Source organism: Xenopus laevis, chromosome 2L, assembly GCF_017654675.1.
Source record: "Xenopus laevis strain J_2021 chromosome 2L, Xenopus_laevis_v10.1, whole genome shotgun sequence".
Taxonomy (NCBI): domain Eukaryota; kingdom Metazoa; phylum Chordata; class Amphibia; order Anura; family Pipidae; genus Xenopus; species Xenopus laevis.
The window spans coordinates 54850215-54922303 of NC_054373.1; the positions used below are offsets into that span (position 1 = coordinate 54850215).

Genomic DNA, 72089 nt, shown 5'->3' on the forward strand with positions numbered 1-72089 from the left:
CGATATTGCCCACCTCAAGGTGGGCATATCGGAGGGAGATCCGCTCGTTTGGCGACATCGCCAAACGAGCGGATCTATCCGTGTATGGCCACCTTAACTCCACAATGTATTATCTTAGGATGCAGGGTAACTGCCTCTCCAGACACACAAATGGAAAGTTTATGAAGCATTGTTGCTTGATTATAGGAATAGGCTCCTTTTCTCTTATAGATGGAGAGATTCGATTTGCATATGGCCCCGCTTCTGGGATGTATTTTTCTTGAGACTGAAAGAACACAATTTGATCAGTTACAAACAAAAAAGAATACATGCATTGGGACAGGGCTAAATGGAAAGAAAGCTGTCCAGTTCTGTGCATAAAAACAATACAGTTATAGGACCAGTTATCCAGAATGCTCGGGACCTGTGGTTTTCTGGAAAAAGGATCTTTCAGTAATTTGGATCTTCATACCTTAAGTCTACTAGAAAATCATGTAAACCTTAAATAAACCAAATAAGCTGGGTTTGCTTCCAGTAAGGATTAATTATATCTTAGTTGGGATCAAGTACAAGGCACTGTTTTATTATTACAGAGAAAAAGGAAATAATTTTTAAAAATCTGGATCATTTGATTATAATGGAAGGGAGATGGCCTTTCCATGATTCAGAGCTTTCTGGATAACGCATTTCCAGTTAACATTATATATACACTAAAATATGCAGGTGGCATAAGGCTTCACGTAACATTTGACATCTTAGGGATGGGCGAATTTTTTCGCCTTGTTTCGCCGCAAAAATGACGCCCATAGACTTGTATGGCGTCATGCGTCAAAAAAAAACTTGCATCAAAAAAATTTCGCCGTGCGACAAAATTTTTTTGACGCCCATAGACTTTAATCGGCCTCAGCAACATTTCGGCGGCGAAGTTTTGGTGAAACGAAACAGGTCAAATTCGCCCATCCCTACTTACTGGCTTATTTCAGACCCCTGGATACATTACATCTTTTAGGGCCCCACCATTCAAGGATTTATATTTCTTATTTTATATAAAAACCCCGCTTTCTATGTCAGGCTTCTGGGACTATGGTCTCAGTATTACCTTATCTATCTTCAGATAGCAGATTGCTTAGGTAAGAGATAGATTCCTGTGCAAGTATTGAGAAAAACCGTTTGAATGATTTGTCTAAAAAAAAAAATTCATAAATTTTTTTGCGGGTACCCTCCTTCCCCCCTACATTTCCTAACATATGGCACCTAAACTATACAGTGGGCACATGTATAAGGCAAAATAACAACTCTATTTTTATCAAGGTTTCCCAGGCTTGTGTAGTGTAATGTATTTGCTGCTACATATACGTCCATTATACTTTAACTTGGCAGAGTATGCAAATTGGGTATCGATAGCGTAACTTCGATTTGCTTGATGAATTAACGCTAGCGCAACTTCGCTACCTTTCGCCTCCCTGAGTGCAACTTCGGATTTTAGTGAATAAAGGAAGTTTTCGTCCTGTAAATCTAGCACAGTTGTTACATATGGGGTTATCCAGATTGTGCTTGAGACATTCATTAATGTAAAGTTCTTGGAACAGGACCTATGGAAAGGTATTTGATTCTGTCATTGATTCTAACTTGGCCTTTCAAGTTTGAATCCAGATGTTGGTTTAAAAATATGAATTTTTATGGATGAATTGGTAATTTTGATTTAAGCACAGCAGCACTTTATCATCCATTAATTGAACAATTCTAATAGAAAAAGAATGATTAATTAATTTAGTTGCTAAAGATTTTTTCAAATACCTTTCCATAGGTCCTGTTCCAAGAACTTTACATTGGATAACCCCATATATAACAACTGTGCTAGATTTACAGGACGAAAACTTCCTTTATTCACTAAAATCCGAAGTTGCACTCAGGCAGGCGAAAGGTAGCGAAGTTGCGCTAGCGTTAATTCATCAAGCAAATCGAAGTTACGCTATCGATACCCAATTTGCATACTCTGCCAAGTTAAAGTATAATGGACGTATATGTAGCAGCAAATACATTACACTACACAAGCCTGGGAAACCTTGATAAAAATAGAGTTGTTATTTTGCCTTATACATGTGCCCACTGTATAGTTTAGGTGACATATGTTAGGAAATGTAGGGGGGAAGGAGGGTACCCCCTTAAAAAATTAAAAGATGCCAGCGTTTTTTGGGACTTGGAAAAAAATTTAACTTTTATTGAAGCAAGTCCTAATTACACTATTGCACTTCACCTAGTCTGAGGTGGTGAAGGCAAGTCTGGCGCAAGAGGTAATATTAAGTAAAAGCCACATCTTACTGAATTTGCATAGTTACATCTCCTCGCCATAGCGCAACTTCGCCTTGTGTAAGGGTGCGAAGTAGCGCTAGAGTAGGTCCACTTCGCTAGAGAATTTACGCCAGCACCCGTTAGTAAATTGGAGAAGTTACTAAATTATGTCTCGCTGGCGAATTTTCGCTAGCGTTAGCCACTTCGCCCTTTAGTAAATTTGCCCCTCTGTATCTACTTGTCAGTTTTGATGAGACAGGCCTACCTCATAAAACTGAAAATAGAGGGATTAAAGGAGCTGGGGTTATTTGGACATCCTGTTTTCAAAATATGGAAGGTTGAGAGGTATGTTTTGAAGCAAAGTGTAAGTGTAGATGGGTGTTACAATGGAAGAGAAAGGTTAACTATTTTTACATTTTGAATGTTGGAGGGATGTTGCCTGTTTGTATTATCTGTGTCTCCTATTTGTACAGGAGCTTACTTTCAAATATAATTGTGCCTTTTTCTCAAGTGTAATCACTCGCAATGGTGTGGAGGCAGGGTGTAGTGCAACTGTAACAATGTGCTTATGCACAGGAACTGGGCCCGAGTGATTCTTTATGCTTAAACATAGAACTTATTTACAAGATCAGAGTACACATCAGAGTACATAGAACATATAGCATAAATGATAGCAGTATACTCACAGCGCCAAGGATACAGCTTGATCCCTGCAGGCAAGGGAACGGTTACAGCAGTAGTTAAGCAGCAATTGAGAACGTGCCCTAAGTGGAATCTAGGGGAAATTGTATCATCCCTAAGTCTATGCACTTAGTCCCTACTTCTGGGTTATTAGTACCTGGGATCTTAATCCCTCTGACTCTCCTTGTCAGAGCCTTGAGCTGTTCAACTATTTAACCTATCTATCACTCCTAGAGTGATCTATGACAGTATAGCTATCCACTTTACTAGGGCCTAAGCACCTAGGTTCCACTACCCATTCCCTTCCTGCCTGCTTGGTAAGGGCTAAAGCAATGGACCCATACCGCATGGTTTCCTAGACCTTTATACTATAGCACAGTGCCATCTGCAGGACACTGTGAGAACTTCAGGGGCTTCAGGAGCAATTACATAAGTCCCTATTAGGACCCATTTAGGTGTCTACAACCTTAAGGATGTGCCTGCCTATAATATTTGAGGGTGTCTAAATTATCACATCCCTACACCTGCAGTGGGATGATTTCTTCACAGATGCTTAACTGCACCACTGCACCACTGCACTACCCACAGCAACGAGACACTTTTATTACCTAACTTTTACTCATCAAATGTAACTAACTATAGATTGGTTGCTATAAGTAATAGCACTGGTAGAATATAACTTTTGTATATGCTACAGAAAAACTATTCATCCCATGCACATATGGGATCAAGCACCATGTCAGATCCTGTCTATAACTAGGGACCTAGTGATTGCTAGCTGGCTGGCTGAGAGACCAGTGATGTGATACACAGTGGTATCACCTATACACATCATTGCACCTCACTGTGGCAGGAGGGGGGATTTCTTGAACAAGAACCTAACAAAGATGAGGCAATTGAGCCAGCCAGTACATCAGTACCTTTCCTCCAGCTTCCTGCTTCTCCCCTTAATAGGGTTCACATTACTTAGAAGTTTCAGATTGTGGTCCTGCTGCAAGGTGGAATTTGCAATATTCTAGCAATGATCTTGGGGGATAGCACTGTGCTGCAAAAATAAATACATTCCTTTGTAATTCCAAACCTTAGAACTAGTGAAGGGCAAATAAACTTGGCAGGCAAGGATCCGCAGCGAATTTCCACGTTTTTGTTTCCCGCAAAACTGTGGCGAAATTTCTGTCACGCGCATAAAATTGTCATGCATTAAAATTATTCGACACCCACTAACTTCAATGCGTTTCGCGAATTTTTGCCGTTTCACAAATTATTCAGTGAAATGCGACAGATTCGCCCATCCCTTCTTATAACATTAATAACTTTAACTGAGTTTTTCTGTACATGCAGTAATACAGAAACCTGATGCTAAATATAACGCATAATATGAATTAAGACTGTTACTATGAAATCAAACTTAAAAGCACAATTAACGATGGGTCCCTGTCATATAAATGTGTCTCCCAGTTAGGGAGACCCTAACTGAAAACGAACACATATGAAATACACAGCCTGCATAATTAGCCATGCAGGCTGTGTATTGCATATGTGTTAAATTTTAAAGGGGTGAGGTGGCAACTCTACTCCCAGACCACCCATTATGTACCTAGCATTCAATCAACAACCCCTGATTCTATAAAACACATATTCAACAACAATATAGATTGGTTACAATTTGGTTGCTCCTATAGGCTTGGTTAATATTTTTCACTGCTTTTTTCTTAGTAACCCACTACTCCAGTTCCCACTTAATGGGAACAGCTGCTTTGCTGGTTTGGCCTGAAAAGCAACTGCTCCCAAATCCTCCAAAAATTTAGATGAATGGGAGCTGAAGTGGTAGTGTGAAAAATATGCAACAGGTACCTTAGCCAGAAGCCAGAAATGCCTGAGCCTAGCTTTGTGTCTGCATCGGTCATTACTTCTCTGCAAGTTTCAAGCAAGGTTGTTTTCTTGTTCTGTATAAATCCAAGGACTGTGTTGACCTTGTCATTTATCTTGTAACTACATCAGCTCTTTGGGTTACAACCACAAAGCATTTAGAAAATGACTCAACATGATTTAGTGCTCTGCAGAGTCAACCAATTATGTCAGTGGGACAAGTTCTACCAGTACTAACCAGTCCTTTGGGAACTTTACTGTACACACAAACTAATGGGAGAATGTAATAAAAGTTGAAAAGTTTTGCCTGTGTTCGAACAAATTTTCCTTTGCTCAAATGTAATATAGCTTTTGCGACCCCGGAAACTGATTAGCATCTTCTTCCGACAGTGGAAAAAAAATTGTGAATTTTAAAGTTCGCGCCAATGAGCAGTAAATGTAATAAAACTTCTTACTGAGAAAGTTCTGTTTGTTCAAAAGATCATAACACTTTCAAGCTCTTCTTAAAAGCACTCCATTAAAATTTGCAATGCAATAACAATTTAAGTAAGAATATTACATTGCAAAATGCTAATTTTTATTCTTATTGGTTCGAATTGTTTTTCTCTTTGCGACTTTTATTACATTCCCCCAATAGCATTTAAAATGTACACCAGGAAAGTGAGCTTACTTCAGGTAATATTCTTTTATAGCATACAGCAAAAATATTTAAATGTTTTTCTTAACTATATGGGCCCCCCCCCCTGTAGTTGCAGGAAGTAGGGGGTCGAAGTTTTTTTTAAAGAGGCAGTACTTCGACTATCGAATGGTCGAATAGTCGAACGATTTTTAGTTCGAATCCTTCGATTCGAAGTCGTAGTCGTAGTCGAAGGTCGAAGTAGCCCATTCGATGGTTGAAGTAGCCCAAAAAACACTTCGAAATTCGAAGTTTTTTTACTTCGAATCCTTCACTCGAGCTTGATGAATCGGCCCCTATATCTTGGGATCAAGTACAAGGTAATGTTTTATTATTATAGAGGAAAGGGAAATCATTTTTAAAAATCATTTGATTAAACTGGAGTCTATGGGAGATAGCCTTTCCATCAGTGGATTGATGTTACTGGGCCCCACAACAAATGAATTTTAGGGCCCCCAACATATCCAGAGGTTGTCCCTGTTTTACCAATAAAGCAGGGTCTGCTTCCTTTGTAGTTATACCTCTGATTTCCATAATTTAAACTTTCTGGATATTATGTTTCAAGATTATGGATCCCATACCTGAAGTAGGTCTTTGAAATTGTGCTCACCTGCCTGAGAATGACATACTGTAGCTAAGGCAAGGAAAAAACTGCAAGCAAAGCGCATTCTTAGCAACTATGGGTGTTATGTAATAGAAGATTTGCTACAGGTCTAACCACCCATAGAAATCAGTCGGTATCATTTACTGGTCACTTGTTTAAAGCAAATAGATTACTGCACCTGGACAAACTTTATTACATTTGGGGGCATGTGACCTGTAATCTAGAATGCTGGGGACCTGAGGTTTTACAGATAAGGGGTCTTTCCGTAATTTAGATCTAAGGGGGTTATGTAGTAAAATACACTAAGTTTGCCCAGAAGCAGTAACTAATAGCAACCAATCAGCATGTAACATTTACTTGTCACCTGTTTAAAACCAAGCATCTTATTGGTTGCTATGGGTTACTGCTACTGGGCAAAGTTAATGCCTTTTATTACATTTGGGGGTAAAAAATAATCTCTTACTGGAGAAAAAACACAGTAGATTGTTTTTTCTCCAGTAACAATTAATTATATTTTATTTGGGATCAAGTACTGTTTTATTATTACATATCTATGGAAGATTACCTACCCATAGTTCAGAGCTTTCTGGATAATGGGTTTCCAGAAAATGGATCTCATACATGTACAACAAAAGGGTAACTAGTCTCACATCTCACCCTATACCTACAAATCAATAAATACTGTACAATTAACTGCTTTTCTGTAGTGGCTTGTAAAGTCTGGCAACATTCAGCAATGGCAAAATCAATGAGTCACAGAAAGGAATGGGTTAAACCCTAGTACTGTCTGATAAATGGGGGGGGGGAAGCTGTGTTACAGCTAGTTCTTATTGCATTCCTACCTAAAATTGGTCTGAGCACTGACATTAAGACAGGAGTTCTGGAAGGGCATTTTCAAACCTACATAACTTGTTTTACTTGTACATTGCTTAGTGACAAAGTTTATGCATCTTCCAGTTTCTCTTTCTGATTTACATTTTGATTGTGTTACAAACTACCGCTACAGCAGCTATGAAAAACAATAAACTTAATTTCAGTTTATACAATATCCTATTCAAAGTAATTTTTTAATTGGTCGTCATTTTTTATACTTATACAATAGTTTACCTTTCCCTTAAGCATCTGACCTGCTTTCAAAGGGTCACTGGCCCTGAAACCCATAACTGTTGCTCTGTGATGCTACAATTATATTCTTATTTACTTATCTTTCTAAACAGGCTTTCATTTAAACCACTGTCAGGTTGTTAGGATAAACTGTACCCTGGCAACCAGCTGGCTGATGAAATTCCTCTTTTTGCAGTACCTCCACAGCTAACCAAAAGTCAAGGCAAATAAAACACCACCTAGTTTTGTGATGTGATGCACTGCAGGATGCTTACCTTCGTTTTACTGGATCTCAGGGTTTTCATATAAAGGATAACATTCTGTTACCATGAGTTGTTTTGTTTTTTTTTTGCACATTCCAAGTTTGTATGGAGTATTTGTAGTAACAACTTGTCGCCCTAAGCCTAAACCTTTGTGACCTTTTCACAGGATTACACATGTTTGTATTACAAAAATACAGAGTCTTGTCCCTAAAAATAGTGAAGTAATACAGACATAATTTTGGGTTCTCCTACATTAGTAAATAAGCAGCAAATCCCATTTTTACATTATCACGGAATGTAGAAAATTAGACATTGAACCAATGAGAGTGCCTAGCTTTCGACATTCATTGATGACTATTTCTGCTAAATGTGCACCTAGGCTTTTGAAAGTGCAGCTATTTTTCTTCTCTCATGTATAAGGACTTGGAGGTCAGGTACTCTAGTGGGCCCAAGTGCCTCCAATGACACTGCCTAGTCTATACAACCCAGGAATGTTCATAATATATATATATATATTTATTTTTTTTTGGCACTCTTGGGAGACATGAGCAATTCCAAAACACTTGCTTTGTGCACATACTGTACATAAAAAATGTATAATATATAAAATATAAAATATGTAATTTTCCATTATGTTTAGTGCTGGCCCCATTAAACTCGTGTTATACAAGTGTAATAAAATTACCTGGTGATCTAGTGGTGCGGCCGGTTTGGACGGCCGCCACGCTCCTGTTCCGGCCTCCGGCGCCATCTTGGCTCTCTAGGGCATGCGCGGCGCGCCTGCGCGCCTCTTAAAGGTACAGGCGCACTGGCGCGATTAAGCCAGCGCGCATTGGGCACATTTTGACGCGAAATTTGGAGGTATTTAAGGCCCATTCTTACTCCCAGCCAGTGCCCGTGATAGAATCTTGATTCTGGTGGTTCCTGAAGCCTTGTGCTGTCTGTTCCTGTGTATTTTGTATCTGCTATTACGGTTTTGATCCCTGCCTGTTCCTGACTATTCTGATATCCAAATCCTGACTTTTGCCTGCATCTTGACTACTCTTTCTGCCTGACCCCATCTGTTTGATTACCCGGTTTGACCCTTGCCTGCCTGACGATTCTTGATATCTGCCTGCCTGTCGGACAATTCTCTTGCCTGCTCCATTTGTACCGTGACCTTCGGCCTAAAAGACTATCTACCTGCCGTGCCCCTCTGCTAGCCAGAACATCTCGCCTTGTACCCCTCGTTAAGTCCAGGTGGCACCCAAGTAAGCTGAGGGCTCCTCCCGAAGCCCAACGGTGGTCACACTACTGGTGAAGCCGAGCCGAGACCAGGGTACTTGGCACCTGTTCTGGTATTGGGTGCCGGCCGTGACATTATCACGGGCCATGGAGGTCGAAAGTCATGACGATGTTGCTGCTGCTTCTCCTACCGCTTCAGTTTCCGCAACTTCCACCGAAGCGCTCCTTTCCACCTTGTTGCAGCAATTGGAGGACCACGAGCGGAAGCAGAACTTCCTTCTGCAGGGTTATCATGATCTAACCCATCAGCTGGAGACTCCGCAAACTCCGCAGCAGCTGCCAGTCCTTGATCCTGCTCCTCCTGTGGGTTCTTCTGCCATGTGGGGCAACACGACTAGGCCCCATGAACCCAAAATCGTATTCCCCGAGAAATTTATCGGGGACAGAACTAAATTTTTTGTCTTTAAAGAGGCATGTAAATTGTACCTTAGTTTCCATCCTCACTCATTCTCATCTGGTGAGGAGGAAGTAAGGTTTGTAATAACCCTGTTATTGGGTGACCCCCAAATTTGGGCCCTCAGGCTGCCTTCTTCCGAACCTGCTCGTTATTCCCTAGACACATTTTTTGACAGTATGGCAATTCTTTACGATGATCCGGATCGTGCATCTTCAGCCGATTCCGCGATTCGTAAGTTGCGCCAGGGGAAAAGGGATGCGGAGGTGTACTGCACCGAGTTCTGCCGGTGGGCAGTGGAAACGGGGTGGAATGATTTGGCTCTACGGAGTCAGTTTCGTTTGGGGTTATCTGATTCAGTAAAGGATAGTCTTGTAAATTACCCCCTATCTTCCAACCTGGACGATCTTATGTCTCTGGCCATCCAGGTAGATAGGAGACAAAGGGAGAGAAGGGGTGAGAGGGGTGTTTCTACTTATTCTGGGGTTACTAATGTTAAGTCTAATATGGTGACCAATGTTAAGTTTTCAGACCTCTCTGTGCCTCTACCTCAGGAGGAACCTATGCAGTTAGGCATTTTTCATCTAACTCCTGAGGAAAAGGCACGCAGGCGCTCCCAAGGTTTATGTATTTATTGTGGGGAGAAGGGTCATTTCTTGAACCTATGTCCTAGGAGGAAAGGGAGGCTCCCTAACCTAAATGGAGAAGGGGAGCTCCATTTGGGCGCAGGAGTTTCCTCTCCCCAATCTTCCTCTAAGGTTTAATTACCAGTTAAACTAACCTGGCCTACGGGCTCTGTCAAGGTGTCCGCATTTTTGGACTCAGGGGCGGAGGGTAATTTTCTGGATACTGCTTTTGCAGCTAAATTCTGTATCCCTGTAGTTCCTCTAAATGCCCCCATGAGAATAATGGCAGTAGACAGAAGACCCTTAGGGTCAGGTGTAATTTCTAAGGAGACTGTAACCCTTTCCATGTGTATTAATAATTTGCATTGTGAGGAGATAGCTTTTTACCTCATAGAGGGTGCTTCCTCTCCTCTTATTTTGGGGTTACCATGGCTCCAGAGGCATAACCCTCTGATTGATTGGGTCTCAAGGGAGGTGGTACAATGGGGCACTATGTGTGGTGGCGTATGCTTTCCCTCTGTAGTAGCAACTACATCTCTTGAGGGGTTACCTGCTGCATATGCAAAATTTGCTGACTTCTTCTCTAAAAAGGCAGCAGAAACTTTACCCCCACACCGGCAGTATGACTGCCCTATAGATCTTGTCCCTGGGTCAACTCTTCCTCGTGGTAGAACCTATCCTCTTTCATTGCCCGAAGCCCAGGCAATGAAAGAGTATATAAAAGAGAACCTAGAAAGGGGTTTCATCAGACCTTCTAGTCCCCTGCGGGGGCGGGCTTCTTTTTCGTTGGTTAAAAATCAAGTTAAAAATGCAAAAGTCTTTACCAAGCTTGATCTTAGGGGGGCTTATAACTTGATTCGAATCAGGGAGGGGGATGAGTGGAAAACAGCGTTCAACACCAGGGATGGCCACTAAGAGTATTTGGTAATGCCATTCGGTCTTTGTAACGCCCCCGCCGTGTTCCAGGAATTTGTCAATGACATCTTTCGGGACCTGTTGGGGATATTCGTAGTGGTCTATCTTGATGACATTCTTATTTTCTCTTCTAATCTAGTTGAACACAGGAATCATGTTTGTGAGGTTTTACGTAGACTGAGAGAAAATAATCTGTATGCAAAACTTGAGAAGTGTACTTTTGAAGTTACCTCTGTTCAATTTTTGGGTTTTAACATTTCTAACAGGGGTCTTGAGATGGATCCAGGGAAGGTGAGAGCAGTCCTGGAATGGACCCAACCCCTTTCTTTACGAGCAACCCAAAGATTCCTCGGTTTTGCAAATTATTACCGCCAATTCATCAAGAATTTTCCCCTGGTAGTTGCCCCAATCACCAACTTGACCAAAAAGGGTGCTGACCCTAGTATTTGGCCCCCAGAGGCAGTTCAAGCTTTCGAACGCCTCAAAAAAGAGTTCAGTTCTGCCCCTATTTTGCAGCATCCTGATACTGCTTTACCATTCATTGTGGAGGTAGATGCCTCTGAAGTGGGTGCTGGGGCAGTCCTTTCCCAAAGGCACCCGATTACCAACAAGTTACATCCCTGCGCCTTTTTCTCTAGGAAGTTTTCGCCTGCAGAGGCAAACTATGATATTGGGAACAGGGAATTGTTGGCTATCAAGTCGGCCTTTGAGGAATGGCGGCATCTACTTGAAGGTGCTAAACATATGGTAACCGTATATACAGACCATAAAAACCTGCTTTACATTGAATCGGCCACACGGCTAAACCCTAGGCAAGCTAGATGGGCATTGTTCTTCACCAGGTTTAATTTTTCTTTAACATATAGTCCTGGATCTAAAAACACCAAAGCTGATGCACTCTCTAGGAGTTTTGAATCTACCTCCTCTGACTCTAGTGAGTGCATCCCCATCATTCCTAGGGAGTTGATTGTAGCCGCATTGGATTCTGACCTCTCCACCTTGTTGTCCCCTGTCCAATCTTCTGCTCCTGCAGACACTCCTTCTGGGAGAATGTTTGTGCCTGAGGAGTTGAGGGAACAAGTTCTCGAAGAGGTTCATAACTCCAAAATGGCTGGGCATCCTGGCATTGCCAAAACTATTTCTTTGTTAGCCCGTCATGTGTGGTGGCCTTCTTTTAAACAGGATGCTAAGGTTTTTGTAAATTCTTGTCCAATTTGTCAAAGGTCTAAATCCTCTCGTCAATTGTCACAAGGTCTGTTGAATCCGTTACCAATCCCTGAGAAGCCATGGTCCCATCTTTCGATGGATTTCATTGTAGATCTGCCTCCTTCCCAGGGTAAAACTGTAATTTGGGTGGTGGTGGATAGGTTTAGTAAAATGAGCCATTTTGTTCCCCTTCCACACCTCCCTTCTGCCAAAACCTTAGCCGATCTGTTTATCTCTCATATTTTCAGGTTACATGGGTTCCCTGTTAACATTGTATCTGACAGAGGAGTTCAGTTTGTCTCAAAGTTTTGGAGAGCTTTTTGCTCGTTAGTTGGGATTGATTTATCCTTCTCAACTGCTTACCATCCCCAAACCAACGGACAAACGGAAAGAGTGAATCAATCCCTTGAGCCATATCTCAGGTGTTACGTTTCTGATAACCAGTCCTCTTGGGCTGAATTGTTGCCCTGGGCAGAGTTTGCCTACAATAATGCCACTCACTCCTCCTCTGGGGAGTCTCCTTTCTTTATTGTAAATGGGCTACATCCAAAAGCATTTTCTTTTCTGGTTTAGATTCCTCTGTACCCTCTGCTAATTCCTCTGTCAATCATTTTTCTAAGGTTTGGGCCCAAGTTCATCATTCTCTTTCTGCAGCTTCCTCTGCTCAAAAGAAAGCTGCAGATAGATCTCGTAGAGTGGCTCCTCAATACAAAGTGGGAGATTCTGTTTGGCTATCTACCAAAAATATTAAGTTGAAGGTCCCCTCTCTCAAACTGGGGCCCAGGTTTATTGGTCCATACCCAATAACTGAAATAATCAATTCCTTTTCTGTTCGTCTCCAATTACCTGCAGAGTTTAAAATATCTAATTCTTTTCATGTTTCTCTTCTAAAACCAGCCACTCAAGTCTGTCATATTCCTGTTCCTCCCCCAGTGTTAGTCGAAGGTCAGCCTGAATTTGAGATCCAGGAGTTCCTCGATTCTCGTCTGGTACGGGGTAAGCTCCAGTATCTTATTAAGTGGAAGGGCTATGGCTCTGAGGAGAACTCCTGGGTCTCAGTCGATGATATCAAAGCTGATCAACTCAGAAAGAAATTCCATAAAAAATTTCCTGGGAAGCCTGGGGGTCCAGTGGTCTGGTGGTCTAGTGGTGCGGTGGCGTGGACGGCCGCCACGCCGCCGCGCTCCTGTTCCGGCCTTCAGCGCCGGCGCCATCTTGGCTCTCTAGGGCTCGCGCGCCTCTTAAAGGTACAGGTGCGCTGGCGCGATTACGCCAGTGCACATTGGGCACGTTTTGGCGTGAAATTTGGAGGTATTTAAGGCCCATTCTTACTCCCAGCCAGTGCCCGTGATAGAATCTTGATTCTGGTGGTTCCTGATTCCTTATGCTGTCTGTTCCTGTGTATTTTGTATCTGTTATTCCGGTTTTGATCCCTGCCTGTTCCTGACTATTCTGATATCCGAATCCTGACCTTTGCCTGCATCTCGACTACTCTTTCTGCCTGACCCCATCTGTTTGATTACCCGGTTTGACCCTTGCCTGCCTGACGATTCATGATATCTGCCTGCCTCGACCCTGCCTGTCTGACGATTCTCTTGCCTGCTCCATTTGTACCGTGCCCCTCTGCTAGCCAGAACATCTCGCTTGTACCCCTCGTTAAGTCCAGGTGGCACCCAAGTAAGCTAAGGGCTCCTCCCGAAGCCCAACGGTGGTCACACCACTGGTGAAGCCGAGCCGAGACCAGGGTACTTGGCACCTGTTCTGGTATTGGGTGCCGGCCGTGACATCAAGGGTGTATACTGCAAACTTAATCCACTGTATATAGTGACATGACCTTTTGCTACGTCTAAGCACATTTAAAAAAATATTTTCCAACACCGACCCAACACCAGCATACTCATCAGCCACTGGTGATAAATGTTTCATGTAGAAACCTGTATCTGTCTCTCACACTCTAGACCAGTGGTCCCCAACCAGTAGCTTGCGAGCAACATGTTGCTCACCAACCCCTTGGATGTTGCTCCCAGTGGCATCAAAGCAGGTGCAAATTTTTGAATTCCAGGCTTGGAGGCAAGTTTTGGTTGCATAAATACCAAGTGTAGTGCCAAACAGAGCCTCCTGTAGGCTACCAGTCCATATAGGGATTACCAAGCAGCCAATCACAGCCCTTATTTGACATCCCCATGAACTTTTTCATGTTTGTGTTGCTCTCCAACTCTTTTTTACATTTAAATGTGGCTCACTAATAAAAAAAGGTTGGGGACCCCTGCTCTAGACTCAAGCCTTAATTTGCTTGTCCAAGTCCAGACCTGCTTTCACTCTTGTTGTCGGATTTCTCTCATCCACATACCTCACTACCTTTCTGTAGATGCAACAAACCAATACTAACCAGCAATTAGCATTGATAAGTAAATTGCTGTCAGTGTTCCCTCTAATTTATTCATGGTTTATCCTTTGTGGCTCATTTTAACATGGTGTGCAAACATTATGGGGCAAATTCACTAAGCGCCGAAGCGCCGAACGCTAGCGTTACTTCGCTAGCGTTTGTCATTTTCGTTACTGCGCAAATTCACTAACGAACGCTGGCGTAGTTTCGCTAGTGTTACTTCGCACCCTTACGCCTGGCGAAGTTTCGCTAGCGACGTAACTACGCAAAACTTGCGCAGTGTACTGAACGCTACCTTTTACGCTAGACTTCCTTCGCCACCTCAGACCTGGCGAAGCGCAATAGAGTAGATAGGGATTGTTTCAAAAAAAGTCAAAATTTTTTCTAAGTCCCAAAAAACGCTGGCGTGTTTTCTGCATTATGGGTGATAGGCTGAAAAAGATCGAAAACATTTTTGGGGCTCCCCTTCCTCCCCCCTACATTTCCTGACTCATGGCAACTTACCTAGACAGTGGGCACATGTGTAGGGCAAAATAAAATTTTTATTTGATGATTTGAAGGTTTTCTAGCCATTTGTAGTGCTGATACGTATTCCTCCATTGAAATTTGAATTTCGCGCCGTATGCAAATTAGCCTTCGCTAGCGTAACTTCGCTTTACATAGCGAATCAACGCTAGCACAACTTTGCGACCTTACGCTACCCCTGTGCGCAACTTCGGATTTTAGTGAATTTGCGGAGCGCTGGCGAAACTACGCCTGGCGAAGTGCGGCGAAGTTGCGCCTGGCGCAACTTCGAATCTTAGTGAATTTGCCCCTAAATGTCTTTGTGCACTGGTGGATTTGTACTAAATTATGTGTTTTCACACAAAAGTCTGTATGCACACCATTATTTGTGCTGGCTTCAGAAATCACACTAACTGAAAAAAAGGCAAAAGTGTTTTTATTCTATTTCATCCTGCTGTGCTTAGTGATATTTCCTAAGTTCTGGGCTGGAATCTATACAGAACTCTGCTTACTATTATGATCTCCACCAACAGCTGCACTCCACTGGAATCACACAAGTATGCAGATCTTGTTGAAGTGTACACTACGCAAATTTTCCATACATGAATCAATCCAGTTGGTCAGAGAATATTTTCAGATCAGGGTTATATTAGCAGTTGGAACACATGTAAAATGGCTGCTAACTTTACACTCTGTAAAAGAGACAAAGGAGGGAGGGGTTATGGGTCACAATGGCTTCCTAGAGCTACAGGGAACTGTGAAGGGCAAAATACACACAACAAATTAAAGTATATAAATTGCAGTTATGTTAAACATAACATTTTTTTGCTGCTGATTCACAGCACATGCTCTCAGCTGCTGTCACTTAGCTGTTACATAGCTGCACAGAAATCAGTGCATTCATCATTCATCACCCTGTAGCATCAGCTTCTATAACAAATGTAGTGCAAATTCCTGCTAGTGCTATGGGGATTTTCAATGACCTATAAGCATAACTTTCCAACAGCATCCCAGAGCACACCCTGTGCATTGCAACGTGCCATTGTCCTTATTCTTATCTGCCCACACCCTTCTGTATTGTAAACAGGCACTACTGGTTTGCCACAAGCATAGCCGCAAAATAAGAAAATATGACATGAAAGCTAGTGACAGAACAAAAAAAAACCCAACTTTTTCTATGTTTAACATTAATGCCTAAACAAACCCAAAGGGCAAAGTAAACAAAAAATAATATTTGTGTTGCCTTGTGGTAAAATGAATAAAAGCAAAATGTATAGTGCCCAGGGGTATATAACCTAAGGTTTGTCCCAATTAGCATGCAGTTTTGTGGATACCAAGGCATTTCACTCTCAAAAACAAGAGTTACTCATTTATCTTTGTCATGTGGTGTATTGCATACAAATGTTCTATATGGCAAAGCATGATACTATACCAACAAAGGACCATTCTACTGGTTTAAGTACAATTCAGCAGGAAAATATATACAGTAAGTATAGGTACCTTCTAAATCTTTTCTAATACCACATGGTCCTAGCAGGTAATATTATTAGCTTGGATGATATTCCTAAAGTTTATTTGAAGTAAATACTCTGAATATAATTGTGCTTACAGAATGCCTGTGCTCATACTCGCTATGTTTACAGGTTAGACATGACACTTCCCATATTTAAACATATTACTTGGTGTGATTAGGCATAACATGCAATATTTTGGCATCACAACAGAGACCTGTTTCATAGCAGTGTGTGAAATAACAGCTTTCTGTTATACATTGTAGACTATTCGCTTCTCACTGGCATGTCAAACTCAAAAAAACCAAAGGGACAACTTGCGTGGAGAAACTTAGTGAGGGAAGAGGGGGGCTACACATTTCTTGACTAAGGTTATTATAGACTAAACAGAATTTAAATCTTTCCATGCTTGCATGTAATCATTTGAATGGCATTGTTAAAAAAACTGGAAACTTCAATGCTAGTACTATGGTCCTTATATACAACATACATTACATCTAATAAAAAATGTAAACATTAAATAACCCAATGGGATTGTTTTGACAACAATATGGATTCATGCAGCTTAGGTACGAAGGTGCTGTTTTATTATTACAAAAATGAATAATTACAAAAAATTATTTTGTTCAGCATGGACTCTGAGAGATGGTCTTCCCATATTGCTGCGATATATGAATAAAAGGTAACGCCAGCACCCTATATTCTACATTCAATGGGATACACAGCATTTAGCCCAAAAAACAGCATCAGAACTGATTACTTAATTGTCATGATACAGGCCTGTAATAGTTAATAAAACAGGCCAAGGTATCATGAGAAATATTTCTACCAGCATCTAAATCAGACACATAACAGGCCTCTTTTCACTATGGTCAGAGGGGTCAGAGCTGTAATTCCCTCCTCCATGCCCTGGCTGATAAGAGCCATTCCATGGGGAGGGGGAAGCCCAAGGAGTGAGAACTTAAAGTTCCCAGCAAGACCCTCAAAGGTGAAGTAAAGGTTACATATAATGTATACTCCAATATATTTATCCTTACAGAACCCAGACCTGTTGTACCAACAGTATAAAAAACTGATGATGGGTTCAAGGCAATTTCATCTTTCCAACGAGTCCAAACATGACTAGGTTTGGTACTCTGTATATTAGATGTGAATATCTGGGCAGGGGCAGGTCACAAAGTATTGATGTTTAGTATCTATGGAATCCCTGAGAGAATTAATAACCAATGAATATAATATCATCTCTCTCCTATGTTCCAATAAGGAGTTATGGTCATTATATTCTTGGTCCAGTTCCTACTCACAGGAGGTCATAAAAACTCAATCTGTGTCCTGCTAGGCCACACCCCCTTACATTCCTGAGGGAGGGGGGAGTGTGCAGTTACCTGATGCCCTGAAATCACTAATAAATAGTCAGCTCTTCTGACTAAACTTTGGATTTACTTTGGAGGACCAATTGCGATTGGAAGTTATCCCGTTTGTTTCCCCTTGCCTCCAGGACCAGGAATTCTATATCTTTGGAGTTAAGTATAGGTTTTCCATGTTTTCCCTTTTATTTTACAACTGTTTGGAATCGTATTATTGAATGTATGTCTCTTTTTGTAACATCTTTTTGTATATTGCACTGTTATACCTTTTATAATATTAAAGAGAATTTAATAAGATTGTCTTTGATGCTCTAAACGAACCTAGCCTGAAAGAGTTGAGCCTTAACCCTCTGCATACTGAAGTACTTGTTGAGTCAGTAGGAACTAACTGACTATAGTGAGAGAGTGTGTATTGCATTGGTGTATTGTGAGTTATTACCTGTTAGAGAGAACAGGGGAATAGTCACATTAGGTTTCTATCGCCTGTGAATGATAGATGGTGGCAGCGAATGAGTTTTGTGGGTGTTGGTTGGTGTTTGGGGTGCTTTTGTGTTAGTCTAACCTGTGTGCAAGGTGGGTGAGAGACTGAGTGAGTGACCCCTGATAGCCACACCTAAAGTCACGTGCGGTTGGAAGTACCGTGTCCGTGACAGATTGGTAGGCAGCGGTGGCATATTTTTTATTTAGAGCATTAGTGCTTGGGTTAAGTCATTAAACCTTGCACTAAAGAACTGTAAATCCTTGCGAGGAGTATACAGTCTTCAAAGACAAACTCAGTGCATACTATTTTTATTAAGACATACTTGCAAACAGTTTCCCTTCCCTTCTTGTTTTTCTTTTCTATCTTTTATTTTGGCAAAGTGTTGCAAGATGGCAGCATTTTACAAGAGGCAGACCAAGGAGACCCTCATCAATCTCTGTGAGCAAAGAGGAATTGATGTAGTGGACAAATCGAAGGAAATGTTGATTTGTGCCTTGGTGGAAAAGGAGCAGCAGAACTACACACCTGAGTCAGGAGACTATGCAACTCAGGATGTCCCAGTGATGAACTCTGTTCCTGGATCCTCTCAGCGAGAGGACAGTTCTAGCTGCAGTGGGCAGGATGACAGGAATTCATCCCTGCAAGCAGCTTTGCAATTGTTGGGTTCAGATGACCCCCAGCTGCGTCTTCAACTTATCCTGCAATATCAACAGGCAGAAAGAGATGCAGCAGCAGCAGCAGCAGAAAGAGATGCAGCAGCAGCAGCAGCAGAAAGAGATGCAGCAGCAGCAGCAGCAGCAGCAGAAAGAGATGCAGCAGCAGCTGAAAGAGATGCAGCAGCAGCTGAAAGGCAGGCAGAACGACAGCATCAACTGGAGTTAGCAAAGCTCCAGCAACAAAACTCACACCTACCGTCCATGGAACCCAGGGTGGCCCATCCTTTCCATATTTCCCATGACAAATTCCCGACCATGGAGAAGGATGGAGATATGGACACCTTCCTGCGTGGGTTTGAGAGGACTTGTAGACAGTACCAACTGCCCCGGGAACAATGGGCAAAGTACCTTACCCCAGGGTTAAAAGGCAAAGCCCTGGAAGCCTTTGTGGATTTACCACCAGAGCTCGATGGGGATTATGATGCTATCAAACAAGCCTTAATTGACCGGTATAATCTTACTCCAGAAAGATATAGGAAACGGTTTCGTTCCCTACAAAAAGGCCCTGCTGACAGCTATGCAGATATCCTAAGTAGTTTGAAAACTACCTTTAAGCAATGGGTCTCTGGACTGGATGTTACCACAATTGAGGATTTAACTGATTTGATGGTCAAAGATCAGTTTCTACACATATGTCCATTGGAAGTACGGCAGTTTGTTATGGACCAGGAGCCTAAAACAGCAGACCAGGCTGCTAAGCTTGCTGATACTTAAGCAGCTAGTCGGATGCCAGAGCACCGCAGAGCATCTGTACCAAGCTACAAGGAGCGATCAACAGGAGGAATCGCACAAAGCAGTCCACAGTCTGGTGAGAATTCATATTTTGGGGGGTCTGTTGCAGCTGTGGGGCAAAAGGATACCCGCCGATGTTTTTCCTGCAACCAGATGGGCCATGTGAGGACTGGCTGTCCACATAAGAAGGAACCAACTTCACCTGGACAGCCTGTTGTGATGCTTGTGTCTGGTAAGCCTGAGAATCTACATCATCATATGCAGTCTGTGATTGTGGGGGACAAAGTGACTCAGGGACTAAGAGACTCAGGTTCTAATTTGTCTCTGGTGCGTCCAGAGATGATAAACACTGGGGACATTATACCTGGAAAGACTTTGTCCATAAAGGGAGTGGGTGGGAGCCACCCAAAGGTGCCTGTGGCAAAAGTTTTCTTGGATTGGGGTGCGGGGAGAGGTCTAAGGGAAGTGGGTGTAACTAATGAAATTCCTGTAAATGTCTTGTTGGGGAATGATTTGGGTTACATGATAACTGCTTTTGTGCCCTATGACCAGGTCTCACTAGGTCCAGCCGCGCTGGAGTGTGGCCACCCACCTCAACAGGTAATTGTAAAAAGTACAATGCAGCAAAGTAACTGGGAGGGAGGACTGGGAGGCAGGAGCCAGAGTCAACCAGTGCCTGAACCAGTGTTGTCCCAAAGTAGGGATAAGAAGGGAGAGGGGGAGGAGAGGTTTCCTCTAGGAGTCTCCCTGGTGCAGCCCGGTAGTATACCGGCAGTGAGGGATTTCCAGCGTGTAATCCCTGATCCTGTACCCAAAATGCCTGAAGTCTTGAGTGGGGGTCAGCAGCTACGCCAAGCTCAGGAGTCAGTGCAGAAGCATGAGGGACAGGTGGTTAGGACTCAGAGTAGGGTCCTAGTGGATAATGCCACTCAGACTGGGGAGAGTGATGGTAGTAGTGGGCCAGGAATAGCCCTCATGCCAGAACCAGTACTGAGGGGCGGTCAGGTGGTCAGTACTAAGGAGGAAAGGCTGACAGTACCAGGAGTTGCTCCCAAGTCAGATAGCAACAAAGTAGTTTTTCCAGAAGTCCAGAGTATTAAGGACAAGCCCAGTGGTTTATGCCAACCCAAGACTAAGCAGGTCAGTGGAGACCAGGGTGGCATCAAGGGGGTGGGAGGCCTCCAACTACTTTCTATGTCTAGGCCCAGGGAATGGGAGATTAGAGATAGGCTGGAGGGCCCCTCAGTGAACAAGGTGGGAGGCCGCCAGCTAGTTTCTATGTCTAGGCCCAGGGAATGGGAGATTAGAGATAGGCTGGAGGGCCCCTCAGTGAACAAGGTGGGAGGAATAGGTCAGATGCCTGAGGAGAGCAGTGATAGACCATTGCCTACTATGCAAACCTGCACTCTGTCCAGAGACAGTGCAGATAGAGGCAAAATGGGAAGTATACCTACATCAAACCAGTCCAGTACCTGGGATTATACTGATACAGCCCTCAAGGAACAAGACTTTAGGCCGGGGAGGTAGCCTGATCCCTCATACTGTATAACATGAATGGATATTTCAATAATGACCTGGCTATGGTTATGGATTTATGTTTTATTGTGGCAAGGTTAAGAGTGACCTGTAAGTCAATCTCCCCTTGCTCACTCTAAAAAGGGGAGGTGTCATGATACAGGCCTGTAATAGTTAATAAAACAGGCCAAGGTATCATGAGAAATATTTCTACCAGCATCTAAATCAGACACATAACAGGCCTCTTTTCACTATGGTCAGAGGGGTCAGAGCTGTAATTCCCTCCTCCATGCCCTGGCTGATAAGAGCCATTCCATGGGGAGGGGGAAGCCCAAGGAGTGAGAACTTAAAGTTCCCAGCAAGACCCTCAAAGGTGAAGTAAAGGTTACATATAATGTATACTCCAATATATTTATCCTTACAGAACCCAGACCTGTTGTACCAACAGTATAAAAAACTGATGATGGGTTCAAGGCAATTTCATCTTTCCAACGAGTCCAAACATGACTAGGTTTGGTACTCTGTATATTAGATGTGAATATCTGGGCAGGGGCAGGTCACAAAGTATTGATGTTTAGTATCTATGGAATCCCTGAGAGAATTAATAACCAATGAATATAATATCATCTCTCTCCTATGTTCCAATAAGGAGTTATGGTCATTATATTCTTGGTCCAGTTCCTACTCACAGGAGGTCATAAAAACTCAATCTGTGTCCTGCTAGGCCACACCCCCTTACATTCCTGAGGGAGGGGGGAGTGTGCAGTTACCTGATGCCCTGAAATCACTAATAAATAGTCAGCTCTTCTGACTAAACTTTGGATTTACTTTGGAGGACCAATTGCGATTGGAAGTTATCCCGTTTGTTTCCCCTTGCCTCCAGGACCAGGAATTCTATATCTTTGGAGTTAAGTATAGGTTTTCCATGTTTTCCCTTTTATTTTACAACTGTTTGGAATCGTATTATTGAATGTATGTCTCTTTTTGTAACATCTTTTTGTATATTGCACTGTTATACCTTTTATAATATTAAAGAGAATTTAATAAGATTGTCTTTGATGCTCTAAACGAACCTAGCCTGAAAGAGTTGAGCCTTAACCCTCTGCATACTGAAGTACTTGTTGAGTCAGTAGGAACTAACTGACTATAGTGAGAGAGTGTGTATTGCATTGGTGTATTGTGAGTTATTACCTGTTAGAGAGAACAGGGGAATAGTCACATTAGGTTTCTATCGCCTGTGAATGATAGATGGTGGCAGCGAATGAGTTTTGTGGGTGTTGGTTGGTGTTTGGGGTGCTTTTGTGTTAGTCTAACCTGTGTGCAAGGTGGGTGAGAGACTGAGTGAGTGACCCCTGATAGCCACACCTAAAGTCACGTGCGGTTGGAAGTACCGTGTTCGTGACATTAATATTATATAATTTTTCTAAAACAGCATCACGCACTATAGTTTAACAGGTTGGGTGTGTGATTGTAATTTTGCTACTTGTTTTGTAACTCACAGCAACCAATCTGCTGACATTTGAGGCCCCAACAACACTATAGACAGACCTGCACTTAAATGAAGTCTCCCAAATGTTTATGATAACCCGGTACATAGTATGTACGATGTTGGAAGGATAGTATAACTCCAAAATGAAGAGATGTTACAAAGATAAGTTTAAGAGGGCGTCTTTAACTGTAAAAATTAATTAAAAATTAAAAATCCTCTGACCCAAACTTTAGCCAAGCAATCACTCTGGGCTGGTGCTCCTTTTTGGGGGAAAAAAGTGAGCACTGGCTTTCTGAATATACAGTATTTTACTGCACATGCATGAGTGCCAGTGAACACTAAAAACACATGGAAAAGTAAAATGGCAAAGAAGAAGCACCCCTCAATGAAATAAACTTCCTACCTTATCTCATTATGTTCATGCCCACTATACAATATGGCCGCCCACACTGGGAGCTCCCTCCCAGTGCGGGCAGTCTGGCACTGATGGGCTATTTTTGTTTTTTTAAATGATTGTTTCCCCCAACCAGAGTTATCCTGCACCTCTAGTGGGGGAAATAATCAGGTGACAGTTGCCCTTTAACATATGTGTAAAAGTTAAGGGTATGTGGAACTGTCCACGGGCATAGAGGCGGGGCAGACAATATTTGATTGACAACTGAGATGTTTAAATGAGCTTACAACAGCTATAAATGCTTTAATAAAAAATAGAAATTGGATTTCAAGTTTAATTTGAAAAGGACTTTTATTATACAGCTTTTTGTGTCTGGTTGACAGGTCCACTTTAATAACCCATATGTTTACAGCAGCAAAATAGGTCATTGCAAAATCATGGTTATCCTCAATTCTATCCATTGCTGAGCTAAAAACTAGAATAAACTAAGTCTTTATAATGGAAAAATGGACCAGTGTACTACGAAATAAGCAAAAAATATTCTACAAAGTGTGGGACCCATGGATTAGATATAGGTTCCACAAGGATTTTATTATGCTACTCTGTCACTAAGGAAATATTAGCCTAACCTTAACCTTATACATTGTAAATTGCACATATCTACTAAAAGTAGACGTTTAAATCAATATACCATGTTTGAGATCATGCACAGCCTACAATGTTGTTGTTATAATTTCTAATTTTACTAACAATATTTATTTTTCTGAAAGTCAGATGCAACTTTGTTATATTTAAAAATAACAGGCAACCAGGTGAGGTGGGGTACCCAGCTGGATGTGCTCATGACTTTATGTGAAACACAGTCTGAAACCTGGAATATTGTATGTTCTTTTACCTAATATGTGAACATATGGATGTATATCTACAGTAATTCATATCTTTTGTTATCTTTATGTGTTACATTTCTGTTGTATTTTGACTTTATGTACACAAAATCTATTCAATAAAAAACAAATGTTGTAAAAAAAAAAAAATAATGCAGCAGTGCACATTTGCAATTGCCATTCAGTTAATAATTGTTAAAAGCTCCAGGGTCAGCTAATCCTAGGCACATACACTAGATTTAAACTCATGCTTTAACTCAGCATGTGATGGTCAATAACCCCATTAGCAACAGCAAACAAGAAACGGATCCGCACACACGCTATGATCAGCAGTTGGGGGGACACCCCTCTTTATTATATCACCTCGTGATCAACGTTTCGGGGGATAAACCTGATGAAGGGAGGTTTATCCCCCCGAAACGTTGATCACGAGGTGATATAATAAAGAGGGGTGTCCCCCCAACTGCTGATCATAGCGTGTGTGCGGATCCGTTTCTTGTTTGCTGTTGCTAAGGGACCTGGCCGGGGTCAACGGAGAAACCAGCACCACCAACGCAGTGAGAGGAAAGGCGAGTGTGCGGTAGGAACATATATTACAATAACCCCATTAGCCTTGGTTAATAAGCTCAGGTAACAAACAACCAAAGAAAGTACAATACTGATTCTGCTGATCTGCAATAAAGATACAACTATCAAACACGGATAAAGGGGGCAATAACCCTGAGAACAAAGAAACACATATTTGCAATGAAAACAGGACGATGTTTGTATTCTGTCAATATAAGTTTACAGCTTTACAAAGACCAGTGATGCAAAATAGAAGTAAAATGAAAGTCCGCTTTGCTTTTAAGATATGCGCCTCTGAAGATTCACCAGTAGCTCCCCATCTTATTTTCTGCTGATTCACTTCACATGCCCTGAGCTTCTTGTGCTTAGTGACCTACTCACAATATACACTGAATATATATAATATAAACATTTTTATTAAAAGGCAGCATCAGAATGTACTAATTGGCACTGTAACATCAGCACTATGCCTTATGATAAACCTAATTTTTGGCAGATGATATACAATGACCCCTAAGCTTATTGGTTGCCAGATCTGAAAAGTATATATACAGAGAAATTCCCTGACCATATATGTCTGAGGGATGTTTTTTTAAGTAAGGAAACGTCTGAACGCGGTGCTTACATTTTTTAGTTCAGAGATTTTTTTTCACACTTACTGTTCATCTGTAATACAATCTTTAGCCATAGTGTTTGGACTAACAACTATTTTGTGATTTAGCACAAAAGTTAATAAAGTTAAACCAAAAAAACGGATTTATTAAGTGCAAAACTGAAATACTTGGAGCTAGGGGTCATGGCACAAAAACAAGCATTTTGCTGTCCATGTGTTTGCGAGACCCAACAAGTAGGCAGCAAAAAGTTGTAGACTTGCATGGTATGCACTATATCATAGGCCGGGCAATACAGCAGTGAGCATTTCTGAGCAATAATCAACTGAACCACAGGTTATTGATAAGGGCCTAGGCAATTACAATGTAGGTCTATAAAGCTGCAATTGCAAGCTTTTTGCTGCCCACCTGGTGAGCTGGAAAAATGTATAGGCACCACAATGCTCTTTTTTGGAGAGTTGCCTTAGCCCTATGGAGGCATTTTTTATAGATGTGTAAAATGTTCTGCACCAGAAAAAGGTGAAAAGAATGGTGTAAAATAAACGTGATATATGAAGCCATGTTGTTCTAATTTTACACTGTCTGTAACTGCTGGTGAAATTCATTACAAAGTTAAAAGTAGTATATCCATTTATATTTATTAAAAAAAAAACGTGTATTTTAAGTTATTCCAGTAATATACAGCATTTACACCACCATCACCTAGTTGATGTAACCAATTAAAATCAATAGTGCTGTAGCTACTGTAAAAAGTAAGAAAAGCTGTGTTGTTTATAAAAGTGTTTATTGTGATTTGTACACCAACCAGATATGTACACCAACATTTTGCTCCACCTCCAGATTAAAGTCAATAAAACAAGTTAAGACAGAGACGAGATTGAGTAAAATGCAGAACAACTTTACTGGGTTTTTTTTATCGTCCTTTTACACCAGAATTTTACACTTTTAGAGATGTGAATGCGCATTGTGAGGCTGGTCATACATTGGTTGATAAAAGCTGCCAGAGACTTTGTCCCTCCAGACTGTGTTGGGAACATATTGGCTATGTAAGGGCCTACTTTCTGCAATGCATTGGTGCATTGATGTATTCCTTGTCTGACAGGTCTCCATAAGCTCTGTGTATGATCAGCCTGGTGCGGTCCTTTGTGTGGGCTAGGTGGTGATTGTAATATTCTAATTCCAGGTTTTTCTTATGTGCCTTTATAATTATGCCCCTAAGGGTTTCTAGGTAAAAAGAGACTGCACTGAAGCAAATATTTCCCTTAGGCTTACTGCACAGTCAGAAACAGGATCTTGATTATGTCAACAAGGATAACGTGACTTGAAATCTCTTCTGTGTAACTATGAGAATGTGACCCTTAACTTGGGTTTAAAGGGAACAGTAACCAATCATAGCAATTTTATTATTGTACTGTTTTAATCAATTATGTACAGACTTTATTATAACATTACATTGCTATATATTTGTTCTCAGATCTTTTGGTTTCCCACACTCACTTTTACGCTGGAATGCATACAGATTAAGTGATGACCAAGGACCTACTTTTGCATTATTAGAGGTTGTTTTTACACAGAATCATTCTTACAAAAAGTACATTTGGTTGTGTTTAACTGTATTTCATATAAATTTTCCAAAATGTTAACCTGTCCATATTTCCTAATAAAAATAATGATTACACAAAAGTTCACTGTTGCCTTCTGTGTTTGTTAGTGTGTGGGCAGAGGAAAAAACACTCCAAATTTGGCCCCCCTTTACTTCAAATGGGCAAGTCAAGTGACAAACAAGTCTCAATAGGAAATGTTCTGTAATGCATTGTCAAGTTCCTATCACAGGACTTGCACTAGGCAATTAGCCCCTACTGGGAGCATTTAGCCCCTAACCATGGAGTTACCAACTCATAAAAAAGGGTCACAAAAAGTTGGGGTTAGGAATATACATTTTTCCTATATGACCTTGGTTCATTCCATTATGTAGGTATTTCCCTGATAATTCAAGCATTTCTTTGGTGCGGGTTTGTGCTTGTGTTTGCGCATGGCTGCGCAGAGGGGGCGGGGTGTGACGTGGCCGGCCAGGTTGCCAGCTGGGGCTTCCATCCGGCATTGCACTAGGGTTCCCACCTGTTCGGTTTTTGTAAGGCCCTCAACTTTCTGTTCAGTTTTCAGCCTTATGAAACCCGAACAATAATCTGGCCAATACAAGAAAAACATTTAAATACTAAGATACTCACATCAACATGGCTTTTCAAAATCCAGCCCTGGTCTGCTCTTATTGGTTATCTGTCTGTCCTGCTACAGGGGATAGTTGCTCTCAGAGTAAGTGTTGAAGGCAGCATCTCTTTGTATGGGAGGAAGTGACTATCCACAATAGTTACTATCAAGTGCAGTTAGTTTCTTATTATTACAGATATAAAAAAAAAGCAAATCAATCAAAAATAAGATTTTTTTTCTAAATTAGCATTGCTGTATTTCAGAGTTTTCTTGATAACTGATTTCTGTATAATAGATCTGATACGTGTAATTAAAGGATTGGGTTTACTCATCAAGAAGAATATAGCTTGAGATAGGTTTGCCACCTGCATGGTTTTAAACTGGGTGTCGACACTTTAAAACATTGTGAAAACTGGATAGAAATCCAGCCAGTTGCATCTAAAGCTGGCCATAGACTCAAAGATCTGATTTTCGGGACGTGTGTGGAGACTCTCGACATTTTTCGTCCCACAGAGATCGGTCGTTTGGTTGATCATACAGGTTAAAATATTTCTGTCGGCTGCCGATAATTTCTCTGCGTGTATTGCCGATCATACGATTTTAAGTGGGAGATTGTCACCATCTATGTCAGACATAACTTTCATATTATTGCTGTCAGGGGCAGAACATCGGCTGATCTGTTCTTTTCTACTTTATTTGATCTGAATGGTTAGGTTGGGAGAAGGGGAAGTCCGATCGTTGGAGGATTCGAACGATCGGATCTTTGCATTAAGTGATGCAATAGCCTCGCCTAGGTGTCATAACTCCACTGACATTGTGCCCACCTCTGATGTCATCATAATTGTTCCTACTGCCCCACCCCATTGCTATATACCCCGCCCCCGTGTTCAGGTTCAGCCATCAGCAAAGGTGGCAACCCTACCAGGCACTGCTTCTGATATAACTTTGAAACCTCTCATAACTCCAGCCTAATAGTACGAAATGTAACAAAACCCAAAGTCCATCCCATCTAATGTAGTGACGGACACGTCTCATTTACATCAATTTTATTTTGCAAGTCATTAAAAAGGCGCGCTACTGGTAACGTCTTACTAAAAGGATAAAATCTCCATTCACTCCCCCATACCGTACCGTCCTATGAAAAACTCTCCTGTCTGCATATCACAGGAAAACCCCACCCCTATGAATGTTTCATACACTGGTACAGTGGTATACATTGGTACAATCATAACCCCCATTCTGCGCCTCTTTCCCTCCCTCCCCCCTCAACCACTGACATATGAATGCTAAAAGAATGTGAAGCCTGTGTCAAACGGCTCCACCCTCCACGCGTCCGTCTGCAAACTCGTAACGTGATTGGCTCAGACGATCGCGTTTCCCTTAGTTACCGGCCCCTCCCACAGTATGTTCTGCTGTAGAACTTTCCAGCTTTTATTCTTTCTCTACCGGCTGCTCGACAGAGAGGGGATCACTGCCGCCACAAGCCCAGCCCTGGTCTGCCTCGATTATCTGTCTGTCCTGCTACACGCGATAGTCGCTCCTAGAGTAAGTATTCAGTAGTATTGCAGGCAGCATCTCTTTGTAAGGATAATACACAATAGTCAGTGTGAGTACAGTAGGGATTAAAGTGCGTTGTACATGTACAGAGATATAGTGGTAGCATTGACATATTAACATTGTTCAAAATGGTCTTAATGGGGGAGTTAACTTTAAAACGAATGTTTAATATGATGTAAACGGTGGTATTCTGATAGCAGTTCATTTTTTAAAGTCTTTTTTGTGGGGTTTTTTTTTTAAATATTGACATTGTGCAATGTAAGTGTTGTTTTGGTTGTTAGGGCATCATTATCTTAGCAACCAAGCAGCAGTTTGAAAGTCAAAATGGAAGGTCATAGGAGAGGCCATGAAAAGAACGACATTGCAAATAAGAGTAGCAGTGAAACGGAACTAAATGGTTTCTAACAAACAATATATAGGCAGAATAGCAATGTATTATTATAAACATTTTATTATTAACATTTATTTATATAGCGACAGCATATTTCGCATCACAGTAAGACAGGTATGGGACCTGTTATCCAGAATGCTCAGTATCTCGAGTTTTTCAAATAAAGGATATTTCTGTAATTTGGATTCCATACATAAAAAGTCATTTAAACATTAAGGGTCATGGCAAACAAATCTCCTCTTCTTCGGGGTGACTAATCTCCCCGAACTGCCTTCCCACTGGCTAAATGAAATTTAAAAAATGTAAATTGTTGGAGGGATGGCACTCATTACTATTTTTTTTCCGAAGTCGCCCAAGAAAGTGCCAGCGAGCAACTTCGGAAAACGAATCGCTTCGAGTGCCATCCCGCCGGCGATTTACATTTTAGGCAGGGGATGCAGTTCGGGGAGATTAATCGCCCTGAAGAATAGGAGATTTGTTGCAGGGCGACTAATCTCCCCGAATCAGCCTGTGCGCCCTGACCCTAAGCTGGTTATTTATTATGTTTATAATAAATATATTATATTATTAGGTTCAGATTGTTTTTTTCCATTAAAATTAAAGTTGATTCTTTGGTAAAAAAAAAAATTTTTTGACCTTATTTATTATTAAAAAAAGCACTATTTAATCGGATCAGGGAAAAACTCGATAAAATCGAGTGAAATTCTAATTGTACGTTTTTTTCCCAATTCGCTCGTTTTTTTCCCCCAAATTTTTGCCCAAAAAGCCTGAAATATCGGATTTCCGATGTTAGAAACAAATTGGGCCTTGGTGTTGAGGGACGCTTGACACCAAGAAGTCTACACACAATTTCTGACATGGTGTTTTGCCACCAGTGTTAAATTGTGAACGACTAAATGTTGTGTCATTGCCCTCACTAACATGCCTCACCTCATCACATAATGGTGCAAAAATACCTTCCAAGGCAATTCTGCATGATTATGCCATTTGAATGATTATCCCCGGGCAAGTTAAAGGAAAAACTACCGTATACCCCCAAAATGAATACTTGAGCAATAGATAGTTCATATCAAATTAAGTGACACATACAGTGGAGGATTTACCTGAATCCCAGTGGGAATGTAACTTTGGACAATTTGTCACCCTCGCTCAAGGAGATTAAGCATGGGCTGCAAAATGTCCCAGTTGCCATAGTCCTTAAAGGAGTGGTTGACCAATTTGAGGTCTTCGTTATTTTTTTTATAGCTTTTCTATGCCGTCTTCTTTCGAGCTTTGAAATGGGGGTCACTGACCCCATCTAAAATACATGTTATCTGCAAAGCTACAGATTTATTGTTATTGCTACTTTTTATTAGTCCTTTTTCTAGTCAGGCCCTCTCCTACTTGTATTCCAGTCTCTTATTCAAATCAGTGGATGGTTGCTAGGGTAATTTGGACCCTAGCAACCAGCTGAAATTGCTAACTGCAGAGATGAAGAATAAAAAGCTAAAATACCCAAAAACTACCAGGGATGCACAGGATCCACTATTTTGGATTCGGCCGAACCCCCGAATCCTTCCCGAAAGATTCAAACCGAACCAAATCCTAATTTGCATATGCAAATAAGGGTGTGAAGGGGAAAAAATGTTTTACTTCCTTGTTTTGTGACAATAAGTCATACAAATTCACCTCGTCCCAATTAGTATATGCAAATTCGGATTCGGTTCGGCCAGGCAGAAGGATCCTGGCCGAATCCCGAATCGAATCCTGGATTCAGTTCATCCCTAAAAACTACAAACAATAAATAATGAGAATCAGTTGCAAATTGTATTATAATATCACTCTGTCACTGTTTTCAGATAGATCACCATAAATAACTTTTTCCAATTACCTTCTATTTTCTATGTATCACGTTTTTCTAATATTGAAGTGTAAAGTGTCATTTTTCACCTTCTAAAGCAGCTCTAGGGAGGGGGTCGCCGACCCTGTAAACTGTTCTAAATTGATACATTTAGTTATCTTTGTCCCTGCTGAGCAGAATCCCTGAGTTTCTTTACAGGCAGCTGTTAGAATTGATACAATAGTTGCTAATATTCCAGAGATGCTGCTGAGAAATGTATCAACTAAATGTTGCAAAATTGTAACAGTTTAGAGCAGGGGTCAGCAAGCTTTACTATCAAAAGAGCCATTTAGCCCCCTCTTCTACTAAAGAAAAATAGTCTGGAGCCGCAAAACATAACACAGCTTATAAACGTATAAAAGTTTTAACCTTTTTTAATTTAAGCTGTTACAACAACAGCATGCAACAAACAGTACAAAATAAATAATGGAAAGTAATTGAAAAAAGTATTTATTTCTGGGGAACAATCTGAAAACAACTGAACTGAAAAAAAGTGTTAGGAAGGTGAACAACCCCTTTATTAGATTATGAGAGCAAGTTTTTAGGGTAGGGACACACTGGGCGATTTGGGGAGATTTAGTCGCCTGGCGACTAATCGCTGCGACTTTCCACGACCAATCTTCCCCGAATGCCTCCCCTCGCTCTGCGCCTGGCTAAAATGAAAAATCGCCTGCGCTAATCACACGCGGCGATTCGGTTTCCGAAGTCGCCCGAAGTTTCCTCGTGAGGCAACTTCGGGCGATTTCGGAAAACGAATCGCCGCGTGTGATTAGCGCAGGCGATTTTTCATTTTAGCCAGGCGCAGAGCGAGGGGAGGCATTCGGGGAGAAAAGTCGCGGCGATTAGTCGCCAGGCGACTAAATCTCCCCAAATCGCCCAGTGTGTCCCAGCCCTTAGACAACATGAGTTCATTTCTGAATGTCATTTCATGTCTTGTCAGACAGCTGAAAATATATTTTTAGTTAATAAATGTAATTGAGCTGTATTTTAACACCTTTTTGTATTGGCAGATTGAGATAACAGACTTTGAAACCAGCTTTAAAGTTAAGCACTCTGGTAAGGACAATTGCAACAGTTCATATTCTTTATATTTATTTTAAATACATAAAAGAGAACTATAGGTTCTGATGAAAACACCTAGCATTTTATTCACATCCTAGTAAGTGACCTATACAGGGTTATCCAGTGAGTGTTGCCATCTCCATACTATATATGGAAGTTTTATAGCCATTCAGGGTTGGAATCAATTCGTTTTTTCTCTGTACATGTGTGTACACAGGAAGATAACAGTTTTCTCAGAAAACATACAGACAGTAGTTCTCTACAGTTCTTAGATAAGGTAATATAGCATTTATAAAGTGCATTTTGGTTGCGCATATCTGAAGTTACACCTATTAGTAACTTCCAATGAGTAGTTGGTAAAAAGTAATTCTTAATTTAATTCTTTAATTTAACTGTAGGTTTCTCACCCTATGCAATGTAATGCTGTGGCCTGGGAGATTTGGCTCTATGTATGGATGTCCTATAAAGTCACAGTTTGCTTTGCTCAAAGAAAGGGAAAAGGAGGAAAAGTGGTGTTGGTACCAGATATTGTTTTATTTCCATGAATTGGGTTGAACATAGACTTAGCCGCTTGGTACAACATTTGGGAAAATGCTACAAAAACGCCTATATGTGTTACCATTAAGGAAAACATTTATAAAATATTAATGGGATGGTATCATACCCCCTCATTACTACACAAGTGGTTCCCACAATCTGTACCATCTCAATGCTGGTGGGGATGTGGCCATGAAGGTACATTATTGCATATATTCTGGACATGTCCAGTAATCAAATAATTTTGGGAGAGAGTGAGACAATGGTTACTTAAGGTGTTACTGATTGAACCACAACTGGACCCTTTAATATTCATACAGGGGAAGAGAATCCCTAAATTAAAAAACCCAACCCAAAAATTAGCTAACTCAATTCTCACGGCAGCCATATGTGCTATAGCGGGGTAATGGATTAGCACCTTTCCTCCAACAGAGGCAGACCTCTTGGAGAAAGTTTGTTATATCAGGAGGATGGAACACTTGACAGCACTCCGAAATGACAGTATAGATATTTTCAATAAAGTTTGGAATAGCTGGGACATAACCCAGATGGCAGGACCGCTGCAGAAAACATAGCCTAGAGAAATAGGAAAATAAGGTATACTTAACATTTGGATCTATGGGGTGACTGCTTGACATATGGGAATCGATTAGGCCAAAACGTAAAAGACATAAGGTACTTAGGAACTAAAAAATTGGTGAAAATCCAATAAAAAAAAAAGTTATAAAAAAATGGGGTTGAATAGATTTGAAGGGTGATGTAATGGGCATTTTAACTTGGGCAATATGCAGGGGAGGTTTATGTTGCACTTTAGCTGGGTGATTCAAGTTGCTTTTTATAACACAAGGCTTGGATGAAGTGTTTGATTTTAAGTGGTGCGACAGTGAGCTGGATGTGGTATTTGAGTCAGCTGATCCCGCAAGAGAATGCCAGTGGTATATTTATAGACTTCATATCAGATGTACTTAAAATGAGTTCTTCCTTTTCACTACACAGACGGGAGTTGTGCAGCAAGAGGCAGAACAACTGTGACCAAAGTTCTTTTTTTTCCTGAAAACTTGAAGATGGCCGAGAAGCAGATTAGGTAACTTTTTTTTTAGATTTTCACTTGACTTTCAAAGACCTGCTTTCCAGGAGTGTAGTTAACCTTTATTTTCGTATTTCAGTTTGCCTGCCAAGCTCATCAATGGCGGCGTTGCTGGAATCATTGGGGTGACCTGCGTATTTCCAATTGACCTTGCCAAAACACGGCTACAGAATCAGCGAAATGGCCAGCAGATCTATAAAAGCATGTAAGTGTTTCATGCTCATTATTAACAGAACACGAAAGGATTACTTTTTTATAAGGAATGTTCTGGGAAAAGTGAATCCCTAAATCTTTGAAACAAAAGTTCTCTGCTGTTTCAGGTGGGATTGTTTGAGAAAGACGCTGAGATCAGACGGTTATTTTGGAATGTACAGAGGTATGTTTCCTGCCCCACTGCCAACATTTGGTACCTGTAATGCCAATAAAAGTTGATTTAACTATTGGGATATTTGTTTTTCTTAATAAGTTTGAGCAATCTTCCCTTGTTTTTTCTCAGAATGTAGCTGCAAACTATGTTTGTTGAAAGGTTATTGCTCTTTATTATCTAACATTGAGGTATATTAGTCGTTAAATATGTTTATTTCTTCTTTGAAACATGCATATGTATAATAATGGTAAATTGGCATAATTATCCATTCTATTTCCTAAGCTAACACAAAATGTATCACATAGAAGAAAAGTATATAAGCTAAATGCTGGAAGTGTCCCTATCCCTAGTATTTTTGACTGAGTTGCAGCCACATTGCTTCAACCAATACAGACAAACAAGCCATATAATTATTTTCAGCTTATACAAAATATTAACTTGGTTTTGTTAGAAAACACATAGGGGCAAATTCACTAAGATCCCAAGTTGCGCCAGTGACAGCTTCATCGCACTTCGCCAGGCATAGTTTCACCAGTGCTACGCAAATTCACTAAAATGCGAAGTTGCGCTCAGGGAGGCGAACGGTTGCAAATTTGTGCTACCGTTACTTCGTCAGGCAAAGCGAAGTTAAGCTAGTGATGCCTAATTTGCATACTAGCAGCAACTACATTACACTACACAAGCCCAGGAAACCTTTAAAAAATAAAATAAAGGTGTTCTATTGCCCTACACATGTGCCCACTGTATCGTTGAGTTGCCAAATGTTAGGAAATGTAGGGGGGAAGGAGGGTACACCCAAAAAAATTATGCTATTTTTCATACTATCACCCTTAAAAAAGTAAAAGATGCCAGCGTTTAACTATTTTTGGACAAACTTCTATCTATTGTATTGAACTTCGCCTGGTCTGACCTGGTGAAGTAAAGTCTGGCGCAAGAGGTAACGTTCAGTAAAATGCGCAAGTTAGTGAATTAGCGTAGTTACGTCCCTTCGTCATATCACAACTTCGCCTGGCTTAAGGATGTGAAGTAGTGCTAGAGTATGTCCACTTCGCTAGTGAATTTACGCCAGCACCCGTAAATCGGCGAAGTAATGAAATTACGTCACGCTGGCGAATTAGCTGCTTCGCACTTTAGTAAATTTGCCCCATAGTTTTTTCCCCAAATATAAATTCCATAATGTGCAATCATTCTTAATACTTCCTTATCCACAGTTAAATGAGGCTACTCCTAGCACTTCTTAGCGTCTGAATTTTTTCTCTAATATGCTAGACTGTTTGCAAAGGATGTTGTTTGTTGCATCTGTGTTTTTCATATTGCAGACCTTTCGCGTGGATTTTGAGGGCTAGCCGATGTGGCGAAGCCAGGATGGATCATTAAAATGGTTCTTACAGTACCACTTACAATTGTAATTAGGCAAAACGTTTTTTCCCCTTCATGTTTTACTTTTTGTTTAGATGTTTGTCTTCCTTTTCTTTCCCCTAGGGTTTTTATGCTTTTCCTGTTTTTCTCCTATTTGACAATATTTCCAAGACATTTTATTGCAAAAACCAACAAGGTGTGCTTGTACTGCGGGTGGGTTCTTTAAAAAGAAACAAATGATTGAAAATAATCTCTTCGAAGTAGGGAAAGCCATCTGCAAAGAGCTTGAGCACTGAAAGAGCCTGTCACATAAAGGTTTATAAAAAGTCAAAAATGAAATAGTGCATACTGAATGTCCTTTTTTTGCATATTCGTTTATGGTTATATACATATTTATTTAAACTATTATTACGTTATTAACTATACACTTAGGGGCAGATTTATAAAAGTGTGAGTTTAGAGTAATAAATAAAAACACACCCATGTTCTATTCATTTCTATGGGATTTTTAGAATTATACTTATCAATGGGTGAAAGTTAGAACATTTTGATAAAAATCCCAGAGGAATGAATAGAACGTGGGTGAGTTTTTATGATTATTATTAAACTCTAAACTCACATTTTGATAAATCTGCCCCTTAGAGAGCACTCTTAGGGGCCCATTCACTTAGCTCGAGTGAAGGAATAGAGGAAAAATACTTCGAATTTCGAAGTGTTTTTTTGGCTACTTCGACCATTGAATGGGCTACTTCGACCTTTGACTTCGAATCGAACGACTCGAACTAAAAATCTTTTGACTATTCGACCGTTCGATAGTCGAAGTACTGTCTCTTTAAAAAAAACTTTGACCCCCAGTTCGCCACCTAAAACCTACCGAGGCCAATGTTAGCCTATGGGGAAGGTCCCCATAGGCTTCCTATCAATTTTTTGATCGAAGGATTATCCTTCGATCGATGGATTAAAATCCTTTAAATCGTTTGATTATTACTTCGATCGAACGAATTGCGGTAAATCCTTCGACTTCGATTTTCAAAGTCGAAGGATTTTAATTCGGCAGTCGAATATCGAGGGTTAATTAACCCTCGATATTCCGCCCTAGGTAAATTTGCCCCTTAGAGTACAGCTATCTGTTTTGAAACACTAGCTGGAGAAACATAGACTACTTAGCCAATGTGTTTATTTATGTGGGCTTGGACAGGCATGGTTACTCTGTTGCAGTAACATAATCCAAAACTACTAATGGTACAGTGACCTTTGGGGCCACTTTTTTGAGTAATATGGTGGAGCACTGGTTTGGCTTGACCAAAAATAACATTTGAACTAAGCATCTCAGAAGACATGGGGAATACCTTTATTATACATTAAATTGATCAAACATACACACATGGCTGATGTACATGCCTGGAGGAAATATAAGCCAAATCTTACCCCCTGTAACTTGCTAGAAGGGCACAAATCCTTTAATTGACTGAAAGTAAAAGATGTTCTATTGTAAAAACTGTACAGAAATGGTAATATTTTTTTATATTTTCTTTTTTTTAAAGAAAAGAATAAAAAGCAGCACATTTCATCCAGTCTTTAGATTCAAATTAATGTCCTATTCCAGTCTTAAGGAAACCTGAAAATAAGATTTAAAACCCCTGCATAGAGATTAAACCCTGATCTCCCAGCATCACAGCAATCCTTAATTACTGCAGGAGCTGTCCGTATAGAAAGGTGACTTTTCTCAAAAATGTGCTGAATATCTTTTCCATAGCTTTTTTTTCTACTTTCAAAATATTATGAAATAATGCCATTTAAGGTCCAAGTAGAATGAGAAACTTCACAGACATGTTAAAGGTAGAATTTATTCTGAGAGTTTCAGTCCAGATGCAGATTATTCTGGACTGTCAGATATATTTTTTTTATATATACATTTTTTTTCATTTTTCCAAAACACAGTTGGTCAATTGAATGTCCCATTAAGTGGTGTGGATACAATGATACATTATATGCTCTGACCATGATCATCATCATCTGTATTATCCCTTATTTTACTATGTGATATATTGCAGCATCTATATACAATAAGTCTTCATATGTCCAGGCCCAAGTGAAGCTTTTACTCTTATTTCCCCTTCCCCGTAGATACTAAACGTATATACTACTGTGTAATGTCTGAGATGCGTAATGCCTAATTTTGGCCACCTATGGAGTAATTCCTATGGCAGACAATTTAAGTTAATAGTACACAGGGACTCTATTTAATAATGGGCTTGTGCTCTAAGAACCCACTATGTGGGCCATTATTTACTGTATTTTTTTTGTTCTACATAAACAGCCCCTATTATATGTATATTATTTGTGTAATACATGTATTGGTTGTTTCACACCATAGTGCTAGCTTTAATAACACATCCAGTAATATTCATAGAATATTCCTTGGTCAGCTCAACCACTACTAGTAAGATTCTGATTCAGAAACATTCACAAACTCATAACTGAGACAGAAGTGGTGCCTCAGTAACAGTTGGGAATAAACAGTGTTAGTGATAGCTGCTTTGTGTGCAGGTCAATATTATGAAACAGAATATCAAGCACATGCAGCACATTAACTAAAACTGTTATGGTGTTTGACAACTCCACACAAAAGAGCACTGATTTGGAAGATACTACTAGAAAAATAAACCTGAAGAACCAGTAATGCTTTACAATTGGAGCTAAATATACAACAGGTTTTCTTTTATTAAAGCACCTATTCAAGCATTTACCTTATTTTGCAAGGGATGTCTTGGGATTAATTGTTTAGATGGAAGAAAATACATATGCATGAAATCTGTTGCATTCTCTTTTGTTTTTATTCCACCAACATCTTTATCTCTTTAAAACTGTCCCGTCTCTAATGTTTCTGTTTAACATTTCACTTTAATTTCCTGTTGTTTATTACACCTATGGTAATAGAATTTCTTACTTTAAAAATACAAGTGCTATTATTTTAGACACTTTCGACTTTTATAGCACAGAATATGTTTTACTAGTTAACACTCTTGAAATTCTTATCTTCCTATAGAATTTCTGCATACTTTAACAGTAATGACATACCATATTCTAGAAAAGTTTTTAATTCCAATTGAATTTTACCAAACTATAGGGTCATTTTATACTTTTTAAAAAAAACTGACTGAGCCTAACTACTATTAATACAAAACGAAAATTTTAATCGATTTTACTGAAGTAATTACAGAAGTACATATAAATAACAGCGAATAATGAAGTCTGTCTAATTCTATCTATTCTAGTATCTTGTTTTAATAAAATGCCCGCAACTTAATTTGACCCATTAATCCAAGTAGTGGGAGGGTGTAGTGGTAGTGTGTTTGGTAAATGTGCATTTCTGTAATGCACTGAAACATCTTGAACTATTTTTCCTTTCTCATAATCTTTATCTGTTTTTTTTTTGTGTACTTATGAAACCATTGTTTTAAAATATAAGCGTGATGACTGTAAATGAAAAGCACAAGTATTTGAATGCATACATCAGTTACCCACACCCAGTTGTGTTAAGCTGTTGTGTTTTATTTGCAGGTGCAGCAGTAAATCTCACACTTGTAACCCCTGAAAAGGCAATTAAACTGGCTGCTAATGACTATTTCAGATACCACCTGTCTAAAACTGGGTAAGTAGTTCTAGCCAAGTCTATAAGGAGGTGTTTTATAAAGAAGAGGTGCTGTGTAATGTAATGTTCAGTGTGCTTGTTCATATTGGGTTTTGCTGTGCAAGCAATTAAAATATCTATAAATGTGGGCTTTCTCCCACAACATTTTTCTCTGCAACTATCAGGGAAAAGGATTATGGTTTACATTTCTGCATAGAAAGAGATGCTAGTTTTGAAATTAAATACCACTGCCCAAGTTGCATCTGATTTTTTATGTGATAACATATTATGTAGGAAAGCCTGCAGCTTTATGTGACAGCTCCCACTGAATATTTTGGGGTGCGTAGTATGCTCTCTTGAAATTGAAGTAAGAAGATGCCCATGGCTGCATACTCGAGTTACTTCTATAGCTATTAGATATCATATGAACTAGGGATCCAGCTTTTCCAGCACTATGGGAAATTGGACTCTGTCTCCATCTGTTATCTCTCTTTAAGTTTTGGCTTCTGAAGATAAAAATAGCAACACAGAGATTTAGCCTTATAGAGATGAATGGATACAAATGTTAAAAGGTAGTTTTCTTATCAGTTTTTTTTTTACCATTATTTAGCTCGCCTTTGACTCTGTCCAAAGAAATGCTGGCAGGATGTGGTGCAGGAGTCTGTCAGGTTATTATCACTACACCAATGGAGATGTTAAAAATACAGCTACAAGATGCTGGAAGACTAGGTATCTGTGTTATATTTCAATATAAAATACCCAACTAACATTGTGTTCGTTGCATGTGATGTATATTTTACATAGTCTTTATAAATAAATACATAAAAAGTATAAATTATTGCATAGGTTACAAACTTGCCTTTTACAAATACACAGTAGCAGCATCATTTACTTGCTCCATTTGCAAGCTTGTGTCTTTCAGGTAACTGTAGGCAATGTCCTGCTCTGTTTGGCCAGGCATTATCATCAGTTTTTAATGTATGCTGAGCAAGTTATACAGACTTACAAAAAGAGCTCTTATAATAAATTCACAATCATGTATGTGAATCCAGTTCTGTCAGAAATTACCATATTTTATAACCTGGGATTTCATTTGGGTTCATACACAGGCCAGTAAGCTGTCAACTTATTGGCTGAGGGACTGACTGAGTGGCCAAGTTGGCAGACAGTATTGACCCGTGTATACCGATTTAAGGGTGGTGTTCCTGTTGTGCCTCTGTTTTCATTTATTTTTAAGTCACAATGGCATTATAGCATTTTAGGAGGAAAGCTGTGTGTAGCCTGCAATTTTCTGGGCTAGTATATCATTTTCAGTATACCAATGTAACATTTCTATCCATATTAAATTCTGGTGGTCCTTCAAAACTTAATACAAAACAGTAGGGGCATTTCGGGGCATCTACAAATACTGAAAAATTGCACAATAAAAGCTTGAAGAAATAGAAGATGATTTAATATGTTTTTATACTCCCTATAGAAAATGATCTAATTGTTCTATACCTTCCTGTTTAGCTACCCAGCAAAAGACCATAAAAGGAACACAATGCATGCCGACGGGCACTAAGCACTTAAACACAATTCCTGTATTGACAAGGGCCTATAATGTTGGACCGACATCTGCTGCTCGCAAAGTGTCTGCTACACAAATTGCCTCTGAACTTCTTCGCACAGAAGGCATAAAAGGCCTCTACAGAGGGCTAGGTGCCACCCTGCTGAGGTAATAACATTTTTCTTGAAGACTTTTTATTACCTTATACAACTTTGAAATACATAGCTAATTAACGTTTCAAAGGAATATGGGTATATTGTTTCTAGGTGCCATCCTGCTCAGGTAGTAACATTTTTCTTGAAGACACCTTGAAATACATGGCTAATTAAAGGGGAACTCCGGCTTCCAAGTCAAAATTCGATAAAGAGGCCCACATAACACAGTTACCTGTTTCTTCAAAAAGTATGAATAAATGCCATTTTCTATGCTGAAATCCAGCTGTTTAACAGTTCTTTTCTTTCTGCATCATTTGATATCCTGGCAGGGAAGGAGGGACTAAACACTGATGTTACATATTGTAACAACTTCTCCACAGCTTACAGACAGCATGCAGGAACTACATAACCCACAATGCATTGCACTGTGATGTTACTTTCCTTATTGAAATCACATGTGCAGGGAATTGTGGGGTTTGGAGGATGCAGGCTAAGGAGAGCTGATACAAAGTAACGGTAGTCAGCCAGCTCTGCAAAGTAGTCAGAAAGATCAGCAGAAGATCATTAAAAATCATGAAAAGTCTGCATATTTTTTAATTGATGTATATTGCATAGTTGCTTGAAATTATGTTTACTTTTCAAAAAGCTAAAGTTATGCTTGTGTGGAGTTCCCCTTTAATGTTTCAAAGGAATTTGGGTATATTGTTTCTCAAAGCCATTTTAAATTTTTTACATAGAAGTATCTAAAGAAACTAAGCTTAAAAACATGTTTTCTGAAGGGACTATTCATTGATGACTGCCCAACCTATGTTAGACCAAGTAACTAACTACTTGTGATGACATCTTGTGTGGAGACTATAACACTTTAGCAGGGCTGTGGGGATGGGGAATAGAATGATGGAGTCTTATGCATTACAGTCATTTCTAGTGTTAAACCCACTGTCAAAAAGTCAACTGATCCATTTACCTGTTGCCAAACAGCAGATCCGTGCAGCTTGGTTGGTGGCTGCTGAGTTTGGCCACATCACTTCCAATTCTAGGCCTCATGGCAGCCATTGCTGGTTAGTTCCCTATTAAAACGATGCAGAACACAGCCAAAGAAAAAGAAAATGACTGCATTAGCCTTCTAATAAAACTCTTTGATTCAAAAACATCATGCAGGAAGCGTTAAAAGTCTGTTGTGAAATTGTATAAAAGTGAATTATTTTTAAACATCTTGGGAAATAAATGTTAAGGAGGCGTTATTGCATTTTCTATACATTGGATTGGAGGTCCATGAGATTCAAAGTTAAGAGGTACATTTTGGACAGGGAGACAAATTCTAAGCAATGGTCCTGATTCATCATCATCATCATTTATTTAGATTCAGACATTTATAAGAAAAAGCTGTGGAATACCATCAGAAATTGTTTGTTTTACAACAGTACAGGTGTAGGATCCGTTATCCGGAAACCCATTATCCAGAAAGTTCCGAATTACGGGAGGTTCTTCTTCCATAGACACCATTCTAATCAGTGAAGTCAAATTTTAAAAATGATTTCCTTTTTCTCTGTAATAATAAAACTGTAGCTGGTACTTGATCCAAACTAAGATGTAATTAATCCTTATTGGAAGCAAAACAATCCTATTGGGCTTATTTAATGTTTAAATAATTTTCTAGAAGACCTACGGGCAGATTTTTCAAAGCTAGAGGTGAATTTTTGAATTCAAAAAATTCAAATTTCAAGCTATTTTTGGTGTACTTTGACTAGGGAATAGTCCAAATTCGATTCGAATTTGAAAAAAAATCAAATATTGGAATTTATCATGTACTGTCTCTTGAAAAAAAATCGACTTCGACTATTCTAATCTAAAACCTGCCGAATTCCTGTTTTAGCCTATGGGAGACCTCCTAAAACCCATTTGGAATCAATTGGGGAACTTTTAGTTTTTTTGGGAAAAACTTTGATTTGAATGCACTATTACTTCAATTCGTATGATTCGTATGAGCCGAATACGGACCTATTCAATCGAAAATGGACCTATTCGGCCAAAAAAAAAAACTTCAACTCAATTTTGGTTGGTCTTTTTGAATTTGACTTTCGAAGTTTTTCAAATTCTAAATTCGACCCTTGATACAAATTATGTAAAGATCCCTTTAGGTCCCGAGCTTTCTGGATAACAGGCCACATACCTGTATTACAGTTTAACTGCAACCTTGGTATTAGCATTGAGCATAAAACACCTTGAAAACCACTAACCAATACACGTATCTATTCACAGGGATGTACCATTCTCTGTCATCTACTTTCCATTATTTTCTAATCTCAACAAACTGGGCAAGGCTTCTCCCGATGACAAGGCTCCATTCCTTTACTCATTTGTAGCAGGCTGCATAGCTGGATCCACTGCTGCTGTGGCTGTCAGTCCTTGTGACGGTAAGATGATCTGATTATATGATCCATATTTTTTTACATGGCTTGTTCATAGACAAAAATCCACAAATGTATAGACATTTACATCACTGTGTGGGAAGCCAATCAGATTTTAAGCACAACCTAGTTGCTTGCTAGAGAATGATACTAATGATATTTGCCTTCTGCAGAAGTTCAGTGGTTCAGCTCCCCAAACCATAACCTGTAAATATTTCTTAGATTGTGAGATAAATCTACATCCTCAAAAATGTATTGATCCAGACGTCATTGATTTAAAAAAAAAGTGTTTTAAAGTTATATAAATATATTGCAGTGTTACCCTGCACTGGTAAAACTGATGTGTTTGCTTCAGAAATATTACTTTTGTTTATATAAATAAGCTGCTGTGTAGCAATGGGGGCAGCCATTCAAAGGAGAAAAGGCTCAGGTTACACAACAGATAAGCTCTGTAGAACATAATGGTGTTATCTGTTATCCACTATTTAACCTGTGCCATATTGCCTTTTTTCAATTCCCACCATTGCTACACAGCAGCTTGTTTATATGAACTATAGTAGTGTTTCCGAAGCAAACAGATCAGTTTTACCAGTGCAGGGCAATTATACATGATATATTCATTACTTTGAACCACTTTCATTTTTTGGTGTTACTGTTCCATTAAGGTTGAAATAAAAATTTAAATAGACCTGGGATAGCTAAACGTTTTACGTTTAGATATCCAGGCTACTCCTAAGGCAACCCCTCTTAAAGGGGTGGTTCACCTTTGAGGTAACTTTTAGTATGATATAAAATATCCAATTCTTAGCAACTTTGCAATTGGTATTCATTATTTAATTTTATAAATTTTGAGTTATTTGTCGTTTTCTTCTGTTACTCTGTAAGGCTACAGATTTATTGTTATTGCTACTTTGTATTATTCATCTTTCTATTCAGGCCTCTCCAATTCATATTCCAGTCTCTTATTCAAATCAATGCATGGTTGCTAGGATAATTTGGAGCCTAGCAACCAGATTGCTAAAATTGCAAACTGGAGAGCACCTTAAAGGGATACTGTCATGGGAAAAAAAAAATTTTTCAAAATGAATCAGTTAATAGTGCTGCTCCAGCAGAATTCAGCACTGAAATCCATTTCTCAAAAGAGCAAACAGATTATTTTATATTCAATTTTGAAATCTGACACGGGGCTAGACATATTGTCAATTTCCCAGCTGCCCCAAGTCATGTGACTTGTGCTCTGATAAACTTAAATCGCTCTTTACTGCTGTACTGCCAGTTAGATTGATATCACCCCCCTCCCTTTTTACCCCCAGCAGCCAAACAAAAGAACAATGGGAAGGTAACCAGATAGCAGCTCCCTAACACAAGATAACAGCTGCCTGGTAGATCTAAGAACAACACTCAGTAGTAAAAACCCATGTCCCACTGAGACACATTCAGTTACATTGAGAAGGGAAAATAGCAGCCTGCCAGAAAGCATTTCTCTCCTAAAGTGGAGGCATAAGTCACATGACTGGGACAGCTGGGAAATTGACAAAATGTCTAGCCCCATGTCAGATTTCAAAATTGAATATAAAAAAATCTGTTTGCTCTTTTGAGAAATGGATTGCAGTGCAGAATTCTGCTGGGGTAGCACTATTAACTGATGTGTTTTGAAAAAAACATGTTTTCCAATGACAGGATCCCTTTAATAAACAAAAATCCACAAATAATGAAAACCAATTGCAAATTGTTTCAGAATGTCACTCTCTACATCATACTAAAAGTTTATTTAAAGGTAAACAACCCTGACATCACAAAGCTTTAAAAAACACAAGATAGGAAAGTAGGGAGAAGTGAGTGCCAGGAAGAGAGAAGAGAGTGGTGCAGCGAGCTTTACTTATAAAGACCACAGAACCCAATCACATGCTGCTTCATTAAAAACTCCCTATCCTTCTAAATTCGCTGGTTCATTAAAAACTCCCTATCCTTGTAAATTCACATAATTAAATGGTGTCCCTTATTGAGCAAATGTCCTCTTATTCTGGCCATGCACATTAGCCCAGGTTGCCATTGGGTTGTTTTATGCAGATCAGGCTCATTTGATTGTTCAGCCTCACATGAAGTGTTTGTGCAGACTGCATCCACATTATGAGGAATGATTTCTGGACCCATATGGTCCGATGGGACTGCTACTGATTCTGTCTAAAGCTACAAAGTCCTTTAATAAATGATCTGCTATAAAACACCCAATTTGTGATATTCATGCTGTATAAATTTCAAATATTAGTAATTGTGTATTTGTGTTTATAGCTGGTGTTGGTACTGCTGCTCGATAATCCATGCTCAAGATAAATATCACTCCTGAAACATATTTCATCTGCTTATGGGTAATTGGCCTTTGTTCAGAAAGCAAACTGTCTCTGATCATTTATAATTTCTCTTTGTAGTAATAAAGACACGCCTTCAGTCTTTAAACAAGGGAGCAAATGAAGAAGCTTACAGTGGAATTGTGGATTGTGCCAGGTACGTAAAACCAGTTATATCAAAGTGATCCAAAGGTGAACAACCCCTTTAATGCCTTTAAGAGACTTGCATGATTTTTTGAACAAACATAGGTGCCGATTCACTAAAAGTCGAAAAAGTGAGTGTTGTTTATAGCATGCCTTAAACATGTTATCACTTCTTATATTTTTAGAATTAATGATCTATATATGTGCGGTATTTTAGAGTATGCGTTATTTTTTGCGATATTTTAAGGCATTTGATATTGTCACATGTTATTAGTGCAATCTATAGCATCTAAGACATTCGGGATGCCACTGGCAGAGTAGAAGTCTCTTTTTACAGTATTTCACAGTAATTATCGCACTATTTTATGCTTTTATCGCTTACAAGATGTTATTGAATAATCCGTTAGGATTAATTCTATTCTATAAAACTCACAATGCGATTAGAATGCCGCTGTGCAGAAATTTAGAATTAACGCTTGCGATTTGTCTATTAACGCATGCGAAAATACTTTGATGAATCGTTCCTTAAATAACGCGTCTTAAATAAATAATCAGGAATATCGACCTTTTGTGAATCAGCCCCATAATGTTCATGGCTATTATGATATTAAAACCTACAAATACTGGTAGCTAGATATTGGCTTTTTCTGTTATAATAAAACAGTACCTTGTATTTAATCCCAACTAAGATATAATTAATCCTTATTAGAGACAAAACAATCCTATTGGGTTTTTAAGTAGACTAGGGGGGTTATTTATCAAGATCTGAATAGCCGAACAAAATAATTTGTGGTTTTCGGAGGGAAAAAAAACCTAAGATTTAAACCTAAGTCCGATGGTCTAAAAACTCTGAATCCGAAACCCCGGCATCTAAAAGCTCTCGATGTCCTGTATAAGTCAGTGGGGAAGGTCCCAGAGTCTGCGCTGATGTCCGTACCGATATCCGAAGAGTTTGTGGTTTCTGTGCAAAAAACTACGATTTTTTCATAGATTTCAAAGTTTTTTGTGCAGAAACCACAAACAATTCTGAGTTTTCAGGGAAAGCTCCGAAGTTTGCTTGACCCTATTTTTTCAGGCTTTTTTCTTCATAAATAAGGTTGATTTGGGCAATCAGAGTTGCTTGGATTTCTAACTTAGAAATACTCCGATAAATTCGGACCTTGATAAATAACCCCCTAAATGTATGGAGGGGCTGAACTTGATCGACTTAACTGTGTAATTATGTTAGTAGTACCAGTCCCAAAAAACAAGTAAAATAAGCCAAAAAACACTTAAATTTCTGCATAAATATGACCTAAAACTTGACCTGTTTTTCACAAAAATTTCAAAACTATATAATGAGAACCCGATTGAACAATTTAGTTAAAACATAATGCTTGTTCATGTATTTATTGAGGAAAATTATCCAAAGTTGCATATATTTGTGCAAAAGTATGTGAAACTCTCAGTTTTGAAATTAGAGCCAGCTTTTTTTTTTTTTAAATCAAAGTCTGATCAAAACAACACGTTTATCGAAGGGTGTCATGGCTTGAACAAAAGAGATTTATGAGGGCACTTATTGATGCTCACCAAACTGGAAAAGGTTGCAAAAAATTTTGAAAGGGTCCATGTCAGTTAGATCAAGTACAAATGGAGGCAATGCAACACCATTGTTACCCCTCCAGAGGAGCAATCAACGAATACCACATCAGTCACACACACATAATAAGTTTTAATGAGCTTAAAGTCTCTCTTGCACTGGCGAATGTCAGTGATCATGAGTCCATCATCAAGAGAACACTCACAGCCAAAACTGCATGTGCTGCTGATAAAAATATGCAGAATGAAAATGACAGTTATCAATATTCTTACAGTGCATCAGACAGACTAGCAATAATTTCATTATAAATCAATATTTATTTTTACAGGAAACTCTGGATGAAGGAGGGTCCAGCTGCTTTTTTTAAAGGAGCAGGATGCCGAGCACTAGTCATTGCACCTTTGTTTGGTATAGCTCAGGTTATGTACTTCTTGGGTGTTGGAGAAACTGTACTTGAGTTGGCTCAATTCAACAGCTTGATGGCCTAAAGCTACGCATTCCACGGCAGTAAACGACAAGACTGCAATAGAGTGAAACTGGCTGCAACCATCCTCTATAAATTCAGCCTCTACATCCCCTCACCTTTGTGTAATACCTTCCGAGTTGGCAAGCTCAAAAGTTTCCAAAGGCACTGAAGGGTTTACAGGTGATCTTTGTTTTGTTCTCACCTGCCCTCTCCCTTCTTTAGCACTTATAACAACTAAATGTACTACTCACTCACAGATACAACTAAAAAAAGAGCACTATTTGTCTACATTAGTAAAAAAGATTACTTGAATATCAATTAATTTCACAGCTAATGTAAGCATTCCTGCTAAGATTTGTTATTGCTGTTAAAAAGAGCTGGGAATGCATCTGAATTTCTATTCACTGCTCGCCTTTTCAAAAAGTCTTGAAAGTCAAGGGGTTATTTGTTCACAGGGGCCAAGTTTTTTTTCTGTTTGAAATATTCACAGGTAAAGATCGAAGTAAAAACTTGAATATCTCTCTGTGCAGCTACTTTTTTTTTTTTATACACAAATCATTATGATTTGATGGTTATATTGTTTTAAAGAAAACACTGTATATATTTTTATGTTCAGGGAGAGTAACTCTCCATTTACACATTAAGGTTCAGCAATTGGTCTGATAAATACTAATGCTATTTTTTATGATGCTTCAATCCTGAGCTACATAAGATTGTATTTCTCGGAAGCTGCAGATAAGGATCAATAGCATTTTAGTATAATATTTATACAGATGCTTTTATTAGGCTGGACATGTCTCCTTTTGTCAGCTGTTTGTCAGCTAATGTTTTGTGTTCTGTGAATCATCACTTTCAGTTGCTGCAGTATCTACCTCTTGCCTCTGAAAGTATTAATGTGCCAGCCTGATGTAATGGTGCAATTTCCTATAGACAAGTAGGATTCAGAATATAATTCCTATGTGTTCATCTCTTGTGTGGAAAAGCAGGAACCTTCATAGTACTGCCAAAGAGCCCCACAAAGTTGAATTTTGTATATATATATATATATATATATATATATATATATATATATATATATATATATAGATATATATATATATATATATATAGATATATATATATATTCATTTTAGAATTGATAGGCAATGAGGTTGTGGAGAATTGCATTTTCAACCTATAAAATGTAAGCCAAATCTTCAGTATGGTTAAATTCATAGGCTGTGATGTAACTGGCTCTTTAATATATAATATAAATATTTCCACATAGGGGAATTTAGAACCCCTGTTTACCAGTTTACCAGTTGTGTTGTTTACATCACTTATTGTAAAAGCTACTTGCCTAAAAGCATTCTGGGATGTGGCTGCTTTGGAGTTGAATTTCAATTCCCAGTCAGATGGCACCTCATAAAAGAACTGGTTTCACTGAGCATTATGCCTTATGTCAAGATTATAGGGTAAAAGATTCATATAAGGCATGCCAAACGTGGTGAAAAGGTGATGCCTTTATTGGCTAACTAAGATGACAATCATATGAAAGCTTTCAGAACATTTCAGTTCCTTCTTTAGATTACAAAGAAGCCATGTTCTCAGCTTTGAAGAAGGAACTGAAATGTTCTAAAAGCTTGCTATGATTGTCATCTTAGTTAGCCAATAAAGGCATCACCTTTTCACCAATATAGTAAGGATTGAGATAGGTTTCACAAGGGTTGAGCTAAGTTTCACAATCACAAAATGAAAACTTGCACTGGGTATGATGGTGGTGGTGGTGATGGGATTTTCAAAAATGTTAGATGTAAAGTTGGTGTAGATGCAAAGTTGGGCAGGAAGCAAAAAAGTAACTTGTTGCTAAAGATGAATATTTGTGGTTGTTGTTCCAAATACTTTATTTATTGGAGTGTTGTTCCAAATACTCTATTGGTTGGTTAAGGTGGCCATAGATGCAAAGATCCGCTCGTTGGCCGTATGGCTGAACGATCCAATTACGATGCGCAATGGGCTTCCGGCGGGATGAGTCGGGTCAAAATCAAACCGGTCCGATCGACCAAACGACCGATCTTCACCAGACGAAAGATGTCGCACTCTCCACACACGATCCGAAAATTGTACGAATCCTTGATTCGTACGATAGGATCTGTGCGCCTATGGCCAGCTTTACTCTATACTGTTGGTTCCACCAGTCTATAAACGTGCAGTCATGCGAGCAGTATTGTAATGATAGGTTAGAAGTGCTGCTAATTTTGAATGCTGTAACAGTATTAAGGGTTTGAGCTATTTAACATTAGGGGTCTGCCATTTCTTAGAGAGACGTGTGAGATTTAGTTCTGTAATTAACAAAAGACGCTATAACAGTAGGCCAAGAAGGAAAATTTGCTGATGAGGACACCCATTGAGGGATTCATTCATTCCTAGAAAATGAAAACTTCCTTAGCAGATGCAATAACTTGAATGAAGCATGTTCCACAAGTGATAAGCACTTGATACTGACCAAACAGCTCGTTTATACAATAGCATTGGAATACAGTGAATACTTCTGATAAGAATGTGGGACATACAACTAAAGGCCTACATTTGTGCTGTTTAAAAAGAGTATTGTTTACCTCTCGAATAGAGAGCTGGGCTGATTTGGTATATGCCAGTCCAAACATGACAAATTTACCTTGCTCAATTAACAGGAGGAATAGATCAACCACCATTCCCCAGAAAGCAAAAGTATTTAAAATAACATTGCCCAACTTTTTACATGTGTTATTTTACAATGAGCCACTTGCAGGTAGGGATGCACCAAATCCACTATTTTGGATTCGGCCGAACTCCTGAATCCTTTACGAAGGATTCGGCCGAATACCGAATCCTAATTTGCATATGCAAATTAGGGGTGGGAAGGGGAAAACATTTTTTACTTCCTTGTTTTGTGACAAAAAGTCACGTGATTTCCCTCTCCGCTCCTAATTTGCAAATGCAAGTTCGGATTCGGTTCGGCCGGACCGAAGGATTCGGCCGAATCCTGCTGAAAAAGGCCGAATCCTGGTGCATCCCTACTTGCAGGTTATATTCTCTCTAGGATGAAGTGTGGTGCATGTGCAAATCCATTTTTATGCACAGTTTTTAAAGGAGAGCTAAACTCTTGCCCCCCTCCAAGCTTCCTCCCTGCAGCATTTGTTCCTTTTAAAAGTCTCACTGAATCTTGACCTGCTATAAATCTGCAGAGTTGCACAGAGGAGTTTATAGAGGCCATCTTCTGTTTCTGATCCTCTTCTGTCAGTTGCCAGTACAGATCTTGCGGAGCATGGGCAGTAGAATCTGATTCAGGACATAGATTGCACTGCACATACTTCTCTAAGATCCCTGTCGCTGCTCTAACAGAAGAAGATCAGAAGCAGACAGAACTCTACTCTGCAGATATATGCCAGGTCAGGAGACAGGTCTACTTCTGAGAAGAAAACATGCTACGGCAATGGAGCTTGGATGGGGTGCAATGGAGGGGGCAAGGGTTTAGTTCTCCTTTAAAAGCAGTGCAGTAAGTGCCCACGTTGGTGCATCCAAGCAAAGCAGGTAGTTAATATTTTCAGAAACACCTGTACATTGTATCCGCTATTATTCCCAACCTGTGTGTGTGTACATTATACATTTTATGTGCACAGAGTGGTTGTTGGTATCAGGGAAAGATTCCTTGCAGAGCCACATCTGGGCCGGGGCTTTTACATTGGACAGACCTGCTTTACAGAATCACGTGTCCTTCTCTGGGTCTTAGGGGCCTATTTATGATTGCTGGAGTTTTTTGGCACAAGCAATCTTAAAGGAAACCCCGCGTGAGTTTCCTAACTAATACTGTTTTTTGTCATTTTCCACAAACTGACTTTGGCTCAGGCAATCATAAACAGGCCCCTAAGTGTTGTTGATTTGTGCACAAACATTTCTGCCCAGTAGCACAGGGAACGTGTGTTTAAAATACAAACAATTAATATTGCTGGATACATGACATGGGGGGGGAAGAAAGGAAATTGGACACGTGAATTCTTAGGTTATTATATAATTTTTTATGAAGCGTACAATTTAGAGCAATAATCGCCAATGATAAATCTCTGATTCTGTGGGCGAATAATATCCTGAAATCTCCAGTAAAAGCTTTCCCATAGGCAATAATGTAAATCACTAGTGGTAAAGCCCATGTGTCACTTCAGTCTCCCAAAATCACTTACAGGAGATTAGGAGATTAGTCGCCCACAGAAGCAGAGATTTATCGCTGGCAATGAATCTCCTGGTGTGCCATTGCCCATGTGAAAATATGAACGTGGCTTTGGTTATTTTCAATGGGTAAATATGCCAGTATATAAGTAGCATTCTCTTCCATCTATTTACCTCTGTAAAAGGTTTAATACTATTTCATTTCATGTGTGGCTTTTCCCACTAATCAGCTTTATGCAGTTGCCAGTTTTGGTCATCTGTATTTTGAATGCCGTACTCTTCCTATTTGCATGCACCATCGGCCTATGGACAATTAGTCTTTGCCACACAGTCTCTGCTGAGGCATGGAATATGGCTACTCCCTCTTACATATACACATGCAGGGATTGTCTGATAAATATAGGAAATAGAGATATGTATTAATGCTAGGGATGCACCGAATCCAGGATTCGGTTCGGGATTCGGCCAGGATTCAGCCTTTTTCAGCAGGATTCGGATTCGGCCGAATCCTTCTGCACGGCAGAACCGAATCCTATTTTGCATATGCAAATTAGGGGTGGGGAGGGAAATCACGTGACTTTAAGTCACAAAACAAGGAAGTAAAAAATGTTTTCCCTTCCCACCCTTAATTTGCATCTGTAAATTCTGTTCGGTATTTGGCCGAATCTTTCACGTATGATTCGGGGGTTCGGCCTAATCCAAAAAAGTGGATTTGGTGCATCCCTAATTAATGCAGTGCCCACTTATGTTTTCATCTTTAATAAATGGAAGAGGAACTATTTATATGGCATATTGTATAGATTCTTTGTCACTAATACCTTTTTCTTTTGTTTAAAAAGACAAACACTTGGGACTTGTAAATAGTACATTAATGACCATTTCTTTGGAAACTTTTTGTTTAACGTTTTTGATATACTTAAGGTTTGTAGTTTATATTTGCTTTGCATATTAGACACACAATTTTAATTACAAAGCTATGGTATAAATGTACATGTAGTAATGTTTAGTTGTGATACTCGTGTACTTTTTTTTCCATATATACTAAATAAAAATGCATTGGTTTTGAACAATGTTTTTTTGTGTTTTCTTGTTTGCCATTCTTATATTCCTAAATGCCATCTGCTCCTTGGGGGAAATTTACTAACCTGTGAAAATTCGCCAGCGACGGCTTCGCACCCATTCCTACACTTTGCCAGGCGAGAATTCGCTCAGACAACGCTAATTTACAAAAATGTGAAGTTGCATCCAGAGCGCTGAACGCTGGGCGAATTTTGGCTAGCATTACTTCGGCAATCAAAGCGAAGATGCACTAGTGTTCAATTATGCCTAGCAAAACTTCGTTAGAGGTCTTCACTCAGGCTAATTTGCATACGGCTGGAAATTATAAAGTTGAATGGACGTATATGCTGCAGCAAATACATTACATTACACAAGTCCAGGGAACCTTAATAAAGAAAATCGAGTTGTTATAATGCCCTACACATGAGCCCACTGTATAGTTAATGTTCCATATATTAGAAAATGTATGGGGGAACCCAGTTACCCAGAAAAAAATTTACGGACCTTTGCAGGCTATCACGCTGAAAAAAGGAAAAGACGCCACTAAAAATATGATGTAAGTAACAGATGGTTCAGGAAGATCTATGCACTCCAGTGCACTTTGCCTGGTCTGAGCTTGCGAAGGCAAGTCTGGCAAAAGAGGTAACGTTCAGTAAACTCCGCACCTTAGTGAATTTGCGGAGTAACGCCAATTCGTCTAGAGTGAAAATTCGCCTGGCGATAGGGTGCGAATGAGTGCTAGTGTCTGTCTCTTTCACTAGCGAAGTTACGCCTGCGCCCATTAGTTTTTTGTGTCAAAACTCACAAATTCGAATATAAAAGCACCAACTTGAGATTAAAAAAACTTGATTTTTAGGAAGGCTATTATCATCTTCAAATGGGTCACTGGACCTCTCCCATTGACTTCTACATGAACTGCAGGTTTTAGGTGGCGAATAATCAAATTAAAATTGTTCCCAGGGTCAAGGTATGATACATTTTTAATTTGAGTTTGGATTATTCCCAGTTTTGAATTTGTGAGTTTTGACCAAAAATCCAACTCAAAATTTCAAATTCGATTTTACAATTCGAACCTTAAAGGCATTTTATTGCCAATAGATTAGCTGCAATAGTGCAAGCTAGAATACTGTATTTATTCTGTAGAATGTGTTACCATACCTGAGTAAAAAGCTCTAGAAGCTCTTTCTGTTTGTTTAGGATAGCAGCTGCAGTATTAGCTTGGTGTGACATCACTTCCTGCCTTAGTCTCTCCCTGCTCACTTATAGCTCTGGGCTCAGATTACAGCAGAGAAGGGGGGGGGAAGAGAAGCAAACTGAGCATGCTCACGCCAGAGGCAAGGAGTTTTAAGCTGAAGGCAGGAAGTCTGACACAGAAGCCCATGTGTACACAATAGAAGAAATGTTGTGTTTCTTTTGACAGAGGACTCAGAGCAGCATTACTTTGAGGGTTTACTGTTGTATTTTGGTGGACCTTTCTGATAAGGCTTACTTAGTTTTAACCTTACCTTCTCCTTTAATAAATCTGCCCCTAAGAGTGTGTTGATCAGACTGGATATTGAGAGTGACTATTGATCCCCTTTCATACAGTCAGTGTGGTCAGTTTTGCATGCAACAATGGTGTCACCTGTCTGAGTTTGATTTAGCAACCTAACACTGGAGAATGTCAAGCAGCCTATGCAAATAACAATGCTTTATGATCATACCTCCCAACTGTCCCGTTTTTCGTGGGACAGTCCCGATTTTGACAGCTCAGCCGGCAGTCCCAGGTTTGTTACTGAAATGTCCTGACTTTCTCTTTGATCTCCTGCACTGAACTTAATTGGCTTTTGGCAGAGATCCCAGAATAGATACTTTTGTAACAGTTTAAGAAAGGTCTCTTGGGAGAACTTAGACTCACAGCTTCATTAGCAAAACGGTAACAACACATCAAACCACAGAATTGTGTTCAAACTTTCATAACCTGGCAAACTTTGTAAAATGGACAGGGGGTGTGGCCACAAAAATGGGTATGGTCAAAAACTATTTCAAGTATGAGGTTTATGTATGAGAAATAGATTTAAATCAGATTTAGCAGCATATATAATATCAAGTAAGATACAAGGAAATACAGATGATATAATTTTGGTGTTACAGCGCTTCTCATATTCCTACATTATAGCGATTACATGTTATATCACAACCTCTTGCTAAGAATGAAGTGTAAATCTTTCCGCTATCTTGAATTAAAGCAGTAGTGTTTCGCTCTTTGCTATTTCTGAGATGTTGGTAAATTTTGGTATTGTGATTGCCTGATGTTTTCAGCCACACAGGAATTTAAAGGAGAACTAAACCCTAAAAATGAATAGGACTAGGCATGCCATATTTTATATACTGAATTTATTGCACCAATTCAGCAATTCTATATCCAGGCCTTCAAATTTGTCACAGGAGTTTCCCATCTTGGATTCTGTTTGGAGGGTCTGCAACATGCACATGTTCAGTGTGGTTTGAGCAGCTGTTGAGAAACTAAGCACAGATTTTACTGCTAAAGGGCTGTAGTTGCTTGGGCTGGTACAAACCCAAAACATAATGTACAACCTTTTTGCCCCACATCTTTTGTTAATTTTTAGTTCTCCTTTTGATACACTGCATTCGATTTATATTGGAATGTGATGGAGTAGATGATCTAATCCTTCGCTCATTCTGGCAGGTGTGTAAATTGGTAGCCACTTGCCCCATGCTACCTCTGTATCCCCTCAAATTACTTTGCAATAGCTGTGTGCGTAAAATGTGTGTGTAGATAAGTGCACACACTTCACCTGTGAGTGCTGTCTAATCTATGGCAAAGCATATTTACTGGCTGACTGACTGCCCTTGCTGGCTAGTAGTAATTAGACAAGGACACTTACATGAAATTGTACTTTGCTCTGTAGTGCCACATAACATAGGGGATGTAGGTGGACACGTGATAGGGAGCACTAGAGACTGCAAGGCCCTTGACAGCCCTATAGTTACTGTGAAAGGCAGGGTCGGACTAGGGGGCCCGGGGCCTACTTAAGGTCATCTGCCGCCGGGTTCTGACACCAAGTCGAGCCCCTGCAGTTGCACAAGCGTATGCGCGTACCTTGTATTCTGCCGGGTTCCCACACCAAGTTGCGGCAAGAGGAGCAGCACAGGGAACAGGACTGGGCCAGCGGGACTCACAAGAGTTGGGGGCCCACCAGGTTTTTTCCCGGTACCCCGCCGGCCCAGTCCGACCCTGGCAGGTATTAAGTACAGGGCTCCATTGTGCCCAATACAGTTGCAAACATTATATACATTCCATTCCCACAGACTCTGGTGCAATTTTTTCATCCCTTGCTACAGGCCTGGCCCAAGATAGACAACCACCCTAGGTAACCCATCCTCAACTGTGCATGTAGCCAGAAGAGTACAGAAAATTGCTGCTAACATTTAAAGGAAAACTATACCCCCAAAATGAATACTTAAAGGAAATTTGTCATGATTTTTATTAAATAGTTTTTATTTCTAAATTGCACTGTTTACACTTCAAATAATTCACTCAATATAAAATGTCATTTCTGAACCAGCAAGTGAATTTTTTTGTTGTTCTAAAATTGGTGTGTAAGCCGCCATCTCAGGTCATTTTGCCTGGTCATGTGCTTTCAGAAAGAGCCAGCACTTTAGTATGGAACTGCTTTCTGGCAGGCTGTTGTTTCTCCTGCTCGATGTAACTGAATGAGTCGCAATGGGAACTTGAGTTTTGGAGCTGTTATCTTGAGTTAGGGAGTTGCTATCTGGTTACCTTCCCATTGCTCTGTTGTTAGGCTGCTGGGGGGGGGAGGGAGGGGGTGATATCACTCCTTGCAGTACAGCAGTAAAGAGTAACTGAAGTTTATCAGAGCACAAGTCACATGACTGGGGGGGTGCAAGGAAACTGACAATAATATGTTAGATTTCAAAATTAAATTAAAAAAAGTATGTTTGCTCTATTGAGAAACGGATTTCAGTGCAGCACTATTTGAAAAATGCATATTTTCCCATGACAGTATCCCTGAAATGCACTGGGGAGGGACCAGACCATTTGGCTGTATTCACTAGGGGGTTTAGGGAGGGCCCATTACAGAGATATGGGGGAAAATTTACTAAAGGGTGAATTTAAGCTTCGGGAAATTTTGCCATACTTCGTGCAACTTCTTCAGATGTTATCTTGTAACAAATATGAGTACTTATCATAATGCAAAGTTTCGTCAGATGAACAATTTTGCTGGTGAAACTTCGTTAGAGCGAACATTTCTAAGCAAATTTTCTGTAGCTTTACTTTCTTCCTATTGAAACGTCATTAACATACTTACGATTACTTCAGTTTAAATATGGCGGGTACATACATATATGTCTTTATTAGTGATGTTGGTGAAATTGCTGAAAGTGACCACTTTTTATTAAAAATGTCCAAGGAAGCAAAATAAAGACACAAGCGTTCTTCAATTGTCCTAGACATGAGCCTACCCTAAAACAAATATGGCATGAGCTTCAAATTGTTAAAATACATAAATAACACATTTAACAGTTACAATATGTAGACATAATCCCATATTAAAATATGAAAAAACGCCAGAGTCTTTTTTTTATGACTTTTTTGACATACTGCATATCATGTTGAGGATGTAGTTTCATTTTATCAATTCGCCATGTAGAACCTGGTGAAACAGACTCTGGTGAAAAGGATGACGGATAGGTTTTGTCCCATACAGGGAAGCAAAGGACAACACCCTGAAAGCTATTACGATAATAGAACATGCCACTCGTAGCGGGATCCCTATGCTGGCCCTGTCAACAGATGCTGAAAAAGCGTTTGACATGTTCAGCTGGGTCTTCTTGCGCGAATCCCTGATCCAAATTGGATTAGGACAGAAAGCTTTGAACCGGATTATGGCATTATATAACAATCCCCAGGCACGACTTAAAATTAATGGTCAACTGTCAGAGCCTATAAAGATAAGTAACGGGACTCGTCAGGGCTGCCCTCTATCCCCCCTTTTATATGTGCTAGTTATGGAATATCTTGCCGTAGCAATCAGGGAAAATCCAAATATTGCAGGAATTTCGATTAAGGGAATTGATCATAAACTGGCACTCTATGCTGATGATCTCTTGGCATTTGTCACACAGCCTCATATAGCTCTTCCCTCCTTAATGCAGGAGTTCAGGGAGTACGGACGATTTAGTAACTATAAGATCAATGTTGATAAATCAGAGGCCCTAAATGTCTCCTTGCATCATCAAACGCAGACTGTTTTACAAGCTAATTTCCCCTTCAAATGGAAGACTGAATCTATAAAGTATTTGGGAATTCAGATCCCACCGGATCTTACTAAACTTTCAGTATTAAATCATATGGCCCTGATGGGGCAGATCCAAGCTGATCTTAAAAGATGGCAATCACTTACTTTGTCCTGGTTTGGCCGTGTTAGCTTACTAAAAATGAACATACTTCCCCGGATCTTATATCAACTTCAAACTATCCCAGTGGGACCCCCAAAGCGCTTTTTTGATGTCCTCCAATCAGCTTTTAGTACATTCATTTGGGCTGGTTCTAAACCGAGAATCGGGAAACAAGTACTGACCAAATCACATTGCAAGGGGGCTTAGCGCTTCCTAACCTGCACAAATACCTCCAAGCTTTTGTTTTGAGCAGAATATTAGAATGGTTCTATTACCCTAACAAAAAGAAGTTGATACAAGTGGAACAATCTCTACTTGATAGGCCACTGCAGGCTTTGTGGTGGTTACACCCGGTACTTAGACCTCCATCTATGAGTCAACCTAAGATATGTAGAGAAAAGTTACTTTTAGCTGACCGATGTTTACTTAGGTCTCCACATTTAATCTCACGTGAGGGCCCCCTCACCCCGATTATAGGGAATCCAAGTTTCCCACCAAGAATGTTAAGCAATGGTTTTCTGGGTAGGAGATACAATGAAAATTTTGTTTGCTCCCAAGTGTTGACAAATAATGTCATATTACCGATTACATCTGTATGTCAGGGGGACTCTGATTCCTTTCTGACCAAATTTAAATATGCACAGCTCCAACACTGGATTTGCGACCCGCAAAATAAAAACATTAGAACTTCCCCCCCACTTGGCTGGAAGATCTATGTATGGCAAAGACACCTACTAAGCATTTGATTTCGGTATTGTACAATCATACAGATTGCAAAGAATAGATGGTTTTACCTAAATATACCAGAAAGTGGGAAAGGGATATACAGATTGAATTTACGGCAGACCAATGGCAGACCTGTTTTCTGCTGACTCATAAGTTTTCCATAGCATGTAAATCGCAAGAGACCAATTATAAAATTATATCACGATCGTATAAATACCCAGAAATCTTACATAAAATATTTCCATCTGTTTCGGAGTTGTGTTGGAGATGCAATAAGTCAGTGGGCACTCCGATACATATCTGGTGGCAGTGGCAGCTACTAACCCCTTTCTGGAAAAATGTATTCCAAACTATTAATAAAGTGTCTTGTATTGACCTACCTTTTGACCCAGCTATTGGGTTACTTTCAATGCTACCTGGGTCGGCCATAAAACATAAGAGGACTCTTGCGGGATTTTGTCTGGGGGCAGCTCGGCAGTAATTCCCCACCATTGGAAATCTTCAGTTCCCCCCACAATTAAAGAATGGTATTTGGAGATGGGGTCCACTATGCGAATGGAGGAACTTTTAAGCTATACTTCTGGGAAACAAGAGGGGTTTGTGAAGACCTGGTCAGCTTGGGTAATTTTCATGGAATCTGTACCCAAGGAGGGAATAACCCTGGACAGGGCCGCCATCAGGGGGGGACAGGGGGGACTGTTGTCCCGGGCCCGGATGTTTTGGGGAGTTAAGGGGGGCCCGGCCGTGCTGCACTTACTTGCATTTACTTGCACAGCCGGTCCCCTGCATCCGAGCTCCGATGACTTCTTCTTGTGTTCTGATTCGCCAGTGAAATATAAGTCCCGGTAAAGCCACATTCTGATTGGTTGGGAGAAGTTTGAACCTCCCTTCTATTTTATCCAATCACCATGCGTCTTTACCGGGACTTACATTTCACTGGCGAATCAGAGCACAAGAAACTGAAGATACCGGCATCTGAACTCCCTGGCTAAGGTACGTGCAGTTTTTTTTTCTTCTAACTTGTGGGAGCCCTGACCAATTGTTTTTTTAAATGTGTGGGGGCCCTTTGCTAGTTTTTTTTTTTTTTAAGATGTGTGGGGGCCCTGGCTAATAGTTTTTTTTTAAAAAATGTGTGGGGACCCTGGCTAATTGTTTTTTTTTTTAAATGTGTGGGGGCCCTTTGCTATTTTTTTTTTTAAGATGTGTGGGGGCCCTGGCTAATAGTTTTTTTTAAAAAAATGTGTGGGGGCCCTGGCTAATTGTTTTTTTTTTTTAAATGTGTGGGGGCCCTTTGCTATTTTTTTTTTTTTTAAGATGTGTGGGGGCCCTGGCTAATAGTTTTTTTTAAAAAAAATGTATGGGACCCTGGCTAATTGTTTTTTTTTTTTTAAATGTGTGGGGGCCCTTTGCTATTTTTTTAAGATGTGTGGGCACCCTGGCTAATAGTTTTTTTAAAAAAAATGTGTGGGGCCCTGGCTAATTGTTTTTTTTTTAAATGTGTGGGGGCCCTTTGCTATTTTTTTTTTTTTTAAATGTGTGGGGGCCCTGGCTAATTGTTTATTTTTTGTAAAAAATGTGTGGGGGCCCTGGCTAATTGTTTGTTTTTTTAAATGTGTGGGGGCCCTTTGCTATTTTTTTTTTTTTTTTTAAGATGTGTGGGGACCCTGGCTAATTGTTTTTTTTTTTAAATGTGTGGGGGCCCTTTGCTATTTTTTTAAGATGTGTGGGCACCCTGGCTAATAGTTTTTTTAAAAAAAATGTGTGGGGCCCTGGCTAATTGTTTTTTTTTTAAATGTGTGGGGGCCCTTTGCTATTTTTTTTTTTTTTAAGATGTGTGGGGACCCTGGCTAATTGTTTTTTTTTTTAAATGTGTGGGGGCCCTTTGCTATTTTTTTAAGATGTGTGGGCACCCTGGCTAATAGTTTTTTTTAAAAAAAATGTGTGGGGCCCTGGCTAATTGTTTTTTTTTAAATGTGTGGGGGCCCTTTGCTATTTTTTTTTTTTTTTAAATGTGTGGGCGCCCTGGCTAATTGTTTTTTTTTTGTAAAAAATGTGTGGGGGCCCTGGCTAATTGTTTGTTTTTTTAAATGTGTGGGGGCCCTTTGCTATTTTTTTTTTTTTTTTAAGATGTGTGGGGACCCTGGCTAATTGTTTTTTTTTTTTAAATGTGTGGGGGCCCTTTGCTATTTTTTTAAGATGTGTGGGCACCCTGGCTAATAGTTTTTTTAAAAAAAAATGTGTGGGGCCCTGGCTAATTGTTTTTTTTTTAAATGTGTGGGGGCCCTTTGCTATTTTTTTTTTTTTTAAGATGTGTGGGGACCCTGGCTAATTGTTTTTTTTTTTTAAGATGTGTGGGGGCCCTGGCTAATAGTTTTTTTTAAAAAAAATGTATGGGGACCCTGGCTAATTGTTTTTTTTTTTTTAAATGTGTGGGGGCCCTTTGCTATTTTTTAAGATGTGTGGGCACCCTGGCTAATAGTTTTTTTAAAAAAAATGTGTGGGGCCCTGGCTAATTGTTTTTTTTTTAAATGTGTGGGGGCCCTTTGCTATTTTTTTTTTTTTAAATGTGTGGGGGCCCTGGCTAATTGTTTTTTTTTTGTAAAAAATGTGTGGGGGCCCTGGCTAATTGTTTGTTTTTTTAAATGTGTGGGGGCCCTTTGCTATTTTTTTTTTTTTTTTTAAGATGTGTGGGGACCCTGGCTAATTGTTTTTTTTTTTAAATGTGTGGGGGCCCTTTGCTATTTTTTTAAGATGTGTGGGCACCCTGGCTAATAGTTTTTTTAAAAAAAATGTGTGGGGCCCTGGCTAATTGTTTTTTTTTTAAATGTGTGGGGGCCCTTTGCTATTTTTTTTTTTTTTTAAGATGTGTGGGGACCCTGGCTAATTGTTTTTTTTTTTAAATGTGTGGGGGCCCTTTGCTATTTTTTTAAGATGTGTGGGCACCCTGGCTAATAGTTTTTTTAAAAAAAATGTGTGGGGCCCTGGCTAATTGTTTTTTTTTAAATGTGTGGGGGCCCTTTGCTATTTTTTTTTTTTTTAAATGTGTGGGCGCCCTGGCTAATTGTTTTTTTTTTGTAAAAAATGTGTGGGGGCCCTGGCTAATTGTTTGTTTTTTTAAATGTGTGGGGGCCCTTTGCTATTTTTTTTTTTTTTTTAAGATGTGTGGGGACCCTGGCTAATTGTTTTTTTTTTTTAAATGTGTGGGGGCCCTTTGCTATTTTTTTAAGATGTGTGGGCACCCTGGCTAATAGTTTTTTTAAAAAAAAATGTGTGGGGCCCTGGCTAATTGTTTTTTTTTTAAATGTGTGGGGGCCCTTTGCTATTTTTTTTTTTTTTAAGATGTGTGGGGACCCTGGCTAATTGTTTTTTTTTTTTTAAATGTGTGGGGGCCCTTTGCTATTTTTTTAAGATGTGTGGGCACCCTGGCTAATAGTTTTTTTTAAAAAAATGTGTGGGGCCCTGGCTAATTGTTTTTTTTTTTAATGTGTGGGGGCCCTTTGCTATTTTTTTTTTTTTTTAAAATGTGTGGGGGCCCTGGCTAAAAGTTTTTTTAAAAAAAATATGTGGGGGCCCTGGCTAATTGTTTTTTTTTTTAATGTGTGGGGCCCTTTGCTATTTTTTAAGATGTGTGGGGGCCCTGGCTAATTGTTTTTTTTTTGTAAAAAATGTGTGGGGGCCCTGGCTAATTGTTTTTTTTTTTTTTGTAAAAAATGTGTGGGGGCCCTGGCTAATTGTTTGTTTTTTTTTTTTGTAAAAAATGTGTGGGGGCCCTGGCTAATTGTTTTTTTTTTTTTTTATTTGTGGGGCCCTGGCCACCAATGTTTTTTTTCTTTAACCACCACCTGACCACCAAAACTTGTAGGAGGGGTCTAGGCACCAAAGTTATTTTTTTAACTTGTAGGGGGGCACTTCATCTTTTAATGCCTGTGTGGCCTTCATACTGAGGGAGGGGTGGCGAGGGGGGGCCCCAGAAAATTTTGTTGTATGGGGCCCCGTGATTTCTGATGGCAGCCCTGACCCTGGACTAGGAGCGCATACACAGTTTCAATAACTTGGATTGTATATGGGCAAAATCAAAAAATGGATGTCATAAGAAAAATATGTTGTAGAACGGCTGAGCACTCTTTCACTTTCCTCTGTCCTTTCCTTTTTATTTTTGGTTTTATTATCTTTTGCCTATTTTCTAATTTCTGAATATTGTCGAATCATTTTGAGCGTACCTGTTTAATCATATAATTTTGTTGTAGTACGCCTCAAAATATATGAGGAATGGGCAAACAAGTACTATTTTTGGGAAACCTATCAAGCATCTGACACGCCTCTTGGTATGCCAAAATTTGATACAGTGATAATGGGTTTCTGAGAAAAACTTATTGTGGATGTACTCATTTTGTATAATGTTTGTACAGGATTCATTTTCTTGCTATTTGAATTTTCCTCTATTGTAGAATGCCTACTTCTTTAAATAAAGAATATACAAAAAAAAAGTGTAACGAATTGGAAAGTTCGCACTTTGATAAATTTGCATTGTAACGATCATTGGTGAGTAAAAATTTGCCTGGCAAACGGTGCAACAATTCTCTAGTGCTGAGCTTTTTAGCTAGCGAATTTTCCGCTTCAACTTTTAGTAAATTGCCGATGCCCCTGCAAATTGTCATTTTGGCGAATTTTCGTTAGAAAAAAACACTTCGCCAGTTAGTAAATCCCATAGTCTGGTAAATGTCCTCCACTGATTCCATCTATGATATCACACAATGAGGTTTAACTTCTGTTAGAAATCAGTAACATTAACAAGTTCTCATTGTAAATCCTAGTAAGTGTGTTGGTACTGCCCAAAGGTTTTCCTTACTATTATTAGCCTTTATCAAACCAGAGATATTTGGTGAATATTCATATGCATAAATTCACTGTGTTACACATAGGCATAAGCATTAGGTCCCCCCATTCTGGCACATAAACAAGATTTTGGTATCATGCAAAGTTTGCCTTAATAATAGGGTCCAGAAAATGGCACCTGCCAGCTTGCTGTGACTGTGAATTCCAAGACTGAAGGAAACAAGATTTAAATGATTTATGTAGTGTGAGTAAAGTTTATTTTACTTGACAAACCAACTATTACAGAATTCGGCATTATTTATTTGGGTGACAGGTATCCTTTAAAAAGTAAAGATATGTAGACAGACCTTTAATTGCAAATTATTTTATTTTACACATGCATCAAAGAAACAAGCAATTGTTTAATAATCATCAATGTAAATGAACGCCATAATTGCCATAATTGTTATTATGGTTTAACTGGTAGGGACCATTTGTAATTTCTTTTGTTTAAGAACTTTATGTCATGTAGTTCTGTTGCCTGATTTGAAATTGCTGATTGGTTGCTTGAGTTGAATTACCCTAGCCCAAAGGAAAGTTGAAAAGGACAGGATTTGAATAAAATACAAGCAATAAATTTGTAACCCCCTACAGTCATTCCATGTCTCTTGTCTGAAAGCAGATATCTTTATTATATAAAAGAATATGTAATAAAATATAATTTGAAGTCCCCATACAGATTAGGGCTTTGGGTGTTTTATTGCAGGAGCTTGTAGGAGACATTAGACCTGTGCACTAACTGCTAGAATTCCATATTGTTCATGTAGGTTTTACTCTCCCTTTTTTACTTGCATGAGGAAGCAAATTTCTTTGCACTTGTTTCTTCCTGATTACCATGATGCTAACTGCAAGCAGTTGTCCCCCACCTTTGTCCTACATGTAGCATTGCACACAGATGTTTATATAGTATAGGGCAGAATGTTCTCATTTTGTAAGTTTGTCGCATATACTGTATGTACACATTACTGTAAAGGTGAGGAATGATACTGCCATAGAGGAATGATACCTCCAAACAGATCACTATTTAGCATTGACAAAGCACAAGTGCAAGAGCACTAAGGAGTGTTTAATTGCACCTTTAGGGCCCATGCATGGAGTACTTAAACCAAATGCAAAGCAGGGGTGGAACTAGGGGTAGGCAGAAGATGTATGTGCCTAGGGTGCAGTGCTGGGAGGAACACTGGACACCTACCTCCTCTGTCTCCCTAGTTGTGGGTCCTGATGCGCCCTCAGCCACCCCACAACCCCACTTATTCAATCGCAACACCCAGATCCTCATAAAATCTATTGTGAGCTTGAGTGTGCATGTATGTGCATACACTGGGGGGGGGGAGGGTGCATTCGGAAGCAGCTTTGGGTGTAACTTTTGCTTGGCCTGGAGCTGGTGCAGTGGTTTGAGCAGTCTGCACCTTATACCAAATTAAAAATCGGACGGAAGGCACAAAGTGCCTGATTTTAAGTAATACGTTGTGCACATTGGAACTCCTTAAGTTGCATGTTGGCATGAGTGGTAAATTAGGGGGAGTTCTAGGGTTGCACCCACTTACTGCGCAAGCAGTGCAGCAGTTCCAGATGCAGGCAATGTTCCATTTAGTGTGGGGCAAAACTCTACTCCACATTCTAACCCCTATATGTAATAAAAGGCACTAAGTTTGCCCTGGAGCAGTAATCCATAGCAACCAATAAGATGTTTGCTTCTAAACCGGTGACCAGTAAAAGCCACCTGCTGATTGGTTGCCAGGGGTTACTGCTCCGGGGCAAACGTAGTGCCTTTTATTACATAATTGCAAAAGCACTAGGGGTTATGTAATAAAAGGCACTACGTTTGCCAAGGAGTAGTAACTCATAGCAACCAATCAGCAGGTAGAATTTACTGGTCACCGGTTTCAAAGGAAACACCCTAATGGTTGCTATAGATTAGTGTTCCTGGGCAAACTTAGTGCCTTTTATTATATATGGGGAAGAGCTTGGCACCTTGTTTAAGTCTTCAGAAATAAGGTTTTTATTCCTTTAGATAAAAAAACATACCAGGTATTAATATTTACCACAAACCAGTGTAAATACTTGGCCAACCAGGTAACCTTTTAGTACATGTAAAACCTATGCTTGTCAATCTTGGAAATCATTACTTTTATTCTTTGTTAGTGGTAATGTGCCCCAAAAGCACTGGATAAGAATGGGGAACAGAGAAAGTTCTATCAGCACAACTGTATTTCTAGTGTAACTATTTGCATGCACCATTCACTAGTAAACACAAGCTTTTTACTGAATGTATTTTGAGGAGCCGAGATATTGAGGCTCAAATGCTTTTGTACAGTAATTGATTTTGATGGTATCTTGGATACAGTCAGTGTAGCCAGTGTTACATTTGCCACACTCACAGCTAATAGCTACAGGATAGGAACAGAGCCGGTTCACATGCTCTGGGCAGCCAGGAATGGTCACTGTCCTGTGGATATATTCTTTGTAAGAACAGGTTTTCTGAGACATCAGCATTTTAGGCAGTCCTTCCTTCAGATTCGGATCCTAGGAATGAAATAAAACAACTTTGTTAGCATCAGTATGTAATACTTTATGTTTTTCTATTCATGAGATACCATCACATAATTAAAGTACTGTCTTTTTATAATTTTAGTTGATTTTGACACTCAAGAGGGGGTTATTTACTAAACTCCAGTTGGGCTTTTTGTTGCAAAAGTAAAATTTTTCAGATTTTAATAAAAAACTATTAGAATTATGCTCCCATGCAGCAAAAAGTCTGCATCTGAAAATCCGCCATCTCAGACCTGCTGCGTTTGTATATAAGTCAATAGGACCCTATTCTGTTTCGAAGTTTCTGTGGTCTGTGCTGGAATTAGCCCAAAAATAAAAACCTTTTCGGGCAAAAATCCGAAAACTTCGGACTTTTTTGAGAAAAAGCCTCCAAAAATCTCCAAAGAACTCCAAAAAAATCATACAATTCAGCGATTTTATTGAGTTCTTACCCAAACCGATTAAATCATGCTTTTTTTTAATATGAAATAAGGTCCAGTTGTGGATTTTACTTTGGTCAGAGTTTTTTTAATTTAAATAATCAGAAAAATTCGGATATTGAAAAATAAACCCCTCTGTGATAGTGCTGCTTTTTTTTTTTTTGGTCACATTACACATGCAGTCTTTATGGTTCTGTCTGTCTCAGTGACAGCTCTTATATATTCTCATAGATTCTCAATTTTAAACAGTCGATTCATTCAGAATAACAGGGACAAAAAAAATTGGGTCATGGGTCACCCCATGACAGGAAGGGATTTTTTTATTTTTCTGCTGCCTGAAGCTTTTGGGGTGTGCATCCAAGCTGAATTGGCCACCATGCAAAGCTTATCTCATGCTCCAGCTTTCTGCACAGCCCACCCACAGAAATTCTGGGAGGTCATGGCCCCCCATTTCCGATGTGTATGCTTCTAGCAACAAACACCTACATAGAATTATGCCTACCCTGCTGATGTTTGACTACATAATATTATAAGGAACGAAGCAAAAGTTACATGGTAGTCACAAGGTATGTTGGCGGGTTGATTCTAACTGGAGAATTCTCTTGCATCTCTAATTGAGCTACATTTAATAGTTATTAAGCAGAAATGTATGCGTTATGGAAAGATTAAGGCCCCCTTTAAAATCAAGCTAACAGACATAAATTATAATTGCTTTCATTAAAAAAGTAGTCTATGATAAAAAGTAGAAACTAGTCAAGAAGCTTTGTTGTACCATTATTTTTTTTAGAAGAAATTTTACTCCATTTGGGAGTTTAAACAATGGAAAGCTAGTTGCAGATAAAAGTTAGGTATATTTATCAAAGAGTGAAGTTAGAGATCGCCAGAGTCCTCCTTTGATAAATATGCCTTTCAAAATCCCATAGAAATGAAGGAAGAGTGGCGGAATTTCACTCTAGAGGACTGTGGCGATCTCTAACGTCACTCTGATAAATATACCTCAAAATGTTTTCATGTCCTAAATACAGTATATTGCAAGGATTTGCTGCTTGTGCCTATTTTTAACCATATTCCCCAAACATTAGGGCTGACTAAAGTAACTCATGCAGAGCCCAATAAGGTTAAATTATTGGAGAATGTTAAGCTGAATGTAGGCAAGTGTTACTTGGTTACTGGCACTATAGCAGGATTATTTAAAGATAATGTGTAACCTTGCTCTGAGCAAGGCTGTATGAAGCCAAGAAATCTGAAAAGCTCTAACCTAATTTTTAACCTAAAACTATAGCTGTTTTCCGTAACACAAGGCACAGTAACAAAAAAATAAAGCGAATAACTGTAAATATACTTTTATATATACTTATTGATTCTAAAAGATGCACCAAGTTCATATATATATATATATATATATATATATATATTAGGGATGCACCAAATCCACCATTTTGGATTCAGCCGAACCCCTGAATCCTTTGGGAAAGATTTGGCCGAATACCGAACCGATCTAATCAAAACTCGGGCCGTCTGAAGACCCAATCCTGGATTCGGTGCATCCATTATATATATATATATATATATATATATATATATATATATATATATATATATATATATATATATATATATATATATATATATATATATAAAATCAAAACTCGGGCCGAGTTGGTGTGCCGAAACGTTGAAATAAAATTTTCCACTTTTTTTCACTATTTCCAGACCTTGGAGTGCGGTTTTATTTTTTGATTAGATAGCTATGTTATAACCAGCACCCAGGCAGTTGCCTGTATTGCGAGTGCACCACTATAGACTATATTATATATATATATATATATATATACACTCTCAAATGAACCAGCAACACAGGGATATTTTTCAAAAATAGAAAGTGTATTTAGTGAAGCATGTTCCAGCCAACGTAACGTTTCGGTCCCTACTGGGACCTTTCTCAAGGCATATTTATATATATATAGCTCCCACCCTTTCCAGCTGTAGTCAGGTGATCCCAGTGGTGGCTAATAAAAGGGCAACAATGTTTGGGAGATTTAACCTTGAAAGCACCTAGTAAGTTGCAGGTAAAACTGAAAATGTATAATGAAGCCATATAATTCTTAATGAATCAGATGAAAATTGAGCGTAGGACTGGCCAGATATGGGATGACTTTGACGTAGTTGGCCAGCTTAAATATATTGCAATATATGGACAAACAATCGCTGTTTTGTTTAAAGGGTAAGGCATTTTTTTTAGTAGCTTAAGGCACAAAATGTCTCAATGTCCTAAATATATTGATAATGGGTTAAGTGCAGAGGACTCTTGTATTTGTCTATATGTATGTGTGTGACCTGCCAAGGGTTATTAAAACAAGCTATATTTAAATTAACCACAAAATTTACCCTTGTCATGCAGAATCCTGAACAAATAGTGGTATTAACGGCAAGGCAGTAAGCACATTCTTTCTTCTCCAAATACATGGTATATTCAGTTGGAAAACAGACTGAGACAGCCTGGCCAATGGCAATTAAGAAGAACAAAGATGCCACAAAAATAGCTCCCATTCTGAAAAACAAAAACCCAAACAATTATTTAAATTAACAATTACTAGCCATTTTCTGCAAGCATTTTTCTTGATAAATTGTCCTAGGATGCCAACTTTCTCTTAAGATGAAGAGTCTTAAATCATGGAGCTTTTTTTCTAATTACATGTTTTTATATAATATATGCATCTACTGTCCTTACCACAAGTGGTGCAGATAAATAGTTTATTATAGTAGACAGCAGTAAATTAAGCCTTATGTTGTTAAAATGTGCATTTATGAAGCAAAACAATAACATTCTGTTTATTGTCAGATCTAAACTTTGTTTTCAGAGCCTTTCAGACCATTTAACCTTAATGTTTTATCTACCACTCATTAAAGGGGTTGTTCACCTTGAAATGAACTGTTAGTATGATGCAGAGAGTGATATTCTGAGACAGTTTGCAATTGGTTTTCATTTTTTTATTCAGCAACTCTCCAGTTTGCAATTTCAGCAATCTGGTTGCTATGGTCCAAATTACCATAGCAACCATGAATAAGAGACTGGAAAATAAATAGGAGAGGCCTGAATAGAGGAGTGATCAAAAGCAGCAATAACAATACATTTGTAGCTCTACAGAGCATTTGTTTTTTAGATGGGGTCAGTGACCCCTGTTTGAAAGCTGGAAAGGGTCAGAAGAAGAAGGCAAATAATTCAAAAATGTTATAAAAGAAAAAAATGAAGCCCAATCAAAAATTTGTATAGAATTAGCCATTCTGTAATATACTGAATGTTAACGCCACGCCTTTAAATGGGAACTATTGTGAAAATTTAAGATAAGCTTCATCTCAAGGATAAAAGACACTTACTAAAATACAATCATTTAAAAATTCTGTACTGTTTAAGAAATAATCAAGTTAGTCTTCAGTATCTCACTCTTTACAACCTGTCACTTTTCATGCTCTCTTCATGTCTGGGTCAGATTTTGATTGACAGGTAGGTCTTCTCTGTCTTTTAGGGGAGCTGCCTTTCTTAGCAGAATACCTCAAATAACCAACTCCAGCACAAACAAGATAACTAAATAACAGACTCTGGCAAATACCATGCGCACAGAGAAACAGGTTTTCCATCAGATCCGGTTATCGTTAAAGGAACAGCTCAGTGTAAAAATAAAAACTGGGTAAATAGGCAAAATAAAAAATGTTTCTAATATAGTTAGTTAGCCAATAATGTAATGTAAAAAGACTGGAGTGACTGGATGTCTAAACATAACAGAACACTACTTCCTGCTTTTCACCTCTAACTCTGACTTAGTCAGTGACTTGAAGGGGGGCTACATGGGACATAACTGGTCAGTGAGTTTGCAATTGATCCTCAGCATTCAGCTCAGATTCAGAAGCAACAGATATGACCCATGTACCTGCCCCCTCAAGTCTCTGATTGATTACTGCCTGGTAACCAATCAGTGGAAACCAAGATTGCTGCAAAACAGGAAGTAGTATTCTGGCTATTATGTTAGACATCCAGTCACTCCAGCCTTTATACATTACATCTTTGCCTAACTATCTATATTAGAAACATTTTTATTGTGCACAGTCTATTTACCCAGAATAAAGCAAGAGAGGTTGCTCAGAGGGGGGGAGTGATAAGTAACTTGATTATTGCATAAATGGCACAGAATTTTTAATTGATTATATTTAGAAAGTTTCTTTTTCAGCAATACGCAATTCAGCCTATATTAAATTTTTATTTTCGCGATAGATCCCCTTTTAATTTACTTTTAGTATGACGTAGAGAGTGATATTCTGAGACAATTTGCAATTGGTTTTCATTTATGTTTTTTGAGTTCTTTTTAGCGTTTTATTCAGCATCTCTTCAGTTTACAAAATCTAGTTGCTAGGATCCAAGTTACCCCAGCAACCATATATCGAGTTGAATAAGAGACAGGAATATAAATAGGAGAGAGCCTGAATAGAAAAATGAGTAATAAAAAGTAAGAATAACTGTACATTTGTAGCCTTACAGAGCATTTGTTTTTATATGGGGTCAGCATACCTCCCAACTGTCCCTTTTTCGAAGGGACAGTCCCTCTTTTGACAGCTCAACCTGCAGTCCCTCATTTGTACTGGAAAGTCCCTATTTTCTCTGCACTGAACAGCCAGAAAAAGAAACAAAGTTTCTAACTTAATTGGCTTTTAGCAGAGAGCACAGAACAGCTAACAGGTGCAAATAAGATAACAATTTTGAGACACAAAAAACAGTTTAGATAAGAAAAATTATTTTCAAACTTTCATAACCTGCCAAATTTTGTAAAATGAACATGGTAATTAGGAGGTGTGGCCACAGAAAGGGGCGTGGTCCAAAAATGTGCGGCACTACATGCGAAATATAAATTTTGTCCTTCTTTTTACTTTCAAAATGTTGGGAGGTATGGGTCAGTGACCCCCATTTGAAAGCTGGAAAGAGTCAGAAGAAGATAGCAAATATTTGAAAAACTATTAATAAAAAAAGAATGAAGCCCAATTAAAAAAACTGCTTAGAACTGACCATTCTATA

At 39.3% G+C, this 72089-nt stretch overlaps 3 protein-coding genes across 3 annotated transcripts; 2 read left to right on the forward strand and 1 right to left on the reverse strand.

Annotated features, from left to right (window-relative positions):
* Window positions 1-19584: 19584 nt before the first annotated feature.
* LOC121399918 lies at window positions 19585-21117 on the forward strand. The gene is made up of 2 exons (XM_041581887.1): window positions 19585-20844; window positions 20929-21117. The coding sequence occupies exons 1-2, from the start codon at window positions 19585-19587 to the stop codon at window positions 21115-21117; spliced, it is 1449 nt and encodes a 482-aa protein (XP_041437821.1).
* Window positions 21118-28647: 7530 nt separating this feature from the next.
* slc25a22l.L (solute carrier family 25 (mitochondrial carrier: glutamate), member 22 like L homeolog) lies at window positions 28648-48302 on the forward strand. The gene is made up of 11 exons (XM_018246347.2): window positions 28648-28803; window positions 32096-32141; window positions 33681-33768; window positions 33851-33976; window positions 34092-34147; window positions 39062-39152; window positions 39742-39860; window positions 40644-40848; window positions 43098-43252; window positions 45676-45751; window positions 47646-48302. Exons 1-11 carry the CDS (start codon window positions 28663-28665, stop codon window positions 47803-47805), a joined length of 1263 nt encoding a protein of 420 aa, XP_018101836.1. The 5' UTR covers window positions 28648-28662; the 3' UTR covers window positions 47806-48302.
* Window positions 48303-65875: 17573 nt separating this feature from the next.
* On the reverse strand, window positions 65876-69574 carry tshb.L (thyroid stimulating hormone beta L homeolog). Its single transcript, XM_018245695.2, has 2 exons — window positions 69413-69574; window positions 65876-66578 (listed from the first exon to the last, which is right to left on the reverse strand). Exons 1-2 carry the CDS (start codon window positions 69572-69574, stop codon window positions 66315-66317), a joined length of 426 nt encoding a protein of 141 aa, XP_018101184.1. The 3' UTR covers window positions 65876-66314.
* Window positions 69575-72089: the final 2515 nt, after the last annotated feature.

Bases quoted from the DNA above. Each gene is read 5' to 3' on its own strand.
- tshb.L (XM_018245695.2), bottom strand. From the start codon at position 69,574: ATGGGAGCTATTTTTGTGGCATCTTTGTTCTTCTTAATTGCCATTGGC. The intron at 66,579-69,412 runs GTAAATTTTGTG...TTTCATTCCTAG, and splicing joins CAGGATTCTGCATGACAAGG to GATCCGAATCTGAAGGAAGG.
- LOC121399918 (XM_041581887.1), top strand. From the start codon at position 19,585: ATGCCAGAGCACCGCAGAGCATCTGTACCAAGCTACAAGGAGCGATCA. The intron at 20,845-20,928 runs GTGGGAGGCCGC...TCAGTGAACAAG, and splicing joins AGGGCCCCTCAGTGAACAAG to GTGGGAGGAATAGGTCAGAT.
- slc25a22l.L (XM_018246347.2), top strand. From the start codon at position 28,663: ATGTTCTGCTGTAGAACTTTCCAGCTTTTATTCTTTCTCTACCGGCTG. The intron at 34,148-39,061 runs GTATGTTTCCTG...TTTTATTTGCAG, and splicing joins TTATTTTGGAATGTACAGAG to GTGCAGCAGTAAATCTCACA. The intron at 40,849-43,097 runs GTAATAACATTT...ATCTATTCACAG, and splicing joins CTAGGTGCCACCCTGCTGAG to GGATGTACCATTCTCTGTCA.